Below are 71,577 nucleotides of genomic sequence, written 5' to 3' on the forward strand. Positions count from 1 at the left end.
GGCCCTTTGTTCTTACCAAATTGCATATTAGATGGCGGGCCCTGGCTTAAATTGGATGGTGCGGAGGGCAAAGTTTGAATTTAGGCAGTCCGCAGCAAGGAACACAATTTGATTGGTGCTGGAAAAGCTAGGATCTTCATGCTGGGATATCAAATCTGCTAAGCTCTTTGTCTTAGGGAAGGATTCTTCACTAACGTTTGACAAGGAAAAAGAGGGTTTAAGTTCCTTCAAGTAGTTCCAATATATCTAATACAAATTAACCACTCTCTGAAGGTATGTTGGCACTTAGTCTAGTTCTCTCTCATAGCTTTTTTCCTACCAGTTCCCTACCACCCCAGTTAAACTCAAAATACAAGCCCAACTGCCTCAAAATGTTGGCAATTCGCAGCTCCATCTGAAGGCATCACATGCGGCAAGCGAGGCGAGATCCTTGAGCTGATGATTCATATGCCAAAGCAGCTCGCTTGCCAAACAACCTCCCCACTAAGCTATCTCTAATGCCAAACGATGCTGGGTGTCTACATCCTGCCAGGGCGTGTCCTGCCCCTCAGAGTCCTTTGGAACCATTCATTTGCTTGAGCGCGCCTTCGGCATATTTTTAATTGCCTAATTTTGCGACTTGAGTGATGGGCCCACTGAACGCTCCGAGGGTTGACGGCGCTGCTCCTGGTCTGGCAGCTCGAATGTTGTCGTTCAGCTTGATAAACGCCCGCTTGCTGCCGTTTGGCATTTTAAAATTGTCGCCAAAAACATCCACCGAGTCCTCACATCCACTCCGGCTGGCAAGTGGCTTCATTTGCTGGCTCTGAAATATTTCACCGACCCACTCCCACTCCCACTCCCACATCCACTTCCCAGAATTTGGACCCGGCATTGTCACCATCAACAGTGCTCGCGGCAAATTATGGGACAATATTTTAGGCTAATGTTAATGTTTTCCCAAAAATTTTCTCATTGTGCCGAGGAGGGTCCCAGTGCCAGCCGCACTCCTCCCCCACCCATTAGACACTCCTTGCCTCTGGCCAAAATCCGTTAAATTATTGAGCTGAAGGTACTTTTCAATGCGGTTCGCTGGCTTGGGTTACTCGACTACTTTCCAGACTGAGCCACAGAGTTTGGGGTTAAATGAGCAGCGACACTTTTGTCGTTCTTGCCTCTTTGCCGTCCTGCCGTCCTGCCGCCCTGCCGCATGTTGCCTTGCCGAGGGTATTCTTTATTCTTGTTGGGCATTGCAATTCCAAGTCGCTCAGGTTCTCCTGTTAAATGTTTCGGAAATGTTGCTCCAAAACGAATGAACCCAAGGCGGAGAAAGCCTCGCGAATGAATTAGCCCAGTGGGCAAACACAAATTTCCTAGCGGGTTACATTAGAAGATCAGCCGAGGGGATAGCCGAGTAAGTTATTGCCATGTTGAATGAAATACGTATTAGTTCTTTATGACATTAATCAGAATTCGAAGATTATAAAGATCAAGATCTAATTATGGTCCTAATAAACCCCTTTCTGTGGATCAAGTTCACCAGATGATTCATCCATATCGATCCATTTACGTATTAGGTATAACCTCAAGGATAGATAACAATAAACAGTAACACCTGAGAGTGTGTTCTCTACCATTAAAGTTGATTCCCACTTCGAGAACTAACACTCTCAGCTCCGCCCATCGCCCACTTTAGACCATCTTATAACCATCAAGACTGGTTACCCTTAGCTTTCATAAGCAGTGGAAATTTGTATCCTCGAGTTGCAGCGAGAAATTGCAATCTGCCCACCCACTCATCAGTCTTCAGTCTGTCTCGGGCACACCTAGGAGATAAAGAAAGCCACAGAAAACCCCCGAAAAAGAAGAGAAATGCCGTGGAAAACCTCTAAATCTTGTTGGCCACGTTCGTCCAAGAGCGGGCCCTGTTGCCATTTATTTCCACCCCAGCCCTTCTTGCAACGTTCGCCTTGTCTCGGCCACCATAAAACACTTTAATAGTTCTCTTATGCCAACCCCCAAGACTGCCTCACCCCCCCCCCCCTTGGAAAAACACCCACACAAACAAAAGCCTATCCCGACGACTGATGGCTACCATTGGTATTACCTTCACTTTTCCGTTCTTTCTTCGGTTTCGTCTTTGGCTTCGATACTCGAAAAGCTCGCGATTTAAAATTATGGCAACGCTGTCACTTAAATGGCGCCCAACGTGGGCCCTCCACTCATACCACCAACACTCCACCTGCTGGCCCCGCCGGCGCTTCGACTCAATTGTTTTTGCGTTTTCTTTTTCTCTCTTATTCCCTCTCTCTCTCTCTCTTTCGCGCTTTCTTTGTCCTTAATTTAAGGCCAGACAACTCGTTGAACTTTTTTAATGATTTCTGTTCTAAGCCTTGGGGACTAATTCCTGGGAAGGGATGGGAGATGGGTGATGGGAGGCCGCCATATGCCCGGAGACGCAACAAATTAACCCCGTTCACCTGCAGGTCGCCGAGCAACCCTTAACCCATTCCGGCCCAACACCCCGCCCCGTTCGGCATCTTAACCGCTTCAACACTTTGATTTGATTTTCTTTTCTTTTTTTGTATTTTTCGAGCTGCGTTCGCGTTTTTAACGCACGCTTAATCAATTGGCAGAAAGCCCCCCAATTGACCCCCGCCCCTCCCACAGCAACCTGCGCGAACTTGTGCGCGTGGCAGGACCACCGCCAGCCCACAGCCCCCGACCTTGTCGCATGACACCTGCAACCTTTTGCGCGTCGATTTCCGTTTCCGTTTCGCCGCCGTCGACGCTGCTGAAAGTTTTTCGGAGGGGTTTTTTCGTCTTGCTGTGGGTAGTGGGTGGTGGGTAGTGGGAGGATGGGTGGCTGGAAGAGGATTTACCTCTGCCTCTTGGCACATAACAATTTTTGATGCCTTTTGATCTTCTCATCGGCTGCTGCTGCCGTGGACTTGGCGTGTTTTTAATTTAAATCCTGCGCCTGTCAGCGTAATACGACAAAAAATTCCACGCCATGTTTGATGTTTAATTTTATTAAAAGGATTTTGTTGCTGCCGCCGCCGCTGTGGCCGTTCATTTTTGTTGATTCCGCTCAGTTTGCAGACGGCTCCTGTTTTTGTTGTCGGTGTTTTGTCGGAATCCAATTAAAATTAACCGCCGGCGATTGTTTGTCAAAAATATTTAAGACATAAAACAAAATCCAAAACAAACAGCAGACGAAAACAGCAGCAGCAGCGGCAACAACAGGTGCAAGGAGGTGCGGAAAATGCAGGGAAAATGTTTGAGGTTCAGCATGTATTACCGACATATTGGAAATGTTTTAGTTTAGGATTATTCCAGGAAATAAGTTAGTTAGTTATAGAGATTTACAAAGGGAGTCCACTGTGATTCTGCTTTTCTTCCTACGAATGCCCTTCCCCTCTTCTAAACTGATACAAATCTCAACCTTTCCACGCAAACTGGCCAAGAATAGGCCCAAAACAATTCTAATTACCCCCGTAAACCAACAATAGAGTTTTCCGAATTCGTCACGGCTCAGTTGGGCTCACTTTCACTTCGGTAGCTCTGCAGACTGACAGGATTGCGAGCGTTTCATTGTCTTGACGGGCGACGTCAAGGAGTAGACTTAGTGCTTGAGTGATTTACGAGGGAAAGCGGAAGGCCTAGCCCAGAAAAGAGTCCCTTAGCCGTATGTCAAACCCATCCCTGGTGATGAACTGCAACTGCATCGAAAGTGAAAACCCGCAGGCCATAAATCAGATCGGCGTCCTGGCTGTGGCTCATTGTTGTCCATCGGACACGGGATGCAAATGTGCAACTGTTATGCCAACACACGTTCCTCGGCGGGGCAGCGGAGGGGGATGTTTTGACATTGATGCAGTTGCCGGGAAAATCGCATTTGCCAACATTGCGATGGCCCCTTTCTGATGGATTAGTGCGGATTAGCTCGCTCGGCCTCGGCCTGGTGAAAGTTGCGGCAGGTAGCTAAAGTAGTCCAGACACATCCCAGTGCGACTCTTCTCCGTGTCCGACGTGCGCATAATTAATCTGCAATTCTTTATAACTTCTTTGTGCCGAAAGAAGGCGTTTTGTTTACCACAATTTGAGGCAACTTCAGCAGGTAAGGGGAGTGGTGAGCAGAGTTTGGGTGCGCATGGAAGGTCAAAACCATGTGGGTGGGACCAAAGTCATAAGCCAATTAGTACCATTAGGATTTACCTTTAATATAAATATTTAAAAACACGAAAAATACTTTTCTTTTAATAACAAAAAACAACACCGAGTTAATTGTAGATAAGGTCGTCCTAAAGGTTTCCTGCTGACAGATGGCTTCGTGGTCAATATGAAGGTGGACAGATTTATCAGAAATGTAAAAAATATAGTATTAAAATAATATATAATTAAAGGCGAAAGAAATGTGTGAGTGTACGTTATTGAAATAAACTGAATGTTAAGCAGTTCCTGAATAATACATTTTCTTAAATTAGAGGTAATAAAAATACCCCAAAGCACAATCCCTTAATAAGATAATAAAAGGTTAAAGATAAATTATATCTAGAATGAGCATCAAGAAACTTGAATTTGTAAGATTGTGAATTAAAATATTCATATTAAGTAATATTATAATCTTGCCATATAAATGATTGGACAATGTAATAATTTGCTTTTCTTTTAAGCTAACAATTAGTTTAAAACTTAGAGCTAACTAAGGCGAGGAGCAATAGCAGATAAGGCTTTCTATTCGCGGCTTAACTTAGTTAACGGCTTGGATATTAACGTATGGTTAACATAATATATATATAGAATAATAATCGCTACTTTTGGGTGGTGATTTGGGAGTAGTTCAGGAATATAAAGATGATTAGGAAGTTTGAATGTGTGGGGTTGGCTTTTGTGGTGTTTGGGTCTGAATTGAGGAGGAATGGGGATCTTTGCGTGGAGAGAGAGGGACAAGTATAAATATTATGATGGATGTCCACCTGGGAAAGGTTGCACAATGGGCAAGTTGTCCTTTGATCTGTCAAGGTTGTAGGAGCTTCTTAGGAATGACTGTCCTAGACTGAGACGGGTGATGATGATTTGTTCTCTTCTGCTTAAGGAAGAGTTTTTGAGTATTTCTTGGTACCAGACGGAGGTACGTATCTTTTATAGTCATTAATTATAACAAATATCGACTGTTAATATTTTTCTATACATATTAGAAGTAATAACTTCTTTAGCATAACTGTTTTCTATGCCATTTACTTATTTTAGTCTGACTGTATTTGGGTACAAATCCTGTATCAGAAGAACCTATTCCCCATCATCGCTTAAACAAGTGTTTATAAAGTCCATAATGTGCATGGAAAATGTATAAAAATCTTAATCTTCCATCAAACTAACCGGTAAATGCAGCCCAGAATCTCAAATGTGAAAATCCAGCCAACGTAATCCGAACAGGCCAATTCTCAATCAATTGTTATGCGGAAAAGCTACTCTTTGGCTTTCGAATATATTTAAAAGTTTATTGAGTGCAAGAGTGCAGAATGTAGTGCAAATGTATGCATAGAAAATTGTTAGATGCCCCCACCCCGCTGCGGCCACGTAGTTCGCGGGCAACGATGCCGCCGTTGTGGCTATAATTTACTTTATGGCCGCTTGGCGATCGGAGTGTTAAGATTTGAAACTCAAGCGGCAGCCAATCGCTGACCAATGGCCGCCAGTACCATAAACAAAACGCTGCTGAGCCGAAAGCAGCAACACCAACACGGGGCAGCCACAAAAAGTGGCAGAAGCAACAAGCCAGCAAAAACATTCTCGACATGAGCAGCTGATATTTCACATAAACGACATAAACACTGCGAGGAGGAGATCGGGGCCTGATCATCCTCGCCCTCATCCTCCATTCTCCATTCTCCATCCTCCAATCTTCAAGCCTCGTCGACTTTTGCGAAGGTGTAGCACCGAGGCAGCGGCAATTGCTGCAACTGTTGCAGTTGCAGCGGCTACCAGCAACATCTCCGGCTTATGCCGTGCCAGCAACAACAATCGCCAGCGGATGGACAACAAAGAAGGTAGAGGTAGAGGGCAGGAGGCTGGGACGACGACGCCATTGCCACCACATCCAAAACTGCAGTTGGCAAACAGTCGCAGAGCTCGAGGAGCAAATATATCAAATGCGATCGATCGCCAATGTCGGGAGCTGTTGTTGCCACAGCCAAAGTGGAGGCGAAGACGGCGATGGGAACTGCGGATGCTCTGTCGAGGGATTTTAAAATGAATATTTAGTTTGAATGAACACAAAATAACATTTAGTGGCAGATATTCTCAAAGGTGTTGAGTAAAACCCCTTTACTTTATAAACTAATCAAAGTTTTAAAAGCATTGTAAGTGTTGTAATGGGCTTTAAGCATGATTATCAGGCTTATATACTTCTGAATCCTTAACCATCAGTTACTCCTAAAAAGCCTGCAACCCCTAACTGCCACGATACCCTTCCCCGATATCGGGACCAGTCAGCAATGTAATTCCAATTTGATCTGTGCCGAACGCTTTTTGTTCCTCAGACGCGGCTGATGGCCTCGAAGTGTAGGCAAAACAGTCGGACGGCAGCAAAAACTTGCAGCTTTTTCGAGAGATCTGAGATCTGGATGTCGTCGTCGTGGCTGTGGACAGCCCGAGAGCTGGACCTGGGCGATCTGGCTTTGTGCCGCCTTGGTTTTGGCTGTGGTTTGGTTTTTGTGCCCTGGCTACCAGATACCGATTGGCAGTGGCAGTGGCAGCGGGCCCTCAAAACTTTGAACTGTTGCGCAGACGACTGCGGACTTGTGCCGCCTTTCAGTTCGTTTTGGCCATCAAAGGACGGACGGGGACAGCATGTGTACTATATGGTATATAGGCATTCGTGTTGCAGGGGGCTCGAGCGACTTTTACAAGTCCAAAATGGATGGCGACACTTTTTCTTGCGCTTTGTGCATTGTGCCTCTGTACCTCAAGATCTGTGCTCAGATACCCGAGGAACATCCACTCAAAAAAGGGATTCCTATGGCTGGAATTAGCATGCGGCAAGCAGGCCAGGAGCAGGCAGTCCCAGTCATCTCTGAGCCTATTCGATACCGGCCAAATTAATAAATTCATCATACGACCAGCTGCATGGATAACGGGGAGGCCAGTACACCAGGCGGTCCATCCAAGTTCAGGCCGATCATTGTCACCAACGGGAAGAGCGATGGAGTTTCCCTTTCTTCTGGCCGGGAATTCCTCAAGAAGTGGCTAGGTCGAAAGATCCGGGTAGTCCTGGAGAACAAGCTCGTCCTGATTGGCATATTCAGCTGCACCGATCACGACGAGAACCTGGTGCTCTCCCATTGTGGGACCTTTGCGCCGGAGAGTAAGGAGCCCGTTTCGGTGGGGAAAGTCTGTGTGCCAGGTCATCAAATATCAACCGTGTCCGTCGATATGCCGGCAGATGAAGCGGATAAACAAGGAAAATCTAAAGAAATATAAGAATACATTTTCACACTTTTTCAGCATGGAAAACTATCGATGATAAACCTCAAACGGCAACACAAATTACAAGTACATTAAAAAATTGTCATTCAACCAAACTGACATAGATTAAGTTTTATCTTGGCTTTTTATGCTTTCTTTAAAGTTATACTTTGTCTTTTGACTACCAACTTGTAGACAATAAATTTGCTTAGATATATAACCTAATGAAATGAAATCAAGCTCAAAATATCTAATTTAAAACAGAGTATTCAAGCTCTAAGCCCCGATCGAATTCCTTTCCTTAGCTCCACTAATCACATTGTCAGATGACTCCGCTGACAATTCCTTAGCAGTTTTTTCCAGCGAGCTCTTTCTTTTTTGCGAAAGGCTGTGAAACAAACTCATTACGCGACCAGGCAGCGACCAGGGAAAAAAGTGGCGCGATCGTTATCAGCGTTTTCCACCAAACTCCAGTCGACTGATAAAATATTTAAAAAACTTGACTGTGTGCTCCGGGGATGCCTGAACTGAACCGATGACAGCAGCCAGGATCGCGACCACAGCCGGGCCAGGCAGCAAAAACTAGCCACTTTGTGTTCCCCAATGCAAGGCAATGCGTTTTCCTCGCGAATCGATCGCATCAACCGAGCCAAACAACAATGGAAGCGGAGCTCTAAGCCAGCTCCCTCTCTTCGCTGGCCAAACGAGGCTGGCAAAGAGGCTGAAGCTAAGGCCAAGGCAGCCAGCGAGTGACAGACAGACAGAGAACACAAGCCCAAAATTCCAGAGCAAAGACTCCAATAAATTTCGTTAAATGCGCACGCGTGCGAGGAACAGCAGACGCGACTTGGTCTCTGTTTCCTCCTGATCCTCATCCGCAGCTCAGTCCCATCCTCATCCGCGGAGTCGTTGTCATTGTCGAGTATCGAGCTGCGATCGGTGATGCGGCCCAGCCAGAGGAGCAGCTACTAACTCAGTTACCACCAGGCAATTGCGATGGACATCTCTCTTGCTGCCGCTCCGTGTCTCTCTTTTTCTTCTTTTTATTTGGTCTCAATCGATCGGATTACCCTGTCTTAAGCTAGAGATGGCCTCGTGACTGAACCGCAATTGGATATGTTTTGGATTGTTGAGTACCCCTCCTATAAAACTACTGCTACTCCAGGGGTGCCAAAATTCGTCTTACGGCAGAGCATTTAGCATTGCAGCTGTGCACTGAGAGAAAGAAAAACACTTTATTTGCTAACAAATTCATCACTCATTTTAAGACTCGCGTCGATGGTCCACCACGAAATAAAGCCGAAAGTGCAAACAGAAGATAGAAAGAATGAACTCCAGTGCAAGTGTCCGAGGATGATCCAGGAAAAAATAAAAACAAATTATATTACCGTTAGAGACGGAATGAGGGGAAAGAGTAACACGAAAAATTGTTGGTGGAATAGCGCCGCGAGCGTTTAGAGCTTATGGGCGAGCAAGTTCAGCGAGCATATCCTCTAATATGCTCTACTCAGATTATATGATGTCTTGGTATGGGCGGGAGGTCTAATTTCAGTTCATAGACATTAGCATATTATATAATTAAGTATATAGTACAAGGAGTTCTTTGTATAGTTTCCATACCGCATTCCTTTCGCGTGGTTACTATTAAAAGAAAGAGGATTGTAAAAACCGAACCAAAATAAACTTTTAAGAGTAAGGAAGACTAACCAACTTCGTGACACGAACTCACACTGTAACTCCTCTCTAAGACTAAATCTGCTCCTCCATCACAAGCTGGTGAATTTTGCAACTCCCTAACAAGCTGATGAGACATGAACGTGCGCGCTTAGCAAATTCCGAAACGTCAATGGAAAAATCACATTGTGCGCCATTATTTTTCCCCTCCTTGCAATGTCATCTGGAGCAGGCTGGACTTGGCCAAGAGCTGGCTGGACTTGGCTTCAGTTCCAGCTCCAGCTAATGCAATGCAGTGTCGTCGTGTCTCATAAGCCATAAACATAAATAAAGGCACCTACTCCAGAGGACAGCGTCCGAGGCTCGGAGGGAATGGCTCGCCAAAAATGTCACAGCGAACAACAATGCCGGGGGAGAGCATCAATATTATGGATGGACAATCCGAAAGGGTTCTCCAAATGATGGAACAATACAGGGGCATCAGGTCCTCCTCCGACTATACAACGGAGAGACAAAAGATAAATTCGGCTATTGGGTATTGCTAACATGGCAGCGCTGATGGCCACAAAACTAACAAGGAAATGTGTTACAGTTTGGTCCAAGATGGGATCACAGGTAAACTCCTTGGTATTGAATTTTACACGAACTTTTTTTACAGTAATTCTTTAAGGCTAATAATTATATGTATATATATCTAACTTTATGTCTGGAAATACTAATCACAGACACCTAAAAAGTTTACTCTTCCAGGATCATGGTATTTGATCCCCCCAACTGAAGTTCAAACTTTTATCTAAAGAAGTTATTCCTATTTATCAAACGATTTTGTTACATGATATAATAATAAATAATAATTTTTTTTCCAGCCACTCTATTCAGTTCGCACTTTATACTATCCAAAGGTAACTTTCTTGACGATGAAATTCCCGGCAACTTCGTTTATCGACTACCGAATCGAGGCCAGGAATGATATAGAAGCCCAAACAAACTACTGTGCTAATCCAAATCATATCGAATTTCGAAAGCTTTAACTTTTCGTTAGCTTCTGTTGGCCGTGTGCATTCCTCGTTTCCTACTCGGGGCCTTCGAAATTCCCGCCAGGGCTTTTTGTTCGTCTCAAAGAACTCAGTGAACCAAATTAAGTCGAACATGTGTCTGGGAAACAAATTTGAAAGGCCGCCACAGCAGCGGCGGGCAAAGGAAAAACAATGAAATTAGTAGTAAGAGTGAAAGGCAAATCAGATGAAGAAGTTCCTTAATACCCATGAATCTTCATCTCCGGTCGGGGCACCACCATCCCAGAGTTAGGCAGTCGGATCAACTCAACTGGAGCCGAGTCTGTCTTCCAGACGAACTGACATTCAAATTAAATTGGATTAGCAGCGTTCCCTTGTCAATCTCCCCGAAAAGCGAAGGAGCGGAGCGTCGGGCAAATTTCGCCCCGAAAACTAAGAAGAATCTGCAGAAAAGCGGAGAATTCTGCGCAAATCTCATCTGCCCTGACAGTGACATATTTTGTGACAGCTGATGGAATATGCTTCGAGTCGGAGTTGGAGTTGGAGTTGGATTTGGGTCCCTGTCCCTGTCCAAGATCCTCCCTGATCCATCAGGCCCGCAGCGCGAACTTTGCCAGTGTCAACTTTATACTGGAAGCTGATGTGTCGGCACCATTTGATCGCATCCCGATCCCGATCCCCATCCCGATCCCCATCCCGATCCCCAGCCCCATCCCCATCACCATCCCGCCATCACATCGCACCAAACTAATCCTTTTCGCGATGACTTGACAGCAGCTGTGTTCTTGAATTTCGCGGTGCCATCAATCAAGACGGATCGGATGCTGGTCATATATATAAGCTGGATCTCCTCGCTCTGCTCTCGTCGCGCTAATTAGTCACCCGGCCATTCAGTCAGTCAGCCAGCCAGTCAGTCAGTCATTCATTCAACTGATATCAAATTCTTGTTCGAGCTGCTACCGCAAAGCTCCGGCTCTCTCTCTCGGGGCCGGTACTTAGTCGGGTCCAGTGATCAATCAATGATGATTAATGCAAATGCAAGGTCAACAAATTGCACAATCTTTGCCTTGTTAATGCACTCGAAAAAACACTCTGACTTTTGGCTTTTCAAATATTTATTACTTGACCTAAAAATTTGGCTGGTATTTCTAGTAGTTGAGGATTCATCTATATATCATCAAATGAGCACCTTCTTCTAGGTTAAATCACATTTAATTTTAGGTGAAAACTTAATATAACTATAGTTTTTCCGAGTGCCTTTCCTCCTCAAGCAGCTCTCTTCCTGCAATCGCCACACACATCAATCATTCATTAGCAGCTCAGGTTGTCAGGTTGTGTCGCTCTGGCCGTGATGCGTGATTATAAATCGTGAGATCGCTAGTTGCTGTCGCTTCGATTGCACTTTTGATGGAACTCGTCCTCCAGTCACCCCCTCTGGCAGCAGCACCTTCTTCACAGTCTCTCCAATAAGTTTACGCACTTGATTTGAGCCACATCCAGATCGAAGATGCCACGTCCGCTGGCAAGCTCATGTTGCAATGGCAATTAGGAGCTCCTACTTGACTGACTCTAAGATAGGCTTAGCTAATTAATTTGATAATGGCCCGGACAGTTTGGCGGCCTCCTATGATGGACAGTCCTGCCCCAAGACCGTATAAAGTTACACGGGATTAGAGTCAAAAATTGTTCATTCGATTCCTTAACGGTTTGTTACGATTTCGCTAAGGAAGCCACCATGGCCTAAATATGTGTTCTAAAAGCTTTAAAGACTCTCCAATGAAAATCCAAATGAGTTTTATAAGCTAAATATTTGTAGCAAATAAAAATATTATATACATATATAAATTTTTTGAAAATATTTTCAACATTTTGATGAATTCTTTAAGGCAAAGCTGCTCCGTATGATCATCCTCTCGATTTATGAGTTGTTTTAATTTCAACAGAAATTGTGTCGCCGCATTTATTTTTGGCGATTATTTATGGATATGAAGGGGCTAGGCGGAGGCGGAGGCAGAGGCAGTCCCACAGCAGCAAGCGAAAGATTTAAATGCTCAACGGTGACGACAATGTCGGAGATGAGTTCTCGCCCCGATCTCCTGCATCTGGCTGCCCCGCAACCAATACCAACACCAATCTGCAGCCAATCTCAGAAACCCAGCCCCAATCCATCTCAAAGATGTATTCAAACGGCAGAGAGATACAGCTATAGATACTATAACTAATTGCCGAAGCCATTTGTCTATAGATAGTGCCTGGCTCGGCTTTCTAGCTAGCCAGCCTGCATCGTGCTTTCTTTGCCATAATGAAATGTTTTTCGGTCAATTTGATAATGCTGCCTTCTATAAAACAAATTTATGACAGGCTCGCGGCAATAAATATGTTAAGTTTTAGTTTTAGTTTTATTTCGGCCCCAAAAACAGACGACCCAATGACGAAATCCGAGGCAAACGGCGGCGACAGCTCGCCGAGCAGAGATCTCCTCGTATATATTTTATAAATAGTGGGTGTCTCGCTCAACCCATTCGATTGGCTTGATTGTGATTTACAGCAGTTCGGATATTTATTCAAATTTCCCCTTCCCCTGCCATACAGCCGTACATATGAGCAATCTGTAGTCCGTCGGCCGATCTGTTTATGTTCGTTTTATTATGTAAAATGCCTTTCACGGCCCATCAACGCGGCTCATCAGCATTCAAATATGCAGCAATCAAACATCGCGGCAAAGACTCGGCGCCTCTATTGCCCGATTTTCTCCATCTCTCTCGTATGCCAGCCTTTCTCCAGCACTCCCTCTCTGTTCTGCTCTCTCTGCGGGACTCTGCAGCGACTCCCTTCCGTTCGATGTTACACTAATAAAGCCATTCACGCTATTTTCCTCAATTGCATGCAAAATTAATTGCGAAGAAAGCGAAGAGAAAAACGTTTGGCCTAGTGTTAACAGTGGGACTAAGTGCGGGGTTGACTGCTTAAAAAATAAGGAAAATATATCACTAGAAACTAAACTACATTCTATACGTGTCCAGGCTAGAAGATCCAACTTTAATTGATCAACTAACTTTTTATATTAATGAAATATAAGTCATAAGTATTAATTTAAGTAGATAAAAAGTTTTGAGATGAAAAAACATTGCTAATATTTTTTGGATTTTTAAATCCAATTAGTAATTTACCACTTAAAGTACGTTAGCCTTTACAGGTTCGCTATGTTTTTAAGATATACTACAGATTACAGATTGAATAAGTTCTCTGCTTTCCCCCAAAAAGTTAGTAAAAATGTTTTCCGTAAATCAGTTACCAACAAAGCTTGTTTTTCAGTTTAGGTAATAATGGGTTTTTAGCTAAAAAGGGTATCCAAATATTTTTTGCATCTCATTTCAAGTAATAAAACTTTTCAAAACAAATTACTTATGTTCATATGATATATGATATCTTTATGATATACAAAATAATTTAGTTCTTCCTTTTCAAAGGGCTTGGCCCCACTGTACTTACATTGCGGTGCACAGCTTGTTCTACATACATATGTCTTTGGCCTGGCCTGGTCGTTCGCTTTTGTTGTATGCAGCGCCTCGCGACGCCCTTGCCCAGCCGCCCACTGGACAACCCCCTCCCCACATCCCCAGCAGGCAGAGAGGCAGACAAACGGAGGCATCCGTCAGTTTTTAATATTTTCCATTTGTTTTTCACTTGTTATTTATTGGCCCACTCGGCGACAGCGGCGCTCCCTTCGTTTTCCAGCTCGTCCCCAGATCTTCGGGAAACTCGCCTTCCTAGTTGACAAGCACTTGTCACTGACTGGGGCAGAATTAGCATGTGTTCCCTGTACCCCCTCTCTTGATCATGTTGCCACTGCCTCTGTTGCAAGTTGTTCTTCGGCAGGCAACTTTATTTGCTGCGAATATTTTTTGTCGCTCGGTTGCAATTAATAAAAAGTTGGCGCTGTTGTTGCATCTTGTTGGTGTTTCATGTTGTTAATATTTTGTAAATTTAATGTTCGATGCAGGAATGCGGACGTTGCACAAACACTCGAGTGCCTGCGATCCCTGCAACATGTTGCCGCTGGCCCAAACTGGCCGCCGTCTGCCTCAAGAAGTTTTTATTGAAGTATAACATTAAATTTGGCATTTCCACATGCAGAATTTAGCACATAAACCGCAGTTTTTCGGTCACATTTCACTGCTCCTCATGAATGGGGGAAGTTCTCGGTGGGTATTGAGTCGGGGAAGATTAATAAGGGGTTAAAAGGGACATAAAGACTCTCGGGGTACATGACAATTCAACTTGTATTAGTAATAATATTTAATAATAGTACAGAAATGTTACTACATAGGAAACAATGTTGTTCTGTATTCCCTTTATCACATTCTATCCTAGCCTAATTTTAACGTGTATTGGGGACATTCGTATATCGTGCGAACAGGACACACATAGTGTCGTTAGCTTAATCTTAATGCAAAAGTAAGAGAGAGGAATACATTGTATACATTGTGCTTACACGCGTTTGTTACGCGTGCTAGTGTGACCATCTTACTACAGTGCTTCCTTTTTAATTGATAATATCTGCCAGCTTCACTGTCCCCAAGTGAAATAAATATTTATATAAATAATACATACTTTAACATTAAATTCATCTAATGAGCTACTAGATCTATAGTATTCTATAGATTCTTTTAATTAGGTCCAATCCCAATAAGCAAATTTGATAGGTATGTAAAAAACTAGGCCAAAGTCAACATAGGCGGACTATTTAATAATTTTACAACATGTGATAATTCTAAACTAAACTAAATACTAATCTAATTACTCGAAAAACAAAATGATTGCAGTAATTCTATTGCCTTTAAATAATCCCTTTGATTAAAAATTATTTGAGAAATAGTATGAAAAATATTTAAATCCCACTAGTTCCAAAGTCAACTTTTCCGTATTACTCCGAGTAATCCCGCGAGATCCACCGTAGTCAGCTGTCTATCGGAGCAGGGCCGTGTAAAGTCTGAACGGACTGACAGTTGGACATGCCAAGAGCATTTCCCACATAACACATGTTAGCGTTCTATTTGAGTTTCGGAAAAGCGAGATGAGAAAATCAAGGCACTAAAATAAATATCATGCCAATTTAACATAATGATTTATTAGTTTATTTATCTTCCAAATATTTTCCTCCTTAGCGCAGATCTTTCACAACAGAGAAGAGCCCCACACCCACGCCCACTCATCGGGGGTTTGGGGCAGAGCAAATCCGCGGTGTCAACGGAAAATGTCTTCGAACCATTTGACCGAGGGGGGAAGGGGGCCAGAATGTGGCGATGATGCAGCTGCTGGATGCCACTGACTGGGTCCAATTTATGAAGGCGCGGACAGAGATATTGACGAATGCCGTTGGTCCCGAACTCGAACTCGAACCCGAACCCGAATCCCGTATCCGAAATGCGGAAATCCAAAAGCGTGGGCGCGGGCACTTCTTGGGCATTTGGACACTTGGCCATTCGGGACGCCTCCTCTTTCTTGGCCAAGAGTTATGTTAATTGTTGACACGTCAATTTGAATCACGACTTACACTTGTCTCGCTCGCATGCGTGGCCCTAATTTACGGCTTGTCGGGTGAAAAGCGCAATTATCGTTTTTTATTATGATTTAATGGCGGCTCTCACCGAAAATAAAGCACAGAAGATGGCTAACCGAAAGGCTTTCTTTCGTCCACTGTCCACTTATGCATATATTCTGGAAAGCACATATTTTTTTATAATTTTTATTAATTTTCACGCCTCATCGGCAAATATTTTACGATGATGGAAGCGTTCTTTTCACTCGCCCGTAATTGTTGTCGCTAAGAACAACAAGTTAATTAATTTGGCTAAATGAATTCTCTTAATGGGGTACAACATGTTTAATGGGATTTTCGGCGCTTTTGTCAAAAAGATCTCAGTCGGGAGGGAAGATATATCATGCTGAAGGCGGGGAACAAGAAAAGCGGAAGGTCAAACGGAAGATGCCCTCTCCCTGAGAATAACTTGAAATATTATTATTAATTCGAAAATTATATTTCCGTAAGTGCTTTACATTTTTTTACTATATTTTAACCACAAGTTTAATGTATTCTGGGAAAGGGCATTTCAGCTTCTGCTAACTCGAACTTATTCCGTTCAACTTTTTGCCAGAAACTGTCAGAATGACAACTGTCAAATATTTTCAGCTGCGAGCAAATGCTGAAACTCATTAAGCAAAGCGGCCAACATCGAAAGCAGCTACAACAACGGCCAGGACAGGGCAGCAGCAGAGGACGTCCGGCAAAAAGTTGTCTCTAATTAGAAATAAATCGAAAATGTTTGCCATTCGTAGAATGTTTTGATGGCAATGCTCCTCAAATTCAAAACCAAATTCAAATTCAAATTCAAAAGCCATTCCCAATTCGGGCGAGTCTTCTTTTTGTTTCGTTTGCTGGCAGACAATTTTCAAAATATCAACTGTCAAATTTTTGTAACTCATATTTGCCCTGTCACATGCGAACATTCAGCCGGAGGGTGGAAAATGTGTGGGTGGGCTCGGAGGTGGAGTTTTCCAGGGGGCAGTTAGGCCTGCCATTTACTCTGTGCTGACAATTTTTTGACACAGCTGAAAAATCTGCACAAATTTGGATTGTTTTTTTTTGTTTGTGGCTCTAAAATAGCAATCCCGTTGTTTGTCACTTCGAGGACTTTTCATTTTCGGGCCTTCTATTTTTGTTTTGTCATGCGAGTGGGCGAGTGGGCGTGGCACGTGTAATTACGGGCGACACTTCATTGTTTACCCCTTCACTTGGGGTTCCCATTTGGTTCAAGGCTACTTAGGAGGGTGGAAAGCTGGTGGGGTTGTTGGTGGGATTTCCTTTTCAATTTGACATTTCATCTAGGCGAGTTTTGATGGGTGAATATGGGTTGGAAATAGGAGGTGGAATTGGTAATAACGGGGCTATTTCTGTTTTTAATAGTTACTTATTTAAAGGAAAACTAAATATTGGTAATGTGGAGAACATTTTGAATTGATTGTTTATGTTATCAGTTAAAAATCCTAATTTCCTTAAATTAGTATGCATTATTATGTTATGAGTTTTCCCTGTAAATACAAAGAGAAAAGCGTATTATCATCAACTTATCGCATTTCTTAATCATTAACTCATAAAAGAGTAAGATAACATTTTATTAGTCCATAACGGAGACCAAATACGATGCCTTTTTAAAGATTTTGTATTTAAAACTTAAACTAGAAGACAAATAAACCGATTATCATACAGTTCAAACTTTAAAATATATAAAACTAACAGAATACCATTCCTCTCTCTACCAAAACTACCTTCATCCAGTAGCTGCAACCAATTTAATCGAACAGAACCTGCATATTCCTCGAAACATTAATATACTTTCCCACAGATAAAAGTAGCCTCAATAGTTGCCTGCTTTCCAGTTGCCAATTCCAGCTAGCCAGCCCCATCCTCTCTCCACCCGACACCGAAATATTCCAACACTTTCGAGTTCGGGTCACACCCCCACACCCGGTGGTGTGGATATCCTTTGGCTCGTCAAGTGCTTGGCCCCGTTGTTTGTTTTGATGGAAGCCACCCGATGTCCTTACAACCCCACTCCCACCCACAGCTACCCCTCCCAACTTGGGCAAGGAAAAGTTTTGTGTGCGCACAACACCCACAAAAGTGTCCCCGATTTTCCATCTCGCTCGCTGCCGCTGTCCATTATCCTTGTGGCGCATGTTTGTCTTTCATCATTTTTTTGCCCTTGTTGTTTTTCCTGTGTGTCTGCTTTTTTTGTGTGTGGAATTTATATTTTTTATGCTTTGCTTTTCATCTATTTTTCTACATTTTCTGCTGACCGCAAAGGGGGAGGGCCGGGTGGTAAAACTAAGAGCACAGGAGCCATCCTTACTGTTGTCCTGTGGCCACTTTTACTACGTTCACAGCTCGACTGCCATGTCCTCGTTGCTCTGAAGTTCTCCACTCAGCCCGCTCACATTCCTGTCTATCTGTTGGTTTTCTGAGTTTTCCCAGCTTTTCCCACCATCTCTCTCTCTCTCGCTCTCATTCCATCTCCATCTCGGTCTCCGTATCCGTCCGTCTATCGGTCGGCGGACATTTTTCTTATTTGCAATAAATTTGGTTATGAATGTTCTCGGTCTGCCCTCGTTGCCGTTCTTGTGTTCCTGGGAATTGTACATAATTTTCACAATTTTGATGTTAACTTGAAAATTTACGATACGTTATTTTGAAATGATGGTTGGCCAGTCCCAGCCAAACAGCCAAGTCCTCCTGCCTTTCACTATCCGCTTCTGCGGGGATGCTTCCCCATCTATTCCCATCTAGCGCCTCGGGGTAGACACAGCCATGCGAGGCATTAAAAATTCATTTTTACGATTTCGGTTTGCGGATTTAAACGAAACACTTTCGGTGGGTTTGTCCGTACTGCGAGGAAACAATCGGGATTGGCCACCAAATGCGGATTTAGGTTGTCACCTAATCCGGCAAATAATGCAAGTAAATAATGCAAATTGTCTGGATTCCTGATATTGGTTCTGTATATCTCTATATTAAGTTTGCTTAAGCTAGCTTGGTTCTATGTAAGGATATTGACGAGTAACTGGGTACATAGTTAGTACCTAGTACCTAGATAAACACACGGAATATATAAATAAATTGACTCCACTTTATCCATCTGTATTAATCATCTTTCGAATGTATCTCAAAATTCTATGACCTCCAAACAAAACCATCCACAAACAGTCGGATCCGCCGTAAGTCAACCGAAAGTTGCTGACGTATCCAGAATTCTGGACCCAGAGATAGATAGAACGTGATCGCTAGGCAGACCATCCCAGTCCGCGGTTCTGTGTGTATAGCTAAGTTTGGCTGCCATTTATAACATTCCCTAAGCCATAAATATAAATATTTATGGATTTGCGATACAAGTTTCGTACCCCAAATCGTTGCAAATCGACGCAAAGTGCTCTAATTTACGTCAATTTTCGCCGAGAAGACGAAACTAGAAACGAGAAACGAGACTGCGGCACAATTAGGAAAGAAATATGTAACTGTCTGGGAGGCGGGCGGAGGACGCAGGACCTTTGTCCGAGGCTCCGCAAGCGAAATAAAATTAATTTATGAAAACTATTTGCGCAGGACAACTATGGCCGATAACGACGACGACAAGAAAGCGGACTCGAGTCCGCCCCAATCTCCTGGCGACATTCGTCCATTGTCCTGCTCGATGGATAGACACGCGCTCGTCATAATTCTGTATAATCTATGTACGATTTGAGTAAAAACAAAGGAAAGCCCGGGCATAAATTTCACATTTTATGGGCTCCTTCTTTCGCCTGGCCACTTTGGCATGGCTCTGGCTTCTGCTTGGGTCTTGGGTCCTGGGACCCAGGTCCTTGGACTTTGGACTTTGGTCCTTGGAGACATTCTGCCCGCGCTATCATTAGGAGAAATAAAATATGCTACTGCTTTCACTTTGCGAGTCCTCCGTTTCGGCCATGTCCTGCGGAATGTCAAACAAACGAGCCAACCATCAACTTTATGGCCAAATAACACAAATTACGAAAGCCAAAAACAAGGAAAATACAAGAAAATTGGCTAGCAGGGCAAGCGTATCCCGTCAAGTTCCGTTAGGGAAAGGTTTAACAAATGTTCGAGATGTGATGGTGAAGATAACTTGGAAGATTTCTTCTCTTTCAAGATAGACCGAAGGGATTCTATTCGCTTTTTGGCAGGCACTGGAACAGGTTGAGGCTGGAAAACCAATTTGTGATTTGATAGAAAAGGAAATCGAAATGCTAAGATCGAAGAGCTTTCTGGGACGATATTAATTATCATTTTCTGTACTTAAACATCTTTATACTCTCTGGAAATACTCTTCCACCTTCTCATTTAAGAGGTAAAAGTTAATATCTAAATATACAAATCTAAAATCTATCCAATAAAATCATCAATCAAAGCTATAAATGTGCAGATCTGCTAATAGATTTTTGCGATGCCTTCCTTTTCTTAGCTGAAAAACTATTCTTGCCACTTTCGAATAGCTCATCATTCGCGAAAATGATTCCGCATGGGCAACTGTTGCTGTCATTCTGGGCCCTACGCCCAGCCCCACCTCCTCCGTCAGCCGTGGCATTTAGCAAGCGTGACAGCCGACAGCCAGCGAACCCCACGTTGATGTAATTTTCGCCTTCCTGCCAAATGTCCAAAAATATCAAGCCAAGACCAATTATGAATAGAACAATTAATCTCTAATTATGCCTGAATATCTGTCAGGCGAATTATTAGCGAGAATGAAAAGAAAATCAACGCGAAGACTCACCGGATCGGCATGGAGGAAAGGAGGGGACCTCGCGATCGTGCTGACGACCTCACAGATCATATCTTGGGCGCCCCTTGCCGGCGCTCCCTGCCCTGCTCCATGGTCTGCGGAACGATCCTCAGGGGCCTTGGGTCGCGGATTCGCCTGCTGATCGGATTATGACAACCAACGACACAACGACACACCACAACATGCCACAAGAGTTTTCTTTTGGCTGACGATGGCAACAGATGCGAACGGATGCCGCATCTTGATCGCCACTTTTGATTCGGATTAAGTGAAAATTCATTAGATAATTTCAGGCCGTGTCGCATCTTGATGGAGAGCCTGCGAGGCGCACTACCGCGCTACCGCTCTCTCATCGCCGGCTAAGTATGCCAATTAGTTAATATTAGCAGCGATTAAAATCGGCCAGCAGCCCGTCGCCACGATTAGTGTGAGGAAGTCGTCTGACGTAAGTCGCCAACATAGTATGGATGCTGATGCTATGGAATCGCCTTCAATCCATCTGGGTATTGTAAGCTCATTAAGCTCGCAACACTGTTGCCAATACTTCCGTTTCTCCATCGATCACTCCTGATCCTGATTCCCGTTGACAAAGCTGGGAACATTTTGGTGGCATGTTAACAAGTTCGCCACTCAATGGGGTTTACTTCCTCAGAACATCTTTGCTGCTTAACTAGGCCAACTTGTGGCTATGAGATGGAGAATACAGTAATCATTAAATGCTGTTAAATTATCAACGATAATAATCTATACATATTGTAGTTTCCTTGCCTAACGACAAAGAAAATAATGACCTAGACTTACTTTAACTACAAATGATCTCCAATAATCTTTCAACAGCAGACTAATAGCGAATTAGCTTCTCTGAAGCCCAAGTTGAATGAATTAACAGCTGTTAGTCTTAAACCACTTTGTTATACCTATTAACATTATATATATCATAAAATACCTACACTTCTTTATGGATGCAGTTATGATTTGGGTATTCCCCTAAATATTGCCAGTAAACAGGTTTTAGAGAATAATTCCTTGACTTAATGATAGTAAAGTAATAATTATAATCATTCACTAAAGATTCAAAGTAAACACTATGCCAAGTTAAAGGCGATTATAAAGGACCCTTTTACAACGTTTATAGCCCACCATTTTCCCTGAGTGCATGGCAAATCAACTGCAAAGACGAAAGATAAATACGCCTCGGACTCAAATAAAGATGCAAATGACTCCGAGCTGGACTGCAATAAAAAACCCCTCATTCCGGCTGACAGAGTCGGCTGCCAGCACGTAGACAAACAATGCAGTCGAAGGATGTGGGATTGGACTCCGGACACTGGACTCTGGACTGTGGACTGTGGACTCCAGGGTCCTGTGATCAGGGCAGACAAGTGGAGTCCATTAAAACACTAACGTCACGTCAGGCGCCGAATGATGGATGTGGCCTCAGGACGAAGACGAGACTGCAGGGCGAAAGGCGGCCAAAAACGGGAGCCGAAAGGATAACAGGTCCTGACGGCTGCACCAACTGGTCAGTCCATGGATGAATACCAATCAGAGAAACAATTGGCATGCCATCGTCCTCTGGCCGGCAAACAGGATGTGATGGCAATTTGAGGCAAAGGCAGACAGCAGACAGTCGCTCAAAATGGGTTTTTCTCTGGGTTTTCCATCTGCTTTTGGCCATGGTGCTAGGGGGCGTGGCAAACGCACCGCCTCCTGAGAGAGGGGGTCAGCAACTGCAACATGTCCTGGCCAATTGTCCATGCTTGGAGGCGAGCGAGCGAGTGAGTGAGTGAGTGAGCGTGCGGAAGTGAGGAAGTGCGCCCCTTTTGCATCGCCATCATGAAGTCATTCACTCAATTTATCGTTTGATGAATGTCCTGGCAGATAGTCCTGGCATCCCACTTTCTGTTTTGGGGCGTTGATGTCGGGACACACACACGTTTAATGGCCATTTGAGCAGTTGATAAACGTTTCGCTCGTTTGCGTTGATGAAATGTTGTCCTCGTCGTCGTCCTTGTTTGGCTGTTTCGTCCTGGCCTGCACTGCTTATTTATACCCAGCATATGGAGCACATCCACATCCACATCATATTCGTTCTCATCCTCCTGTTCCGTTTAGTTTTTGCGCTTATTTCTAATTGTTTTTGTTTGTTTAGCTCGTCATGCGGCGCTCTTTTGATTTATGACTCCGGCATTTTCGCCTCGTTTTCGGCGCTCTTTTTTGGCAGTTCGGGAGCTGAGCCATGTCCATGGATGCACTGGCTCCTGATGACAATGACACTATTATGATGTCACTGTCTGACAGGCGACACACTCGTTCACATTTTTACTAGAGTGGGGAATGGCTCTTCGTCGTGGTTTATGGCCTTGTTTTCGTCTGACTGAGGACATGGTTTACGAGTAGTTGCAGTTCGCCAATTTAGATGCGTTTTTAGACGGAGCGGGAGTGTTTCGCAGTTTTATTAAACTGTTTCTATACTTTTCCATCATTCCTATAATATATTTAAGTGGAAAAATAAAGCTAAGAGTGATTATCATTTCAAATTGATAAGTTTGATTGCCGCATTTAGTTTTATGATTAAAAATCAATTTAAATTAGATAAATTCAAAATGTTAGTATCTATATTATTTAGCATGGCAACGCAACAGCTTCTTCGTGCAGTGCCATTATAGCAATTAATCAAATCGCGTAATTCTCGAAATATAAAAGCCATCATAAATTTGTGAGTTCATAAACAACAGATCAGCATTTAAAACGGAAAACTCCACAAAAAAGCTTAGGGCTCAGCACACAGCCACACACTACACTCGTATAGATAGATGTGTGTACGCAAATCGGGGAAAAAGAAAGCCCAACTATAAACTGTTGCTGGCTTTAAAACTGTAATAAAAATGCATTTACACCTCAACCAAAAAACCGAAAAAAAACTAAAGGGAGGAGGCGGCAAAAGCTTAAAAAAGCGGGTCCAAAAATATGGAATAGAACGGGGAAGGCGCGTCGCCACACAAAAACAAAGAACGGCAATCCAACAGTAATAATTCGCCTTTATTGAGTGTTTCTGGGGCAATAAAAAACATTTCGGTTGGATTTCCCTTCTGCTGGTCGTAAAAAATTTTGGAATTTTATTGGCCAGAGAGCCAGCGAGCCAGTGAGCCAGGCGAGCGGCAAGATCATTTCGATATGCAGCGAACGGGTTGCACCGTCTCGAATCAGCCCCTTTTCGCCCCCCTTCCCTCGCTATTCAAGAAACTTAACGAGCCAACAAATTACTACACGTCATAAAACTCAAATCACGAAAATATACCAAAATACCATGCAACTTGGCGACGTGGCGGTCTAAAAATAATATTCGTAGCCCCCGAAAGGGAGGCGAATTCTTCGGCCGCGGCCCTCTGCCCCATCGGGTGTCATTATCAAAATGATTTAACAGCACAGTTGCGGTGGCATTAGCCAGCTTTCCAATGCCAATGCTCGGGAAATGGATTATTAGTTGGGGTGTGGGTCTAGATCTTGCTCTGACATTGCAATCGAGCTATCGAGAAAGGAAAACCAAAATGATTTCTTTAAGGACTTATTGGTCATATCTAAACGGGGGAAGATCGAATTCTGGGATGTAGGTGAATACTTTAAAGTGTTCATGTTCCAAATTTTGATTACTATTTTTACCATTTTAATATTGTCTCATGTAGACTTTCAGAGACAGGAAGATCGGATGACTAGTTAGGTTCAAAAAGAACTTTCCCTTCCATTTCTTCGAAATGTTTTAAGAGAAAACATTACAAATTTTACAAACTACCAACAACTGTTATCTATAAATATTAACTTAAAAGGCCAATATACATCATCTCGGCCCACTTTAACATTTCCTTCTTTAACTACTATGATTAATTATTTCAAAGTTATTGTTTTTATTCAAAGATTTCCGGCAGCTACACTAAATTTGCTCTGTTTGAGCATTCAAAAGAGGCGATGTAGCGACATATTTTCATTAACGAGCGGAATTACTAAATCTATTTTCGAGAAGATGTCGTAGTTGGTGTCGAACTCTGGTTCGGCTTCTGGCCAAACATCGGCTGCGTCTTTGAGCTTCTGCCCTCGTTGTCCATGGTCATCACTGTGACGACCGAGGCCCGCTTCTTGGCCTTCTGCAACAGATCCTCTATGGTGTTGCGCCGGTATCGACGGATGGGCCCGTGGGTTACCTCCCCGACTTCGGTCATGCGCATCTGCTGGGGATGTCGGCGCAGCCAGGTCCAGGGCTTATCCCGATCGAAGGGTTCGTGCAGGAGGACCGGGAGGGGATCCCCATAGTACATACGGCCCTTTGATTTCCCTAACAGGTCATCGTCTGTATTGGACTTTATTTTCCTCTTCAGATTGTGTGCTGAGCGTTTCCTGAGCAGAGCTTTTGAGGGAGTGGCCTTGACCCTTTCGTAGTAGGAATCCGATATTTTCCTAGCAACTTCGTCCTGATTTGACGCTGGCCTGGGGCTACCAGAAGGACTATCCAACTTAAGGTCTCTGATGGTGGTGATCAGCTTATTCGTATCTCGCATCAGGTAGGTCTTCTCATTGACCTGAGTAAGCAGACTGACGAGCAGCCTGGAACGGTCTGGAGGAAACGGATCGTCCATACCCCAACTTGCATGGCCCTGCGTTGGGGCATATAGGGCATCGGAATCAAAGTTCGACATGAACTCATTGCCAGGATCTCCGAGTGAGTGATCTAGCAGTCCGCTGCTTAAGTACCGTCTGTTAAGATCGGCCTTCGCTTCTGCGTTTCTCAATCTTCTTTTCCCATTTTGCCGAGCGACGGAGTCGACTCCGATGCCAGCCCTCTTCGCTATGGAATTCTTTCTGTGGCTCCCCCGTTGGGTGCCAAAACTTAAGCCATCTGGTCGCGACATCTCGTGGGATCCTTCTTTTAGCACGGTCTGTAGGGCATACATCAGCATCTTCAGGGTGTCCTGGCTGAAGCGGCTTCTCACGTTTCCATTGGTATCAAAGACTCTCATGTAGTTCTCGCAGACATTGCAGTTCACCAAGGGAACTTTGCAATGAATCCCTGGAGAAACGGGAGGCTTCAGGATCTGTGCAAAGTTCTGCAAGGTTAGCGAGTGCAGGAAGTCTGTCACCAAGTCAGGCGGACGATTCAGGGCTGTGGCCAGGGTCAGGATAATGCGCTGGTTGTTGAAGAACCAACGCTCCTTGGTCGACTCGAGCGGAGGACATTGACACCCCCTCTCTATTAGGCGCAACAGACGCGTCTTCTCCTCGGACATTTGGCCCGGGGCTGGTTTGAATGGCTTCTTCGGAGAGTTCCTCGGCGGCGACTTTCGCAGAGCACGACAGGCACACGGAGCGAGTAGCTGAATGCAAGAGCCGCTGCCGAGAAGACCGCCCGCGAAGACTCCATTCCTCAGGCTTAACATTCTTGCGATTCCGTTTTTAATAAAAATATATTTTCTCCAAATTTAAATACAACTGTCATGGGAAATTTGTAAGTCTAGTGATCGGACGACCAGGATAATAGATTGCAAGCCCCTGTGGAAATCTGGTGCTGGGATGGAGTCTCCCATCCAACTCAGTCGCCCAAGGGCCCCAGTTGAAGCGGCTGCATGTCGGAGATCTCTGTACAGGTCACCGAGAGCTCTTCATCTAAATCCTCCTGCGCCATGTTCCAGGAATGACCAAACGGATTCAGGATTTTGAACAAGACTTCTGGCGAGACGGGACGGAGGAGGTCTGCGATCAAGCAGATCATCCGCAGTAAACTTCTCTCCATTTCAAGGACAATGTTCCAGTGGCCGGACACCCCACTCTCCCCATCCAACTTCGGATTCTCGCTATCCTTGCAAATGGGCTGAGTCTTCTCCACGAACAGAATACTGCTCCTCAGCCAGGAACTGCTCTGAAGGAATTGCTCCACATTGCTCTCGGTGTTCAGGTAGCTGGTGTTGGGGATCCGCTGGGAACTCCTGCAAACGCGGGCCAGCACATGGTAGAAACACTTCCCGGATTGGACGATGCTCCTCGAGATGTTCCTGGTCTGCAGCAAAACCATCACGAGGGACCCCTTGGATGTGGCAACTCACTGGAATTTGTGAACTGAAGGTTTGGAGATATATAAATTCATCAAAGGAATAGTTTAAAATTATAGCCAGGCTGCTACATTTATGCCAAGAAGACAATTGAAGGAAATACACACGATGTGGTTTTTTCATGTTTACATTTAAATTATTTTGGCTTTTAGTATTTGGTTATCTATTAGTTAATTTATTTCTTTAAAACAAAGTTAATGATTCGAGGCCAATGGCTTTGCATTGCATTTCAACTGAATTTAACAAAAGCATTTTAATTTATTTTTAATTAATGATTGTTAAATTACTATTAAAAAGCAAGTCCCGATTTGAATTGTTTTATTTAAAATTCTACCATTATCGATGTAATATCATTTTAAATCATAAATGAACTGATAGAAACCTTTCTTATATCTTCCACTATCTATTTCGTTATCTTAATTTATTAACAAAAACCAAACTTTAATTATTTGTTGCTTTAATCTAGATGCTTCCATTGCAAGTACTTGTTTTGAGGTTGATATCAACTCTTTGAGAGCATGTAAGCCTTGTCGATTAAAGTTGTTCTTTGTTCTCTTTTTAATATTAACTTAATAATTCACACTAAGTATTATTTTTGGGTTATTAAACGCCCTCTGTCAGCTAATGCTCCTAATTCGATGGGAATTTCACCTACAAGAGCACCAGACAGCAGTCTAAGGAAAAGGCAGCAGCATATTTAGTAACCAATATTATGAAGGCAAAGAAAACATTCGGAATGGGGATGTGGAAAACCTTTTTATGACAAAGACAAGACAATATAAAAAAATAAGTAAAGAAGACAAACCTATAGACAGTTATTAGTGCTGCTACTAGGACATTTAAAAGGAAAATCATTGCACATCAGCAGTGCAGTTGAAAATGCAAGTAAATTAGTCCAGAGGACAATGGGCTCGATGTGAAAATGTAGTCACTGCTCTTACACAGTTGAGTACATTATTAATTGATTGAATTTTAAATCGATGGGTTCCAATTTCCATAGTTCCTTATACATACATACATATAAATATTTATTTTTTAAATTTACAAAGAAGTCTTGTTATTAAGTTACGAATAATTGATTTAATTGTGCTTATTTATATTAGGAAAAATTAGAAAACGCTAACAGATTAGTTATGGACTTTAGATTATAGTTAAGAAACATAAAATATATAATCCATCGATTACAGCACAAATTACAACTTTACCTTTGTTAAACTCATCGATCCACCCAATCTCCGGTGTAATTCTCACCTGACCCTCGTCCATGAGATATGCCGAATGAAAGGCAAACACAATGAGAGGGAAGCAGTGCAGAATGGAGTGTAGGGAGAGAATGGGTAGTAGTGAAAAATAAACGTCAAGTTGAAGATTGCAAAAATAAAGCAAGACAGAATATGACAATACACCCCCGCCCACTTTTCTTATAGCGCGTTACTTTGGCACCAACAACAATTAACTCTCGCACACACACAGCTACACACCCACACGGACGCAGCAAGGTAAAAACAAAGCAAGCCCTAAAACGAAATAAATAAAGAGCGAAAAAGAAGCAAAACCTTAAACTAGCCCACTTCCATTGGGTGCGAGAGCGAGACAGCCCCGTACGCTGTCAAGAGGGGAAGACGAAACACATCGCTAGAGATTGAGGGCGGGAGAGAGAGAGCGAACGCTGTTTAAGGGGAAATAGCGGGGCAATGGGAACGTCTGAAATGGAACCGGAGCTGTCTCTGCAAGAAGGGGAAATGAGAGAGCAAAGACCAATTGGCAGAGCACTCTCTCAGACTGTTTCTCTCTTGCTCTGATTGGAAGCAGCGCTGCAAGAGAGAGCGTCAAATTGGGAGACACAAGTCCACACGCAGAAAGAGAGAGACTCGCTTGCTCTCCAAACAAATCCCAACAAGCACTCGCACACACAAGCACTAGTAAACAGAGGTGCATGTGCAAAAATTGCCGGCAATTCTTGAGCAGCGACGTCGGCCGCGGCGTCGACGCACGACCTCCACGGCACCTCCCCCTCCCACACACTCACCCATCAACCCCACCCACCCGTGAAAAATATAAACAGTAGTAGGTTGTATTGGTGAGCGATTTGGAAACAGCTTGGCCAAAAGGCAAATTAAATGCCGCCACATGGCAATACTTATTATGAAGAGACGAATTTTAAACTAAAGTAAGTTAAATGGTCATTTAAGTTTAAAGCAGGTAATAGATATAGATATATAGATTATTTTTTGTATATTTTACATAAAGGGAAATGTTTGACCTTCTCCGGTTTAAGTTAATTTGAAATTGTTTCTAAATAGTAGAGTTAAGGAGGTGTTGGCAGAAGCAGCTTTTCTACGCAACTTAACATAACATTATTACCAAGGCCAGGAATTATAATTATTATTATCACAAAGTAGACTTAAGTTTACAAAACCTAAATCTATTGCGGGAGCCGGGGCGTCTGACGCCTTCGGCTGATATGTTTTTCGGATATAAATATATATTTACTTGGTATATAATGGGATGGTAATAAAAATACTTATAAAAAGGTTGATGAGAAAAAAGCATGTATATAACCATAATGTGTAAGATTAGCATTAAACATTAACAGATGACTTAATTACAATTACATAAATAATTACAATAACATAAGTAACATCTTAACTGAACAGTGGTTTCTGCTTTCCATTAAGCTCATTTCTTTGGAAAATATTCGTAGGTTTTTCTACAACTTTTGAAACTAAAATAGTTTTACTCAAAATGGGAAATAAGTTACAATCATCACCTTGAAATCCATTAATTCTGAATTTTAAAATGTGAAAAGTATTTTAAAAAGCTATAATATGTAGAAAATAAGATAATTTTATATATTCCTTACGCTTTTTAATGGCAAAGCCTTATGGCATGTTATGAGTAGGTTATAAAAACTTTAATGTTAATTTATTTATATTACGAATTAAGCTTAGCAGACAATGTTGAACCTTATAGTAGATTACAAAGCTCTGGCTGCTTTGACCTTTCGCAATGATTAGTCGTTAAGGCTCCTTACATCAAAATCGGTGTCTTCAACATTTTTTATTTATAGAAACTTGTTAGGTGTATTTATATTCTCGATTAGCCAAAATGATAAAATATAAGTTTAGGAAAACTAAAATGTTTTAAATGTTTTATCATTTTTAAGTGAATAACGAATAAGAGAAAAGGTAAAATATATATTTGAATGATTATTATTATCTTCAGTATCAACTACAGAATATCGTATTTTTCAACAGCTCTTTGCTAAGAATAATGTTTGAACATTTTCCTTGGCAGTTTCCCCAAACAAAGGTTTACCATTAAGCTGGAAAATGTATAGTTTATGTCAGATTTGGGCTTTGATAATATCACACCAGCCAAAGACCTGATAAAGGAGGTGTAAACGGCAGCCCGACATTCCAGAATGCCCTTCCCCAGGCCGAAAAGATAGATCACAGTTCATTAGCGAATAGCTCATTGGATTTTATCGGGTCAAGAATGAGATAGGTCTTTGATCAGGGCGTTTCCGAGATTATGCTTAACGATTCGCGGATGATTAACACCTTGGATATCCCGTTGCAAGCAGGGAGGATTATGAAAGCGGCATTACACACTGTTAGTACATATACGGCTGATCCGTCAGGTCACACCTGAGTTCGATAGAGGCGGCGGGTTCAAAGGGATGCCGCCGCCGCTGCTGGCAAACAAATAAACAAATTAGGAACTCATTCGATGGCCGGAATTATGATGAGAACCAATCAGCAGTGGCATCGCTCCTCCGTTTGAAGTTCCTTTGACCTGGTCCACGGAAGCAGCCGCCTTTAATCTCCGACCGGGCTAATGGCTCGCTGAATGGGCCCAGCTGAAAGACACTTCCGCGGCGGTCTTTTTGTGCCTCATTGTGGGTGGCAACCACTGCTGCTCGGAACCACAATCCCAGCCACTTCACCACGACCACAAATGCTTTGGCGCCTCCAAGTATTACTTATATTTATATCAGCTAATTTTTAATATTTTATTGACTCCGAAAAACCTGGAAAACGCTTTGAACTCTCCTCGTATCCCTCCTCGTGCTCTAGAGCTGGGAAATTTATGAATGTGGAGCCCCGACTACCCAATACCTGGCTCATAAATTGCCCGAAATTATGCGTAAATAAAGCAAAACCGGGTGCTCGCGGCCCACGGACCGTTTGATGTTGTCCGGTTCTAGTGGCTCTCGGATTATTCGGTCGGGTGTGCGGCGGGGTCATAGGGTAGCCTAAATCATATCTGCTGTTTCCTCAGGAATCGAATTCGAATTTATATAAATAAAACACGCAAAGGATTTATCCATCAGCTGATTTCTGGTTTGATCTAAATTTAGGTACTCCTTCAGGGGGTATTCTTAGAGGAGGCATTTCCTAAAAAGTTGCTTAAATTTATTGTTTCTTAAAACCAAAATGATAAATATTAACTAAAATTTGTACTAGCAGAAACAATGATCTTTCCTTCAGGTATAACACCATCTTATCTAACCCAATTTCATTTTCCCTGATTTAATGGTTTTAATGTTTAATGTTCTACGATACTCAGACCTAATGCCGAAGAAGATGCTGAAACAGTCAATACTTCCTAGCTTGAACTCTTCTCTTTGATTCATCCAAAAACAAGATAAAAGTTAACACATTTGTTGGAAATTACTATACCCTTATGCATAACTTTCCTTCTCAATTCTCTTTACGGGATGTATCACCTTATCCAGGCAAGATCACTCTTTTTAAAGTTTTGCCACAGTTAAAATGCTTTCTTCTTTTCGACGCCAAATTATTTGATAAGGCTAAGTAACCCTCCTATGAACAGTCAGTTTCAAGTAGTCAGTATAAAGTTTCCTTAGCCCCATAAAAACAAATTCGAATAAAGATATTCCCACGAAATGCACGAAATACATTGTTATAAGAAAGAGTTCGAGGTGCATTGGGTTTCCCAGCACCCAGAAGACGACCCTCTGCCAGGATATAGTGGAGGACCCATCTGCGATGGACTGGCCAGAAGGGCTCTTAACGAAGTAGTGGAATGTGATTCTACTCCCCAGAGCGCCTTAAAGGATTCAAAAGCCACTTCCCCTGAGGAATCTCTGAGCAAGGACAGCCAAGAGCCCAGGAACACTTTCTGGATTTCCGTGAGCGACTATGACTTGGACCGGGCGAACGTTGTCTATCGGTTCTTCCACGATATCGGCCACATAGAAGCAAAAAGCTTCACCAGCACCAACCGCATGTATCTGAAGTACTTCAGCTTGGTAGACTCCCAAATAGCGTTGAGTTACAATGGCCAGAGGATCGGATACGGCGGCGACATTCGCGTCAAGGTCAAGGCAGAGAATCCGGTGACCGAGAATGCCCTCATAGAGGCCTTGGAGCACAGATCGGAGAGTAATGGCAATCCCACTGACAGTGAGACCACAAGTACCATGACTGTTACCATCGACGTAGAGGGTGTCAGGGACGGGAATGGGGTCACTCCCCACCATCTGGAGATCGGGCAATCTGAGGAAGAGCAACCCGCAATTATACACCAAAAGGTCAGCCTGCTGCAATGGTTCAAGGAGAAGCTGTCTTACTTGTTCTATTTCTATTAAATTGTTCGTTTTTTTGGGTTTATTTATATTTTGTGTGTTAATCAATAAGCCAGTTCATCACCATTGTATTTTCCAGATTTGTTTTTAGATTTTATAGCTATTAAATAATGCAGAGAAGCAGGCATCACAAAGTATTCTTAAAGGAGATATAATCCCATAAAATAAAATGCTCTTTAAAATCTGGAACAAGGTGTATAATCATTTTGCAAGCCTTTTCCCACGAACCAAGCTTACAATTTATGTTTTAAGCGGATACTAGGGATACTATATAGTAAGCTAAAGTAACATGTTCCACGGTTACCCGTTCTACATTGATATCATAAATAAAATACTCTTCCTTAACCTGACAATTATCAAAAGAAGGCAAGAAAGAGATTATATTTGAGTCTTATCTTTTGGGGTGTACAAAAAATGATAAATAGAAAAAAGCATCAACCGAAAAGAAGCAGCAGAAATCAAGACAGTCAAACAAATAAATAGCAAATCTCCAAAATATAATTAAAAGCTATTTTTCATATTTGTTAGAAAGCTTTTAGAGGGATGTTTTTCAAGTTTTTCCATAAAAATTTAAGAAAGTTGATTGATTTAATGATTTAAAATTTAAAATTTTATATTTTTCATATATTTCTATGCTACTTAAAGTTAATGTGGAAAGTTAAGTAACTTTATTCAAGAGCTGGCTAGTATATTTATCAAAGTTTTAAAGGGATATTCTAATCTAAAATAATAATACTAAAAATACTATTATATAGCAAAGATAAACCGACCAACTTATTAATTTGCAATTACCCGCATAACGGATATGTGGCTGTAGGACTTAATCCCGTTGTGAAACTTTGCTTGGCATACCTTCGCTAATTATTTGAATACTTTTGTGGGTCTAATCAATGGCCCACAATCGAGGGAAACAACAATGTTCGGCGCTGATAAAATGAAAATCGCTTTGTTCGAAAATGCATTTCTGGCGTGGACCGCGAACTCGGGCCCTGGGTGCCATTATAGAATTTTTAATTACAATAAATCAATTTAAATAAAATGTAATTTTTCAATTTTATCAAATTGTCATTATGCGTAATTAATTCCTATGCACAAATGCATTTTAGTGCAGCAGCGCACAGCACGCCCAGAGTGGCGCCAACGCCACCTACTGCCGAGGGGCGGAACTATCGCCCCTTCCCGATGGCCACCCTCCGATTTTCAACCGATTTTCTGGGCGAGATGCGGCGAGGTGGCGATGTGGCGATGTGGCGGTGTTTGGGCATTTGTTTTGTCAAAAATAATGCTGCTTAATTATTATATTTGTAATTTATTTGCCCCGCAGTTATCGGATCCAAATGCTAAAAAGTATGCGCGGTGCTTTAATGCCACATTAATCCCACACAGCAACAACAGCAACAACAACAACAAGCCATACAGCGACGCCACAACAAACGCACTCAAAATGGGAATGACAGTAACAAACAACAAAAGCAATTCAAATGCAGCGCATAGAATGCATAATTAATTTTTATTTTGATGACAACGTCAACGCACCATCACCATCCGAACCGCCCAGCCACGCCTCCCAAAACACACTCCACGGCGTGCTCTTTGGCATGTCCAGTGCAATTATATCGGATTGGATTTATATGTGCATTTGTATGTACAAATAGGCCTATATAGTCATTGAAAGCACCAGGCCTGCCACGGCCCTCGACACGAGAATGAGCGACAATTTCGATCGAAAGGGAATTGGGAGAGTCCACTGTGGGATCGCTGAGCTGAGGTGTTTTGGTCATCGATATGTCATATATTATGTAAAAAGAAATCATTATTATATTCTAATAGATAGTCCAGTGCAAGGTTGTATAGTAATAATACTGCTAGAAAAATGATAAGTACTAAAATGAGTTTTTGAGTGATTGTTTTTCTGAAAGAGCTTATCATATATTGGCTAGTTACTAGTTGGTCAGTCTTAGTTTTTATCGTTTTTTCCCTGTCAGGCACACACTTATACACATTTTTAAAATGATTTAAAAGATTATTTAGGTATGTCATGATCAACTTTTATTTGTATCTCAAGAGCTAACGATAAAAATGATATTGTACGAGTATTTTTGATTTTGAACAGATCTTTCTTTTTCAAAAGGGTGATAAATACGGGTAGACTCACTTCATGCCCTGATTTTAGCTTTTTACTGGATAATCCAACAGTTTGTAAAAAGGCCGCCATGTTGACGCTTCTAACTGCATTTGCCCACACTGGCAGACTGGCAGACTGTTAGGCTGGTAGACTGGCTGGAAAAGCCAGCAAACTGCGTTTACCCACACTTGACCGCAGGAGGAGGCGGCGACCTGCGACCAGCAACCAGCAACCAGCAACCAGCGACCAGCACATGTCAGGTTAAACACAAATTAACCTCATTTGACAAAACAAAGCGAACGGCGCTAAAATGGATAATTTGTTAAATAAATTGCTCGATTTTTATGCCAGCCATTCAAATATTTGGTCGCTGGTATTTGTAAACCGGCTATTTGCCAGCGATGATAAATAAAAATGGGGAATAAACTCTTTGTTATGCTTTCCATAATCTCTTTTGTTTTGTTAGGCCGTCGATAGATACAAATCCGTTTTGTTTGTTTGTTTTTTTGGAAAATGTTGTTTAGTTTTTATGCCTTCTGCTGGCCATTTTTTACACCCCTCGGCTGTCGCCAATTACGGAAACTGGGCGGGACACCTTTCCCCCTCGGATTCACAGTCCGTGGCCAGGGAAATGTGAATGCAAATCCCCTAAAATTATTGCGTTCATTAAATTTTAAACAAAGGTGATTAGATTTTATAATTTAAACGGACAAACGCACACGTTTACAGGGCTAAGCCGGCCGAAAAAGTCCGGCGGTACAGTCGCGCTCATTATTTATTTAGAACAATTGCAAAAACTATTCGGGAATGGCATTTAGTTATTTCCTTATTTATTAGTGGCTTTATTTCATTTTCCCCCTTCTTACTGCTGCCCTGTCGCTATCGAAATGTGGGATCAGCATTGCCAGCAAATTTGAGTGTATTTATTCTTTATTTTATTTATTCATTCCGTTCATCCTCTGTTTCCTAATCATTTCTGGTCGTTTTAATTAATTTCCCCCACTGAGATCAGGTTCGGAAATAAATTTCAGAAGCAATTGTAATTTCGGCCAGCTTTGTTCGATATTATTAATTCAGCGCCAGCATGGTTTTGATTATGCAACACTTAATTGGAAATACTGCTAAAAGCACAACTGCTATGCCGATTATGCAATGACAACCCTTCCGTATCTGGCAGTATGCCATTCCATTCCCTTCAACTTCAAGTTGGGATACGGAACTGGGGAACTCTGATCACCAGCAGACATGGCCAAGATGTTCTTGCGAATGAAGGGGCTGCTGCTCCTCACTGGCGTGTTCTTCATGCTCTACTTCGGACTCCAGCCCTTGACGGAGTGGTTTGAAAGAAAGGCCGTTGTTGCGCCACCCCAGGAAGTGGTCCTGGTCAACACCTCCGAGTGCCACATAACCACACCGCTAAGACCAGCGCCAGTCAAGTATGCGCTCGAGCCCATCTTCAAGTTGCAGTGCAGCATGAAGCAGTTGATGGACCCCAAAACCCAAGGGGAGAGTAACATTCTGGTGGCCAGAAAGGTAGCAGAGGAACTGCAGTGCCAGTACTGGGTGAAGTCCTTCAAGGATTCTCTATCCAAGTACCTAAAGCGGGGACATTTCCACCTAAAACCCGAGGGGGGAAAAGAAATCAAAGTCGGATCTGGTCAGCAGATAGTTCGCATCAAGTGCTGGAACAAGGTGAACCAAACACGATACCATGATGTGCAGTACTTCCTGCCACCTCCTAATCCGGATTCCAAGACAGTGAAGACTCCTAAGAAGCTATCTGTCATAGTGCTGGGCATTGACTCCGTTTCCCACATGCACTTTGAGAGGTGCTTTCCCTTGGTGAAGTCCCTTCTAGAAAATATCCCTCACACCAAGTTCTCCGGCTTCAGCCGCCTGGGCGTTGATGCCTTTGGAAACTTAATGCCTTTCCTCAGGGATGCCGAACTATCCCAATTCAATGAGGAGGCTTGGCTATGGCAGATCTTCAAGAGAGGAGGCTACAGCACAGCATACGGCGAGGACAATGCCGAGGGAATCTTCACTCGTAACCCGGAACTGCAACCGGATTTTGATTTCGATTTAAGTCCCGTAATGATGGAGATGAATAATCATACACGATATAGCATAGACCTCAGGGAGATGATCCACTGCTCGGCACGATGGAAGTTCCATGACGTCCTTGACGACTTCATCGACCGACTTGTTCCCCACATGCAGAAAGGGCCCTTCTTCTCCCTTTTCTGGCAGTCGCAGGGTGTCCAGGAGTACTATGAATATGGCTACCTCATGGACCTGTCCTATATGCTGCTCCTGAAGAAACTGCTAGACGCCGATATCCTCAACAATACCCTGCTCTTGCTGATGTCCGACCACGGCCTGCGTGCTGGAAGCTACCGGATGAGCTTCCAGGGCATGAAGGAGGAGTCCCAGCCCCTGCTGTTGGCCTTTTACCCAGAGTGGCTGAAGGAGAAGTACCCCCTGGCCATGGAGAACTTCGAGAGGAACAATCATAGCCTGGTCACACCGTACGACCTGCACAACACTCTGCTGGATGTGATAAATCTGGATCTTCTCCAGGACGCCAGCATCCAGTTCCGCATGGAGAGTCTGCAGTCTTACTCAGCGAAGAACATGCCCAGGGGGATCAGCCTCTTCCTCCCCATTCCGGACCACAGGACCTGCGATCTGGCCCATATTCCTTCGCTCTTCTGCTTCTGCCGGGACCTCACCGAGGTTCCCACGGACGACGGCCTGGTAGTTCGAAGCAGCCGCTTTTTGGTGGAGTCCATCAACAAGATGATCAAGCCACTGGGACAGTGCCGCCAGCTGAAGCTCAAGACGATTCTTCTATCCCACTTCATGGACTTTGGCGAGGAGTCCTTCGTCTACGAGTTGAGGCTGCGGGTGCTGACAACTCCCGGAGACGGAGTATTCGAGGCCACTGTTCGTCTGTCGGACGTTCTACTGTTGACCAGCCCGATCAGCCGGGTCAACCACTTCCTGGGGCAGTCCCACTGCGTCAGCGATCCGCACCTCAAGATATTCTGTTTGTGTATTTAAGAGGTTTTCCGTGATTTGATAAGGCTATACTTGATTACAGAAAACAGCTTTCTTTGAGAAGATTCATGATATCAATCAATCAATATCAATCAACTTATTCTAGTTTTCCCTATAAAAAACAAAATAAATTTTTTAAAGCATTAACGTATTTGATTTTTTATTTAAAGGGGTTAATTAATATAACTGTTAAAGTTTTGGCTTTAAATATTCTCTTCTGTCCATACCTATTGCTTTTCCAAACATTTCTCAAACAGGAATGCTAATTAAGGACTCACTAGGTCAGTGACTTCACTTTAGTTAGTATTTACAAGTAGGTAACCTGAGACAGTCTATATTGTTGAAAACACGCACGGGACTGCTTAGCTAGGCTTTGACTCTTTTCGGCTGCCCGATCTTTGTTAGTTTTCGGCTACCAGCCGACTCAACCGCAGCCCCGATGACACCCAAGAAGCCGCTGTTAAGAAGCCGCTTCCCCGTCACTTAGCCCCCCAACGGAAGCAGAAGGAAGATCAACCCACACCTCACAAGCCTGTCCACTAATCATCCAGCCATTTCATTCCAAATACATTTTACTCCTTTCTAAGGCATTTTTATAAATTTGACGAACTGATAAACGCGAAATGTTTTATGGCCCGGATCGTTGTTTGTGGTTAATATTTTTCCATATAAATTTATTGCAAGGAGGTGCGTCCAGTCAAGCTTTTCTGACATTTCATTGGCCTTTTGTGATTATTTTTCAAAACAATATCTGATTGCTTTTTGTTTTGATTTTTATTGGAACTAAAATAGAGACTATAAATTTGGCAATCACAGAATTCAGGAACTTCCCCAGGAAAACGCTTGCAATTCTTAAAGCGGTGTCAATTTGCACTTATTGCGGATGAAATGCAACCACAAATGGCTTTAACTAATGTTCATTGAAAAATGAGAATGGAAATCCTTTTGATTAATCAAATAATAAGCTCAAAGACAACGAGCCCTAGCCCTTGGGCCCACATCGGATAATTTGCGTCAAAATGTCCGTTGGCTTGAAGAGCCAGTGGCTCCGCAAAGTCCGACGCAATGAGCGACGTGGAATTGAATTAAAATTAAAATTTATATAAATGCCACAAGGTAATAATGCGGAATTTATTTGCTGAGCAGGACAAGGGGATCCGGGATCCGGGAATCGGGATCCGGGATCCGGGATCCGATACAGGAGTTATAAATTTAAAAAATAATTAAAAACCATTTGGATGGCAAGTCGCTTTCAATTACTGCAAAATGTCCTAAAATGAACGCATTTCCCGCTGATTGTTGGCGATTGTTGTCAGGCCTCAGGTTGCGACAGGTCCGAAACCTCCTCCGTTGACAGCGGCGCAATGAGTAAATTGAAATGTCCCGTCCACTGGACGTGATCGCCCCCTCATCTCTCCTCCCCCACCCCGTGACAATTTCAAAAAGTGCGTGACTGTTTCAGCTGCTTTATAAATATACATATCATCTGGTATATGTCGGGGCACAAAAAATGTTGAGCCATAAACGGTTGCAGTGGCAGTGGCAGTTGCAGTTGCAGTTGCAGTTGACAATTGACAACTGCATTTTTGAAGCTTTCATTTGGTGGAATTTTCTTTCCATTCAACGCGATTAATTTCAAAGGACTGCATCATTTTAAGCAACTTTTACTACGAAGATTGCCATCTATAAAGGACACATCTTCTTTTGGTTTCCTTGCCTGATATAGTTAAAATGTGAACTAACCTATTAAGAACTTACCAACAATAAAGTTAAAAATTTTTACATTTAAAAGGTTGAACGAGAATGTTCCGATGAATCTCTTAGGTTTCTGAAATGGATCGTAGAGGTGTCAAAATGCTTTATTTTACTATTTTGGCTTAATACATACTAACAACGTATTTGTAATCAACAACAATGGTTAAAACTGACAATTTTCTAAACAAATATAAATATTAATCACAGCTCAGAGGTATCAACATTACTTCTATGAAGTTAACTACTTAATTTTAGAAATATATTTGGGGTTTTATTTAATTATGCTTAAAAAATTGTTCAAATTGAATCCAATCCGATCGTCGTCACGTCGTTTTCGCTCCGTTTCAGCTTCAGCTTGCGTCTTAACTTCGTCAGATCCTCTCGAGTGCTCTCTCTCTCTCTCTCGTTTCTCGTGTCCTCCTTCCTTCTCTCGTCGGTTTTTACTGTTTTCGCTGAACTTCTCGTCTTTGTCTTAATCTTCTTCGCTTTGTCTTACTTCTTTCTGCCGATTGTCACTCGTCGTTAGCTTGCATTGATATTTCGTCGTTCGTCGTTGTCTAGGGATTTTGTAAGTGTTGGTAAGCTTTATTATATTAACCCCTCCCACATACATGTGCCTGCAGATTAAATAAAATCTTGTTTAAAATAATATTTTTCTTACTTAAACATTTAATACAACTTACATGATGATTAAAAAGTCTAAGTGATCTTCATTGGCTCTCCAAAATCAGAAGTAAATTCTTATACAAAGTCAAGCTGCCTTATGACATTTTCGCGGAATACTTTAGCAATTCGATTTCTTTATACAATCAGTGGCATTAATCCAATTCTCTAAGATTCCAAGCTGAATTTCCAATTCAAAACACGCTTATCAGACACTCGGTATCGATTAGATTTCCAGCCGGGCGACATCATTCACTCCGCCTGGGAGCATAAATCTCAAATTGGTCAAACAGGTAATCACTCAAATCGCTCTGATTTGGTTCGAATTGGTAACGGTCGTAAATAAGCCAGTGGGGTGTGGACGTGGTGTGGCAGGCCACTGGGAAGGCACAGCTCATAAATTAATTCAATCAATGTCAAAATGAAATTGATATTTTCACATCCACAGACCGAAGGTGATCTTATCGCTAATTAATGTGAGCGTCCGAGCTGGAAGAGTGGGTGCTCGTAATGGTAATGGGGTTTGTAATCGATAGCTAGCAGGGGATGGCACACATATTAAAGGTTATAAATTTACATGAACTAGTTTTTATTCTCATCGGCCACATGATGAAAAAGCAAACGCGATTATGAGTTATGAGTTATTATATGCCATTATTAATTTACGGTTAAGAGCTGTGGACGGAAAAGGGGTAAGGTTAATATCATTATTATACGTTGTAATATTTATATTTAGGATTCCAAATGTTAGTACAGTAATGATGGTTTATGGCACCCTTAACCCACTTTCTTCACAAACTTATGCATTACCCACATACCCTAATAAGCACACCTCAGCACACACATTTCCTGAGATAGCCCAGCCTCCAACTGCGATGAATTCACAGCCGACGAAGTCAATCAATCGCCCATCTGTCAAAGGACAAATGATTTTTAAAATCACTACTCCCAAGCCCTGCGATCCGAAAAGCCAAGCCACTTGCAAGAGCCACAGCCGGAGTGGAGAAAAAATATTCATAGAACACGGAAAGCGGAAACAGACACTTTAAACGCTGGCGATATTGTCAATCAAAATTCAATCGGAGCCATGAATCATGCCAAACAGAGGAGACGGTTATGGAGTGGTTATGCTGATGGCTCGAGAGCAGCTCTGAGTCACTCGATTGACGGCTAGATGGATGGCTGAATGCACTGGCACAGGGAAAAAATAACATCTCGATGGGAGAGAGATGGAATGGAATCAGTCAACGGGAGGATGCGTGTTGAAGGACGGCAGAGCTGGATATGTGACAAGTGGAGGAGACGAAGCATTTAGCATTGGCATCCTGCGGCAGGAGGAACCCAAGTGGAATGCCACTCCGCACTGCTCGCTCCTCGGAGTCCTCCTTGCCGTCATCAGTCACTGTCAGCGTGATAGTTTTGACATTTTTATGAGCAAATGATAAGTCTCACTCTGATGGCTGGCTGTCTGCACGATGGCCAATGTTTGACACTTGCCAGCCACAAAATATTTGCAAGCACCCATCCGCAGGGCCATAAGAAATCCGCTTCGTGGGCGCGCTGAGTATTTATGGCCCCGGCTCCCACTTATCGCCGCGATGTGTACATTTTTAAATTTAACACTGACAGAGCTAACACACATCGCACATCGTGTGGTCCTCCTATCGTCGTCAATTCGGGAACGGCAATCAATCAAAGCGATTTCATAGCCACCTCACGTCACACTCGCCCACAGTCGTTAAGGTTTGCTGGATCGTTCACGTGTTTAATGACTGACTTTGACATCGGATCCGTGAAGGCGGAGGCGAGAGTGGCCGGAGGAGTCTTAAGTAGGCATTCTGTCAGGCTTACACTGGACCTTAGTTATTGATAACTGATTAGATGATTCCTTATTTTAGCTCATGGTTTTTGGCTTATCAATCTTTTACTGTGTTCTCTTTTGGATACAACAACCTCTTGTATCAATGTATTGAAATTTAAATCAGAAGTCCTCAAACCACCCTCGATCGGCACATTCCTGAGCTAGCTCGTTTACCAATTGTTAGCCTAATCGAAAGCAATTTTCATTTATCTACCTTAGACCGCAGTGGCGAGGCCTGGCTCTCGGTCATAAATTTCCCAAAATTGATTTCCTGATATCATCTATATAAATAAAATAGCGGTAAAAAAGAGCAAAGCCCATAATAATTCGGGCAGCACAGCGCGACAGATTCTGACCATTAATAATTGTGTGCAATTGTCAAAAATTCGTGCGTTTTGCTTAATGTGAATTGTTTCGCAGTGGCGAAAATTCATTTCTGCCTGCTAATATTGACTTCCGTTTCCGCCGCGCGAGTCCAAAGTATGCTTCCGCCACCTCGCTCACCTCTCCCGCCCATTTTTATGTTTGGCGCCATTCGAAACTTTTTTCATAAGCCCCTCCTGCCCCCGCCGATCAGAGGAGGAAGCCTGGGAAATTTGTTATCGTCGCAATTACAACAAAATCAATTTTCCATGAAATGCCACAGCAGACAAAAGGCAGCGGCAGAAAAAAGGAAATTTACAAATCAGACAAATAAATTCACAAATAAATACCCATACGCAGAGCACTTGACATTTATTAATTAAAAATGTGAGCAAATTTATATTAATTTTATTCAAATTGTCAACGGCAACAAAAGGAAGCTAATTTCAATTTATTTCATTTGTCCCGTTCAGGTTTGTCAGCTGCATGTGCATGTGGCATAGATAAAAATTGGCACCCTAAGCCCATACACATCGGACATATCGGATACATATAGGCGAGCCATTATCATTTTATTTTCTAAATGGTTTTGTTGTTGTACATAAAAGGGTATTTGTACCGAGTCGCTTGGCCAAAAGACTTCTGTTCCCTCTTCTTTCCAATTACGCCGAAGAATTTTCTGAAAATCCTCAAAGCATAGTAGAGGAAAATGCCCAGTTCTAGGAAAACCATCAGTTTGAGTACGAGGCCACCCAGGTTTAGCAGTGGGTTGAATATGTTTTCGACTTTATGACTGCAGCCCAGGGTGATGAGTCCTGGACTATAGCAGTGGCCGGGAACCCTCAGCATGTAGTCCATATAGGACCGCGGTCCTTCCAGCCCACAGCATCTCATCTGAGAGAGAGAGAGAGTCCGTTATGAAGGAGAAAGCGCATTGAGAGGAGATCTTACCTTCTTTTCCAGGGCTGTCCAATGAGTCTCGTTGTCGTTGATGAAGTCAAGCCACTTTTTCGCTATGCCATCCATCAAGGCCTCATACCTCTTGCCCAGAGACTCGATTCGTTTTGAGAACGCGGAGTAAGGTCCAGTGGCAAGTGTATATCAGAAGGGGTAAGTACTGAATGAAATATCTTTGCGATGTTCTTTGCTAACTACTTACCCCTAAGATAATCCAATCATTAGTCAGGTAAGCTAGGAAAATGCTCACCGCAAACAGGAAAACCATAACGGAAACGGCACTTGTGATAGCTATATAGTAACTGACTACATCAGCAGTGAACTGATAGCCCCCAAACATCAAGGAGTAAGTTGTTATTACTCTCAGTAGTATGGCTAGAACCAGCTGGAAGCATAGAGAAGTTGCTGGAAGGTAAAAGAATGCCCATCAAAGACTTACCCCTAGAAGAACCACAACGCCCTTCTTGAATAGATTTCCAAACATTTTGATCAAGATGTCCGAATTAGTTTAAACAGAAAGGATCTTCCAAGCCTTCTAAAAGTTAGTCAGAAAGTAGTAATGATGTCCTGCGAAGGACCGTAAAGCTGGTAATGATTTCGGTTAAGCGCTTATTTGCATAGAAAATAAATACAAATTTATTTGCTTAAATTATGTATACATGGCATGTTTTTTCTATTTGCGTTGCCATTTCCTTTTTTCTGGGCGAAAACTCATTGTTGATTTATGGGATTTGCTATTTTTGACAGTTGTTGTTGGCAAACGGAATGCGTGGGCGTGGGAAAGGGGTATCTGTTTGCATAGGCGGGATTTTATAATCGGCTTTCTATATTAATTTTAATTTTATTTTCGGCATTTTATTATAATTACTCTTGATATATGTAAATGGTCATCGTTAGCAGAATTATCGTCCTGTTATATTTGCTCCATTGTCCTGCACTTGATGTCCTCGCGGATGTCCCTCAACTCGTTAGGAATTTACTATGCATTTTTTGCGGTGCGTTTGTTGTCCGCCATCGGGCCAGGCGAAAAAATATCTCTGTGGTTTTAAATGTTTTTAATTGTCGTTGTTAGTCGTGTTCTGCTGTTGTTTCATAATCGTATGCTCTTTGTTGTTAGCCAGCCCAAAAGGGGGCCTAAACGGGCACAGAAATGCAAGCGAAAAAAGATTGTAATATTTTGGCAAAATATTTATAATATTTTAATGCTAATTTCAGCAAATCCAAATGCATTTTGGGATTCCTGTTCGGCCCATGGCTGAGTACTTTTGTGTATTTTCGGCTTTTTTGTATCTGTTTGTGATATTTTAATTTTACTGTCACATTCGATCATAAATTAAGCGATTAACAAATAAAACGCGGCGTGGCTATTGGTTAACTAAATTTTGTGCCGCTCTAATTCGGTTTATCTGCCGCGTTTCGGGGTTCCACTGAGCTCTGCTAAAAGGACTTTCTAAGCCCCTGGGGCATGACTAGTTATGCTGTGGAATCCAAACTAAACTGCCTTAAATAGAGCCCAAATAATTAGGTGGCGTTATTAGTGCAGGCTTATCGAGCAGTCGGAGTTCCTGCCTAAATTTCAGCTAAACAAATTTTCTTTTCCTATTCCTTCATTCAATCAAGTTTGCCCTTTAACTTAACACTTTTATAAGACACATCGCTAGTCGCCATGTTTGATACTACCAAGTACTTTCCCCGTTCGATTGAGTCGGAGCACCCCTCCCAGCTGGAGTCCGATGACTCCACGTTCTTGGATAACCCGGTTACCTACGACATGGTTCACGATCTGCAGGGGAATCCTCTGGACTTGAAAGACGCAGAAGTAGCATCGGTGTCCGAAGCGAACGCCCAGGAATCTGAAACCACCGAAACCGTTGAGTCTGCAGAAGCCACTTTGGCACCATCTCCCCAGTTGATGATCATTTTCGGGGAAGGCGACATCAACAGTGCCCTCCACTTTCTTCTGGAGTCCGTCCATAACCCCTTTGCCCCCAATGCGGTGGCCATGGTTCTGGTAGAGGAGAGAGTTCGCGAAGAGGTCGTCAAGAAAATCCTTCCGCAGCTTCATCCCTTGGCCGAGTTCGTGGCCGAACATCCCAATTTTCAGGCAGCTATGGAGAAACTGGAGTCATCCAATCTGGAAGTAATCAAAGCTGAAACTTCCGAGGTGGCACCACCACTGGCTTCTCCGATCTTCGTCTGCGAGTGCACCCACGATGAGCTGGGGCGTTACCCCACTGGGGTTGTGACTTTCCACACTTTCCGCTGCAACATAGAGGCCATCGACATTTGCCACCGGGAAACCCTGCCCTTCGCATCCGTGTCCATCTGGAACGAGTCCCTTCACGGCTGCTACGAGCTCGCAGTGGCCCTCGATTCACCCCATTTCTTTATGAATTGCACAAACATCGACCTCACGCCTATTGCCAAGGATCTTGAAGGGGAGAACAACACTGTGGTGATCGAAAAGGGCTTTCACTTCGAAACCCTGCGCATCTACAACAAATTCAAGTCCATTGTTTTCCCATTGGGGAACTAATCTTGCCCAAGGCCGAAGACGCCAAGCAGGAGCAGGCGCCCATCTCCTTTCTGGAAGCTTGAGATCGGAGTGTCATTTCGATTTCCTTAATACTCGCTGCCAAATATGTCTGCCAAATACAAATTCCAAGTTATTTTCGGCGCTTTTATGGTAATTGACATTGACGATGCGATCGAATATGACGGCAGCTGTCAGCGGCAATAACAATATTTCTTTTGTCTCGGATATCGATTTTTTGGGTCGCCTTAATGAGCGCCGATTATGTAAATTCAGGTTGCGAAACAAGTTGGCTGAGCCATGACTAAGGGGTCAGTCAGTAAGTTTTATACGGAATTTAAGTGCACTTGCAAAAGCCTTAAGTCCGCTGTTATTGCTGATCCTTTGATGGACTTGGCTTATGGCTTACTGTAGTTTATTTTGCCTGGCTAGAGCCGATCTTCATTGCCCATTTGTCAGCCGTTAAAAACCTTTACGACGCCTGGCTGTACGAGTACAAATTTACGATCGCCGGCAGCCAGGAGTCATCCCAAGCCGGACACACAGTGAGCCCCATAAAACCATCTCTTTATGGGCGGGTGATGCGAGTGTGAGTGACGCCAACTCGTCGCTTTCTGGCACTTAAGGCCTCCAAAGATCCAAAAATAAAGCCACGCTCATCAATGTGATTATCAGTTTTGGTATTTTTTCCCCCTGGAATGCATTTCGCATAAATCTCCCGCAAATGCCTGGCCAAATATGGGGAGAGGGCTCATCAGGTGCAGTCTAACTGCAGCCACGCCCTCCTCTGGATGGGCCCCATCCCATCCAGGCCGCTGGGAAATTCATTATAAAATGCGGTTTGAATTATTTGTCAAAATGTCTGGTCCAGGACGCAGTGACATTGATGTTGACATTGACAGACAGACTGGGTCGAAAGTACACCGCAGGCCAAGCCCAGCTCACTCATTCGATGCGACAAAATAAATGAAATTGTTAATGGCCAGTGAGTCACCCGTCACCTCTTCCACCGGCTGATATCGTCATCATCGTCAGCTGCAGCGGCATCTGTCCGATGGCCTTTGCCAGTCTTATTAAAAACGGCATTTTATTGGCGATTCATTCATCAGTAAAACGGGCAATCTGAGGGTCTGCTTAAAGTTTAAGGGTCACTAAAAACTAGTTTTTGTGACTTAACTATTTGAAGGTAATCATTTTAGTGCGTTTGAGAGTGATCCCTGCAGCCTCTTAAAGACCAAACAATGGGAAGTATTCAGTTGCGGGTTCGGTTACGCCTTCGGAAGATGCAACTGCATGCTTAGAGGGCTTCCACATTCAGTGCAAGTCACTGCCTGCCGAGTACCGAGTTAGCTGTCAGTTTCAATCGTGTCTGCAGAACTTGTCACTCATTCAATAGTTTTCAAAATTGCGAATGTCACTTACAACCCAACAACAAGAGCAGCTCCCATCTACCATTTCCCACACGCACACAGGCACATGTGTCTGTGTCTGTGAGCTGGCATCCTTGGCAAGGATGCGGACTGAGACAATGTTGCGGAGACGAAGAAGGATTCTGCCACGAAGACAAAGTCGGGCCGGGAGGATGACGCGGCAGCAGACGCTGTGAATTAAAACAAGGCCAGGGAATAAAATAATAAAAGGACACAAAGACAAAAGCATAAGAAAACTTGAGCGTTCCCACACTCTCCTAGCCTCGCCCCCTCTCGCATTTGTGTGAGGTTGACCCATAATAGAGAAGGGTTTCGGGGGATTCTACAGGGTAAAAAATTGCACTTCTAAGGAAGGTTTTACTTTATTCAAGTTAACTGCGGAAATGTGTTTAAAAATACTGGTTTTCGTGCCAGCTTTGGAAAGTGTAAAGACGAGATTAACCTGGCTATATTATCATATGTATCAAATAAGACTTTCTGAGACTTAACCCTTCATTTGATCCCCTCATATTTACAATGTCTAGCCTACTTTCCATTCCTGGTTACCTATCCATTAAAGATCTGTATCGCAAATTCACATCCATAAGTCTTAAAACCATTTCTCCCAGTGTAGTTGCAAGTGCAATATGTACTTCCCAGCCCAGGCACTGAGAGCGGGACAAACATGTACGCATCAAAATCAGACTTGTAATCCAAGTGCAAGTTGCGAATCCAAAAATCCATCCATCGCTTGCAGAGCATCCTTCACTGGAGGTCCTCCTGCCCCCTGCTTGCCAAGGAAAACTTGAGCAAACCGGCAAGCAAGCAAGTAGGCAAGCCAGCTAGCAAGCAGGAAAGCAAGAAAGCAGGAAAGCAGGCTGGCAAGTTGGGATGAAGCGGGAAGAGTTGGAAATTCGCTCGCTTGGTGTCACGTAGAATAGACATACAGACATGCAAGTGACAGACAGATGGAGAGACACTGTGACACGACACATTGACTGACAGCTGCAGGGATGCCAGTGGGCGTGGGCGTGGGCGGTGCAGTAGCAATGGCATCGGAGGCGTGGCAGGTCTAAGAGGCTGCCACTGAGGTTGCAAGGATTTTGTGCAAGAAATGGCGTGTGCAAACAAAACCGAAAGACAAAAGCAAGTGATGGACATGCACGGGACTGCCGGAGAAGTCGGGCGGCTCCATCTTCCATCGCTGGTCAATGGAACAGTTTCCTTAGTCAGCATCTCCGTGGGGCATTTAATTTCAAAAGGATTGTTCAACGACGGCAAAGGAAAGAAGACAAATCTTAAAGGATCTTAGCATTTGCTCGCCATCGAGTCCTTTTTACGTACTCCTCGCATCCTGAAAGTATGCAGCGAAAGTGAGCCCGACAGCAATCTCCGGAAAGGGACTACAAAAAAGTATTGATTTAAGATTGCTCCGCTTTCAAGTCCATTAAGAGCAAATATTGAAATGTTGTAGTACAAGAAGAGAAGTCTTACTGTAATAGCTTACGACTTCATCTTCTTCCCTATGTAAATTGTGATTAGTTTTTGCTACTTAACTTACTTTTTGTTACACAAATTCTGATTAATCCATTAAATCTTAAAATCTAGGAAAGTCTGACATCAACGTGTCAGCAATAAAAAATACAATTTCCTCAATCTAATAATATGAGATTTTTCCCAAAACACTCATCTCGAGGCACTCCAACCCCAAGAGAGGTCAAGTGACGAGACATTAGGAAGGAAGCAAGTGGGCGTAGGGCAGAGTCGGGAGGACGCTTTATGCAAAAAGTGTTTTTAATTTCATTTTTTCACATTTAATTTTTGCCTTCGCATTTTTTGACGAAGTTGAAAATCATAAACCAGAGCAGGACAAGGACACGGACGCGGACGCGAATGCGGATGCGGAAGCGAAAGCGGACGCTGATGCGGATGGGAAGGGGCAGTGAAAAATAAATAAGAGTAATTAAATTTCGTAACAAACATGACGAGATAATGGACCGGAGCCATTAGCAGGACGCCGAGACAGGGCTGACCGTCAGTCAGGACCCCGAAAGATGACGAAAAGGAAAGTCCTTTACTCCCCCCAAGCTGACGCCCGGACTCCGTGCACCACCCACTTGACACCTCCCCCTTGACCAGCCGTCATACATAACGGATCCAAGGAGCAGCACAAGCTCCTCTCGTAATGTCCTGTGCATTTTTCAAACAAAACGTATGCCAGCGACGAAAATCCTTTCCTGCTCACGAACCAAATTCCCAAAGGCAAATTTCTCTTGATTTTTCTCAGCTCACTGGCCCAGCCCAGCCCGTCTGAAGTTGAAAAAATTATTGCATCATTTATGGTGTTATCAGCGGGAGCGGAGGGTCAGTGTTGGGCTCCGGTCGGGGGTCTCCGGGCTCCAAGGACGGGACGTGAGAGTGACACCAAGCGTCTGGCGGCTCTAAGAAATCATGACGAATGTCCGGGCATCAATAAAAGTGTTCCCCTGCCGTCAATCGTCGGAAAAGGCGCAACATTGCGGACTCAGGAGTTGTCCATATGTTCAAGTTTTCCAGGGAAGTCACTTTGAGAATCGTTGGTTTCGTTGTAAATGGAAATAATTGGTTCTTAATCTAATAATTTCTTATCAAATTTGGTTGTAAGTGATCATTAAATTATGCCCTATATGCAGAAATGTGATAAATAATAGTAAACGAATCCAGATGACTATATAAACACTTCTAAGAAACTATAACTGGTTAAAATTACCAAAACCTATATAGACTATGCCCTTAATATGCTATACTGATAAGGTAAGGATGAGAAAAGTATGTGAGTTTCTAAGGAAAAATAGAGCCCCGATTTGCAACAATTTTCCCAAAGAATTCCTAAAACCTCTCACAGAAATATAATCAGAATCTGTTCGAAGACTTCAATTTCAAATTTAGCCAAGAGCAAATGAGATTCATCTCGTCTCTCTGTCCAACTCCTTCATGTCCCTCAACGAAGCATCAAACGAAATGGTCAGCAACTTTTTTGCCATCAACGTTTTTTCTCAAAAAGGAATACAAACAAGAAAGGCCATCATCAGTTGTGTTGAGTTTTCCAGGAAAGAGATGGAGGAGGAGGAGGGGAGATAGAGGCAAGTTTCCAATGCAAGATGACAGCTCATTCGTCAAATCATACAAAGAAAAATGTGAACTCTTCATCAGCTTTTTGGGTCGAGGCAGCATCCTGCAGCATCGTCCTTTGTCTATTCTCTGAGAGCGCCATTTGGCCGCTGGGCAAGTTTGATGTTGACGTTTCAATATTGATGCAATGTGCCCCACGACCAAGTTTGTCCCTCGCTCGTTCGATCCCCATGTATATGTATAACATATTTCATCGGCCATGTCCGTTGCCAATTCTTTGACTGACATGAAAAATAACAAAACAACAAAGGCGGCCACTGCCAAAAAGGATAACGTTGGACCCGGGTAAACAACGCGATGCGATGTCCAACTTGATGACGATGACGTTCGCCTCGCTGCGCTTTCTTGCTTCAGCTTCCTCTTGCAGCGAGCGGAAGCTTCCTAATCCATCGTCGAGCGTCTTGGCATGTCCTTGGAGCGCCTCCCTCTCTTCCCTCCCACCAGTCCACTGGCCAAGGCAATCTCCTGCAGCTGTCGTCCTCCAGGATGGATGGATGTGTGTAAGCTGCTCGAGGGACTGCCCTCAAAGAGGCGCAGCTTGCACTGTATTCAAGCTCAATAATGTTCGATTTTGATGAAGTAGGCGAGGGGTCTTCAGCCCGATGGATGGCTGGCTATCAAAGACGTTTGAATCTAAAGACAGCGGAGAGATAGGTAGTGGCCAATACAAGAAGACAGATCCATCTGCAGAGCTATCTTGGTTGGGATATTTTATGGCCAAAATTCTTGCACTTTAATGTGTTTGTTATGTGACGGGAAAATATGTTTTTCCATCTAAGTTGTCAAGTAATCTGAATATCATATGAAGAAATGTGGTTTTAAAAAGGTGCTGATTATGAACTTGCAAATCTGAAAACTTTATGAAGAGCTTCCAGACCTGAAGTTTTTGGATTTCCAAGGAAAGGTCTGTACTGCAAGACTTGCCTAGATGCACAGATTCATTTGAGTTTATTCCTAATCTTCTATTCTCGGAACCTAGCAGGTCCTCTCAAGAAAGTAAAGATCTTCATCGAAGTAACTTCCTCAAACATATCAAAAACAAAATCAAAAGGCGAACTCCAGAGTTAGCAGCAAACCGAATAAAAATTCACAGCCGAAAATGCTCATTTGCAACATTTTGGCCAGAGTCTCACCCATCCGAGCACAGCCATGTGGATCAACTGTGGACCCCATACCTTGTCCAGACCAATCCCAGCCAATCCTAACCACACCACACAACGCCAACGCCAACGTCATTCATCGAAGCGTGGCCGGGGCCATCACTTGGCTCGTTTGCTCATCGTCAAGACAAATGGAAAATAAATAAATTACTTTGGCCCAGGCTCGGTGGAGTTCGGCCTCTTTGCAATTCCGAAACGTCAGTGCATATTCTGGTCAGGCGGCCAACAGTTGGTCGTTGTCCAGTTTGATAGTCGCTGGGCCAGGAGGGGATCGGGGATCGGGGATCGGGGGGGAACCTGCTTGGAGTTGCATGTTGCACGTGTGGTTGTTGCTGCTGCAAGAACGCCTCCTCTGCTAAACTTTTAAAACGTCAATCAATTGTCCAAAGTTGTCGGAGTTGTCTGACATGTTTTAAATTAACTGACGAAGACGAACCAATGTAAACGATTTATGGGCCCAAATTCAAGATGGCCAGGGCCATGGCTGGTTTTGCTATGGCTAGGACCATGGCCAAAATATCGAGAGCTATCCCATGCCAAATACTTTCTACATTCGAGTGTGTATGTACGATGGGAGATGTGGCAGGCGCTTGATGCACTGAAGATGCCGCAGTCCATCGACAGAGTGTGTGTTGGGAAATTTCGAATTGTTTCTTTAAGGAAGGAAGGCTAGAAGTTATGTAATACCAACCAGTTTCAGTGATAAGAAGTGTTAAACTAACAAATTACATTCAAATAATATCAATCATAATCGCTATCAGCAAGCCCTTCAGTGACAATGCCAAATCGCATAAACAAATTCCAACAACTTTTAACTTTGGGTTGGACTTTGCGTGTTTTTGTACCCATTGTAGGCTGCGGCCTTTGTGCTCCAAAACAATGCGGATATAAATTATAATATAATAATAATTACTGTCAAACAATAGAAAATTAATTGCGAAACAATCAACGTTTCATTAAAACAAAATGGATTTGACATAATTCAAATGCAGTCCTGCATTTGAGTGCCGCCCTCCTCGGTTGATCTGATGATTCTGTGGGTCCGGACTCGGGAGTCCCAGAGTCCGGACTATTACGGGCCAGCGAGTTTCCCTGTTGTTGGCCAACCAACACCGCACCACACCCCCTCGGGAGGGCGCTGTAACGCTGAATCATTCATTTGTAAAATATTTAATTAATTTTTGCCAATTATGGTGGACAGCGCGAAAAAATACACACACGGCCGCAAATGCGTAGCTGGGCACGGGCCTTCGGGGAGTCCGATGGCATTGGAATCAGGGGATGGGGCCACCTTTGGTCATGTGATATATTAATGCTGGTGTAATGATGCCGCCAGTCGAAGTTGTCGCTCATTTAATGACCATTCGCGAACTAATAACCAAATGTCCCTGCTTAATAGCCAGTTCCAAGGGCTTTAACTCGCCACATTTGATCGGCTCTTTGTGTTTATGATACTGGGGAAGTGTATAACGTGGCTTAAAGAGTTTAAGAGCATTGTAACTTGAAAAGTAAAGGTAAATATGGCTTTTATTCAAATTTAATTTAGTTTTCCTGCTCAAGAAGCTCTATCTATGGTTGGTATGTGCTATTCTTGTCAAATCAAGTGGTAGCCTCTTAAGGTTTAGTGACTGTTTTAATGCTTTCGCATTCATTTTGTTACCCATCCATCCATCAACTCGGCTGCCAATCTGCTATCAAAATTTGCCATTGCTCTGCCTGCCTGCCTTCTAATTGCTGTAATCACCTCTGACGGGTGAACAGGTCCAGCAGCCGATAGAAGCCGTAAAGAACAGAAGTTTGTTTATTTGCTAAACCAGTTTTTAAGCAAATGCCCGGAACGGGACAAGGGAGGTCAATGGAAATCAGTGGCGACTGCGGGTGCTCAGAGATAACGAGCCAGGGGAGCCTGACAAGTGACTGGAGGCCAAGGCAGCCCCAAGACCTGTGACCCACAATTAAATGCATTTGTATGCCTGTCATTGTCATCGGCTGACAGTGGGTAGATGCAGGGGGCGAGGGGAAATGTCAAATATTTATTTTATATTTCGAGTTCAAGATTTAAAGGACTTTATCGGGCCAGTAAATGCACGTGCAAGCCTTGTCCCCGGAGAGTCTGAGACTCAGAAATAAAATAAAATATTTTCTGCGTACATGGCCGGCCACAAGGAAATGACAAAAAAAGCTTTTGCTAGTCCTGGCCTGGCCGAGACTTTGCTCATTTCATACCACACTTCACCGGCCTTTGATGAACATCCTTCGAATGTGTGCAAAATGAACTTCCTCTCGCAAGACCTCGGCCGGGGTCAGAAGGAGTCTGTGGGCGAGTGGCTGCTGGCTGCTGGCTGGTGGCTGGTGGCCCCCGACATGAAAATCTATTTCTATATATTCCGGTCCATCATGCAACTTGTCGTTTGACCCCTGCCCTCCGCCCGTCTCCGCCTGAATCTTCTGTCATTTGTCCAAACTGCATCCGCCAACATAGTTTATTGGCAGTTCTTGTTGCTTAGAATCTAAAAATACTTTCTGACATATCAACGTGTTCGGTTAGACAAGAGAGAGTTCTGCTGCAGTTCTATATGCTTGTTAGCTGCAGCCCAGAGAGTGGGTTGCCTCTTACCAGTCACCAGTCACCAGTCACTAGTCACCATTTACCATTTGCCATCTTAACGTTTTAAAACTGAACATTGCTGGCTGTCTTGCCGGCTGTCACTCAGCCAACAGTTTTTCGGCAAATGTTCATTTGTCCAAGTGTCTCTTTCCAAGACTCAGCCTCTAGGCAGAGGCACTGGCACTGGAGTGGGGGAACTATGGCTCAGACTCATATATGAACCGGAAGGAACTGATTTTAACTCCAGTAAGGGGTTAGTTATTAAGGATTATATTCGTTCTTACAGCTATAGTCTCATAGTTGGAGCTATAGTCTCATTGACATAGTCTAGTTTGTAGTTATGATTTTTATCCACTCTTTTAGCTGAGACTTGTAGAGCCTTTTCAGGTCCATGACTATTTGTTCTCTACGGATAAGGAAAGTTAACTAAACTTTTGTTGGTATACTATAAGTTATAGACTTTGACTATCAATAAACATTTGCTTACTTCTAATTGCTATCTTAAGTATTATGGTCCAACCTATTCGTTTAATTAAAAGACTTTAGCCTGGGAATCACTCAGATAAAAAAGGGACAAATTTCTTAATTTCAATTAAGCCTGCTCAGTTAAAGTCCGGAGTCCTTCAACCCAACACCCAGCCCAGGGAAGGCCACCTCAGGTTCTGACTCGGACCAACATATTTTCGGCAAAATTTGCTGCTGTCCACTTGGCCCGGCCCGAGTCGACAGCTTTCAGCCAGCATGACATATCAAAAGTATAAAATATTTTAAAAGAAATGTTTTTCTAGGGGACAACAAAAACAAAAGTGGAAGCCGGGGAGAGAAAAAGTTTTCAATTACAACATTATAAAGATCGACAAGCTGTCTGTGGCAAATATGGCCAGGACCTGAGCAGACCGACAGGGCCATCGTATGTATCGTATGTAGTATAGTACCACCCACCACCCACCATCAACCTCCTGCTCCAGCCCCATCTCTGCAGAAATTATTATTTATATTCACTGCGAACGAAATTCGTGTTCGACACATGTCTCCAAGGATTAAACACGAGTGACCGCAAAATCATCATCAAGGAGTTGAGCCAAAGTGCTGCAAACTTTGTGCTTGTGCAGGGAGCCGAGCGCTTTACATAGGATAAGGATAGGGCCAAGGATCCCTCCGCCAGCGACAGGAAGAGAAGTATAAAATCAGCCGTCAAATAGAAAAAGTCAAGAACTTTTCCCGTTGTTATGCCAAAAAAAGAAACGAAGAAGGAAGTAAGCAACCCTGGGGGTGGGCAGTACGAAGTATGTCCGAGCTGTCAAAAGCCACTATAAACTTGTGACGTGTCAAGCGTCACAATACTCCCCAATGTCCCGACTCCCGACTCCCAGCTCCTGGACTCCGCAGTCCGCAGTCCGCAGTCCGCAGTCCGAGCTCCGAGTCTCCCGATCCCCGGCGATTCGCAGTGCATGTGAAACTTTTGAATTTATTTCTTCTTTGCTATTTCCCCCATCTCCACCCACTCTCCTAAAACCAGTAAGTATGTAATTTTTTAATAACGGTAAACGGCAACTCATGAATGACAGCTGAGCGAACACCGAGCTGACCCCAAGAGGAGGCCATGGGTGGGGGTTTCCCAGTACATAACTGTCAGCTTAAGTGAAAAATGTCGCACAGACGCTTCCCAGGTCCTAGACATAGACATGTATTTGAAGGGAAGCCCCTCTACTCCTGCTCCCCTCGTCTTCCTCGGCTGACTGACGGTTTTTAAACTTCTCACATCGAAATCAGGCGACATGTCCGAGCTTCACCGACATTTACCATATCCTCGTTCCTAGTCCTCTTTCCTCACTCGACATCATCGGAATTTTCCGTGCTGGTTTCCTCGGAATGGAATTTCGTGTGTGCGGTGGCTTTTCATTTTCCCCTACCCCTTTCAAATTTTCCATCGATAGGAGGTTGATCATGATAAAATATTGTTTATTTATTGGGAGCCTAGGAGCATAGCTCTTACAAGGAAAGATACTTGTGACTGCAGACCTGATCACAATCCTTAAACTAGTTAGTAAATTAAACTGTTTTTTAAGGACTGCAGCTAAGGTAAAGAAGAAACGATTAAATATATAAATACTGTCAAGTCAGAGAAGTACACGGGTTCACCGCCTGGCATGCTTTTTGCCCCGATTCCCCATCCTGGTCCTGGTCAAGCGGAGTCCGCCGTTCGTCAGGCCCTCCCTTGTGGCTTGTCGCCTCTCCTTTGAGCTAAATAATGATGGAAAGTAAACGTGGCCATAAAGCAACTGGCCAACAACTGAATGTACAATAAAAGGATAAGCGGAGAGGCGAACAAACTCTGGCAGAAACTTTAAGCGAATGTCCTGCATTTCAGTTTTTGATGTCCTCCGAGTATATGGGAAAGTTGAAATGCTGCAAGAGCTAAGCCGGCTCGGGATATAGAATGTAAGAAATAAAATAAAAACCCAGACGACTCCAATGAAAATAAAGAAAAACTTTAAATAGTTCTCTCGAGTTTCTCTGACGTTTAGATTCGTTGAAGCAGTCAATTTGCTGCCTCTCCAGAGTTGCCCCCGTGTGAGTGGCGCTAGAATAGACATAGAAATGTTTGTCATGGTTTTGGGGCTACGTTACCCCTAGTTAAGTGAGTAAATGGGATGGGATGGGTTTTTGATTTAATTAAAAGTGTGACTATTTGGTCAACATAATATACAAAAAATATACAAAAGGGATCTCTGACAATTTGCAGGACACTTCCTGGCAGAAGTTCTTCTTGGTTAGATATTAGGCTGTATCCCTCATACGCACTGTTGACTCACAAAGTCATTTAGTTCCATTTATAACAATAAAGAACATATATACCTAATTGATACATAATTCAATTTATTGATGGGCCAAGTGCACTTGGCATTACTATCGAGTGGTTAAATTTGGTGTAATACTTGGTAGATAGGCAATGAAAGTTCCTTATTTTGGGCCATAGTAATCCTTTATTCAAACTTCTGGTATTTTTTATATAGGTCGTAATACCTATATGCAAGTCGAATTATAACGCTTTCAAAGCTCCGATCTCATAACCAATTGGATTTTTTATTACCCCCCTCAGTCGTGGTGTCCATTTGGGCCATCTGTCTGTGTCCATGTCGGAGGACCTGATGTCGACGTCTTCTATCTAGCGAACCTCCCCCAACGGCCACTGGTCTAGTGTCCTTGTTAAAGTCCTGGCGGTGCCTGCATCAACTTGGCCGGTTGTTGCTGGCCATGTCAGTGCTCCTGTTGACGTTTTTGCTGCTGTTATTGTTGCTGCAGCCCCACTTATCATCCCCGGTGACACTTTATAATTTCTTTACTTTTAGTGATGTCACTATTTATTTCATTTTTCCATCAAAACTTTTAAGTTTTACAATAAATTTTCAGAGGAAACACAAATAGAGTGTCCAGCACACACACATACTGGCTGTGGCTGCACTTATATATATATATCTGTATGAATAGGATGTATCCCTGCCATGGAGCGGGGAGTGAAATGGAATGGATGGAGGTGGACTTCCATTTTGTAAGTGATGTCCATGTCACTGTCAGAGCTGCCTCGTCCTCGTGGCTTCTTCTTCCTTTGCTTGTTGTTGCCGACACTGTTTTTCCTTCGCCTTCTCCCTGGCTTTTCCAGTTGTTGTTGCCGCCGTGTCCACTAAACTCAGCTTCCAACGACGGTTGATGTACTTGGAACTGACTAAATCGGAGGAAGTTTATGATTTTTACGATAGAGTTAAGAGCGTAGTTTGGCAATACAAAAACAAGGCATTTCCAAGTCATAACTTTGATATTTAATTTGCAATTAATTACTTAATACTTAAAATGTTTAAAAATAAACCTTAAGGAACCTTCTTCTATAAAGCAACCATCTCAAACCTTGGCATTTGGCCGTAGATCGAAGTCTGTAAAATAATCAAGCAAATGCATTCCAATCAGAATAAGTCACAGTAGAGGCTGAAACGGATTTCCCTTTGACAAGATGCTGGCTCTGTTAACTTTTCATGAGTGTCAGGCACAAATCTTAGTGAAGTGTTTACTAATTGTAATTTATCCGACTTTCAACTTTAACTCCGGCGAGGCAGTGTGTACATTGCATTACAGAAGCTGCACAATTGCAGCTCGTCATAAAAATACACAGAGACCGGCGGGCAAATATTTGGAATAAAAAGCGGATTTATTCCGGGCCGGAGAGGAAAAAGGATGGATTAACCTAAATAAATACAAAACAATTGTGGAAATTGTGCCAGGACGACAAAGTGACTCCCCCAAAGGAATGTCACATTGAATAAGAAATGCCCTGCCGCCGGGACTGGAGGCTCTAAGGAGTTCAGCCGACCGCAATGATCTATTGCCGCCAAGTCTGAAGGATAAAAATGAAAATGAAGCCAGCAGATGGCAAAGCGGAACAATAAAGGCAGCTAAAGAGTAAAAGCAGAAAAAGTTCAAACAAAAATGGGATAAAAAGGGGTGCGGATGAGGGGTACGACCTGGTGATACCCTGTAATTGGCATTGTTCTTATGAAAATTCCTAAATATGTTGCTATTGCAGAGAAACTTCTCGGCCTTTTCAAACTCCAGCAAAGAAAGTTACGAAAGTTTTGTGAATCTACTTCACTGCATACTTTTAGGCACGATTTAAAGAGTTTTCACTAAACAGAAGTGATTTCTGGGCATCTCCTATTCGTTCAAAGTGACTTATTTTGAAGAACATATGTGTATTAACATGCCAAATCAACCCAACAAAGAGGTCCGTTTTCATTTAGCTAGAGGCTGGAAAGATACCTTTTAACCCAGATATCCCCAAAAACAATATACCCCAGTTAACCCCCATTACCCCATGCACAGTAAGGGGAGACGCCAAGGGCGTAGGGAGATATTGTAGCTAAATGCAGTGGATGATGATGAAGCTGGGACTGGTGGACCTCGAATGGCGGCCACTTCATTATGCCGGAAAATGCACGAAGTGTTGAAAAATGATTCCCTCAGCGGCCAAAGCGGAGGCAACAAGCTCGAATCATCGGAGGCGGCAAGTGCATTTGACTTTTATGCTTTTTGCAGGACTCCCTCGAGGGACGTTTCGCAGGCGTTGAAACGAGTCCGACTTTTCACACAAAGCGCCTCAGGATTTTCAAAGTATCCGTATCCGTGTCCGTGTCCGGATCCGTACATAGTTTCCAAATGCACAGCGCAGAAGATGCGCCGTGGAAAGTGTTTCGAGTGCTAAGTGCGATGGACACAACAGCTGCTCCTCGCCAGACTCGCAGTCGTCTTCATCATCATCATCAGCGGCATCAACGGCATCAACGGCATCAACAGCGTCATCCCCTTTGGCCATGTCATCATCAGCGCCGTCGTAAATTGTTTACTGGATGCCCTCAGAAAACTTACTTCAAACAAAGTCATGTGGACACCGGGGACTGGGCGGCGGCCAAGGGTTCAGTGCCGCCTCCCCGTCCATAATGTGAGTTCTTTAAAAGTTTTACAAGTGCACATGGCCGCCAGTCCGGACACCTTTCCACGTCCCCTTAAAGTTGTGTCTTTAAAGCTCAAGCTGTGATAATTGTGCGGGATATTGGTTTGGTTCAGAGAGCTTTATAGAAGAACTGCTGGCTATCTGCCTATATTTAAGTTTTCCTTTCAAATTGCAATTTTAGTTGCTAGTTAAAATACCATTCCCCATCATTCGTTTTCAGAATTGTTACCTTGAAAACCCCAAGTACTGCCTATTTTCCTCTCAACTGTTTGCTATTACTTGTCTAATGCTCTAATATAAAGGCGAATTTATTATGTGGACACAAGAACATGGCCAATCTCTGGCCACAATCTCTCCAATCGACACCTAAGACGGCAGACACAGACAGACCTTCGATGAAATGCATTTTGGGACCCATAATTTTATCAGGCGTTCAAAAGAAGGAAAACAGGAATATTTCTTCAAAATTACATTCACCGCCAGCAGAGTGAGGGGGACAAGAGGCATGGGCATGTAATCAGTCGAAATAAACACTTGCGCCTCTAAATAGATAAAAATATCTACACTTCAATAAACATGAAAATCATCGGCGAGCTGAGAACGAGCGCAAAATGTGTTGAAAATTGCACTGGCAATGCGATCATAAAGCATTCGCCATTAATGACACCCGCCCGACAGATACATCCCATTGTCAATAACTTTTACGCCGCGCAGATTGCCAGCCCGTCGCCACCCTCTCACTGCCTCTCTGTGGCACCCCCCTGCCCCACCATTACAAAATCAAATTCAAATTTCCCAAACGAGCAACCGCAGAATGCAGAATGCAGCCGAGCTGATGACGATGTCGATGCAACTAGCCTAAGGGGTAGTGAAGGGGACGTCGCACAGTGCTCTGTTCCTATCGAATCTGGTGAAGAAAAAGTTAGTTTTAGAAAGGGGTTTCGAAATATTCTAGAAGCTGAGTTTCGCGAACCGATTATCACATTCCTGACCAGAGTTCGCCATACGTCTGGATGGTTGAATCAAAAGTAATGACAGGTCGGAAGGGTTAGGTCCTAATCTAGTTGCTACTTGTGCTTAGTCAGCTTTATCAACTTCCTTGCCCCACTGTGCTGCTGGAGCACGGCGCCTGGCAATCGCGATTCGCGAGTGATGGCATCCGCCATCCGCCATCCGCCATCCGCCAAGAGCGCGACGCACAAGACACTCGCACATCCGCAAATTTATCGACAAACATTTGGACAGGCGACGGAACAAGGGGCCAGGAAAATGGGGAATTGGAACTGGAGACTAGAGAGTGGAGAGTGGAGACTGGGGAATGGGCCTAGACAAACTACGAGATACGCGTTAGCGGCGACTGAACGAGCAGCCTGGCAGATCGTTGCTTCCTTTTCAATTATTAAGTGCGCGAATGGGCGATAAAAAGCGAGCCAGCCAGGCGCATGTGTGAAGTCGGTCGATGGAAGGGGAAAACTCATAATTCGCTACATGATATCGCTTTTCTTCCCTGGCTGTCTGGCTCCTCCAGCCTCGACTTGGCGTCTTCAATCTTGTAAAACGCATCTGTAACTGCATTCATGTTCAGCTATTTATCTCAAATTGGCTGGCAGGTAACTCAGAGATGGGGTTCCGTTTAATTTTCCCTGTTGGCGCCTGGTTGTGTGCTCAACTCGGAGAGACACGCAGCATATTGGGGATTAGAATAAGAAATTAACTAACTTAGTCATGTAAAGTAAGAGAGTGGGTTGTCTAGGCCAAGGCAAATAAATGGTACTCACAATTTGAATACACAAAATTGATTAATCAAAAGTTATTAAAGAATATAAGAAGATTGCCTTACGGGGTCTTGGTGGAGTCCGATACTTTTAGCCTTCAATCTCCTTTTTTGCAGACCCACAAAATGACTCCCGACAGCCTCATAACTCCTCATCCAGTCAAAAGTAATGCTTATTGGACAATTTGCCCTTCACATGGCCACGCTGGTATGTTTACCTTTCGGAATGGATTAAAAGTCGAGGCACATCAGCACCCCCACCACCACCCCCTCCCATTCGTCCGTTTACGGTTTGCATATTGTCAGACATTTATTTACCGTAATTTACCCACACCAGTGTCTAATTAAATTTACCGGCGATTAACCAACTTGGCTCGGCTAAAACTCAAAACTCCCTCCCCCATTCCGGGATCAGGGAACCGGGCTCCGGGTTCCACATGAGCGGCGAGAAGGGGCTGCTGAGACGACAGTAATTCGTTTATAATGCGTAGGACATGTCGACAATGCCACAGGACATTCGTAATGAGTGGGTGTTGGGTGGTGTGGAGTGCAGTGGTGAGCAGAGTGAGCCCAAGGGGTCACACGGGCATCAAAAGAGAAGAAACTTCCCGGCTTTTCGCAACTTGAAAGCACTTCCAGCGACTTTGATGGACAAGGACAAGGTAGGTGGTGCTGGGTGGTGGATTCTCGCTGGTCAGACGGGGGTTGCCATCCTGCTGTCTCCCGTTAGCTTGATGCTTCAAAGGCTGCCCTCGCTTTCTTACCGCTTCTGCCTCTGCCTCTGCCCATGCCCCTGTCTCTGATGCCTGTCCTGACACATGTAAATGTGGTTGAAGTAATGACGAAATGGGCACTAGACTCGGTGCCCATCTACCATCTACCACCGATCCACCGTCGCACCACCCAACCCCCTCACTTCCGGTACGCCTTCTCGGGCCCACAATCCTTTGACGTCGCCTGAGTTGTCTGTTGTTGATGTTTGCCCTCATTATTGTTGTTGTTGTCATTGCGGTTGACATCGTTTTGTTTGCCTACAGGACAGCACTGCGAGAAAATCTAAGCGGGAATAAAGGCTTGCTAGCATGTGCTACCCTTAAGACCAGGCTATAGTTAACTTACCACTGATCATATTCCTAGTTAGCTGTCTTTCAACAATAAACTATTTTCCATAGCCAGACATTACTTTTCTAACTACAATCTACTTCAGTTTTCTTGCAGTGCATAGTACCAACGCATTACATAGTGGGCGGCAGGTGCCTCAATCTCGACCTCTGCGACTGTCCACGCTCCACGTTCCTCCCCCTCTCAGCCGTTTTGGTTCGGCGTATTTGTCAACCGCGCATAAACCCTTAAATCCGGCTTCCGGGGTTCCCGGGTTCCGGAGTTCCCGGCTCTTCCTTCGCCGCCGCCGCCGCGTTAATCCCTGATGTGTCTGTGACATTCTCACTGACAGTGACAACACTTTGATGGGTGCGACGGCCCGGCCAAGTCAGATCCCAAGTCCTCGGTCGAGTGGAGTAAGGAGTGTGGAGTAAGGAGTGGACTAGAGTTTAGACCCGGCAGCAATGACGACAATGACAATGAATGTGATGCGAAATTTCCATGCCGTTAGCCAGGGGTGGCTTTTGTGGGTGCCGGCGCTCTTCTGTTATCCTGCGACGTTGTCATTGTGGCTGCCTTGCCCCGAAGGGCTGCTCTCGATGCTCAGCTTATTAGAAGCTTTTTAAGTGGCATTTCTCCACCGAAAACGATTTCAATCATTCGAGTTAATTGACTCACAGCAAACAGTGTGAACTTGATTAAAAAGTTGTTTTTTCGGCCTGGACTTCTGGCCTGTAAATGGGGTTGTCTGGCTGTTGTGCTGTTTGGGATTCATTTCCTTAGACTAAAAGTATACCACATTTGTTATCTATACAAAAGGCATTTTGTAAGTAATAAGTACAGTAAATACACAATGAGCTGGTAATTTTGTAATAATGAAATTCATCTTTAGAAATGACCAAAGAAATACAAAAGACCAACATTTACTCAAAACGAACTTTCGAAAGAATTCATCAGATACTTAGTTTTTGGTTTGTCTAATACATATATGCCTTATAATAGATTTAGTAGTTACCTTAGAGAGGTCAGAGAGAGATTTAGTTCGACTTAGTAGTAAATGTTTAATAATCAACTATGAACCATAAACTGTTTATCATAACAAATGAGTGCGAAATAATATTTAGGAATTCATATACAAGCATTACAGATATAACCTTTGGATTTGTTTAAGGTGCACTAACTCAGTTCATTGATTTAATGCACTTCTGGCCCCCTTACAGAAGTCGACCCTGGTTCCGTTCGACTTCTAATAAAGATATATATCACCCACTCGCCGTTGTCGCTCGCTTACCAACATGACAGCCACCAAATTTGTTAACAATTTTACAAAAAGAGAAATAAATCCAAAAGAGTACAAGCTACGAATTTGCTGCTGCTGCTGCTGCTTCGACTTCCACTCGAACAGCACTTGTGCCGGTGGCAGGAACCGGTGGCTTTGCAACGCCTACATTGCAACTTGTTCCCCGCAGTCATTGTAGAGGGGCAACAAAAAGAAAACGAAACAAAAAGAAATCGAATGAAGCAAGCAAATGCGGGTGACAAAAGTTTTGTTGTACAAAAAGTGCTGGGACAAAGCCTTGTGGTGGAGCCACTGTCACCGGCGACCTGGCAAGCCTTTTGGCTCGGAACAGATCTCTCAATGCGATTGCCAGATAACTTCCAGGTGAGTGTCTCAGCCAGTTCATCTGTTGTCCCGGCTAACAGCGTGGGAGAGTTTCGGTGAAGAGCTAACGATGAATCATATACAGATCGACGACGATGGATTAAATCGCAATCGAGAGGCTGATTTCGGCTTATAGGCTGTGATATCCCAAGAAGAACTGAGTTCAGGCAGCGGTAATTGACCCTAAAAACTTGTTAATTGGTAGGATATAACTCAATACTCTTTAATTTAATACCATTAAGCCTTTAGAGTTGTCATTGACTTACTGATTAGCCAACGTTAAGGCTCTGCAGTAGGGAAATTATAATTAAATAAAATAGCCTGCCAGTCTATACTTTCCGCGTTGTTTAAATGCATTTCCATTTAGAGTTAAAATTTCTTTTATTCATATGGAACTCCTAGAAAAAGGCCTATTTTGAGAAACATTCTTAAGGCCCTGCATCTTATGTACCATTCAGAGCCTTCGATTCTTCGAGCTGTATGAAAATTCGAATTATGCTCATTGGTCGAAAAGGAAAACTAAATATTGTATTCATGGAAAGCTTGTAAGACTTAGAAGAATGCCTAATCTAGTCCGCTGATAATCTCGGTTAGTACATATATGGAAGAGTAAGTTGTGATCCTAGAGATTCATGCTTCTCCCATTCTAACGCCCAGAAATCAGAAAAAAACGGATCCATAATATCTATCGAATCAAATTACTAACTCAAAAGGTTACAAAGTTTAAATTTAAAGATAACCTTTAATTGGTTAATTGCTGAGATGGCTTTATAACTCCTAAAAATAATTAAAGACTTAGGGGCCATGATGTAATGCCTTTACTCCCGTTTAGTCCCGTTAAAGAGTATATCCCCCTAATTTGAAGTCCTTGTCCTTGTGAAACATTGACAGCCAGCCCAATAAAATTCAAATGTGTGGCGCGTAGTGTCCGTCCGCTGGCTCGTCTTGCAAGTTGTCAAAGCCAGCGAAATGGAAAAAGCTGAGAAGAAAGGCAACTGGAAAAGGTCAAACAATATAAGACAAAGTGAGGACGGACGACAGTCCGCCGAGCTGTCAAAGCGATAGAAGTGCCACAGAAAACATGCAAAAATCAAGTGGAGGGCTGGAAGGGTTGGAAGCATTAGAGCCCACACATCGTTCGCCAGCAACTCGGACTTTGAACTGCGCTCCAGCTCGATGCTCTTCTGTTTTTGTTGGCCCTGACATCTTGGCCACATATTTTGCTTGTCGCAGAGGACACAATACTGTCAACCGACGGAATTCCCGCACATTCATTTCGCGCCCCATTCCCATCCCATCGCCCATCATCAAGGACTCGATTGACCGAAATAGAGAAAAATTCTACATATCCCGAGGCATCATTTATCAGTTGCAAGTTATTGCCAACTCGTCCAGATTTTAGCATACCCTTTCCCCCTTCACCCCGTCCGAATGGCAGGCGAAATGTGTCACTGCTTGTTTCGGAATTAGAAATCTCTGCTCGGGACTTCCCCTCCGTTTCGCGACGCCATTCCCCATGTCAGCCTGCAATTTGTTATCCATCAATTTCGGTTTTTACTGGCTCTTGTAAGCTGCCAATTGCTTGGAAAATGCCAGCAGATGTTGGTGGAGTGTCGACGTTAGATTGGGAGTTTGTTCTTTCAGCAATGTTTTTAAGTAAGATAATAATTGTAAACCATTGGATATCCAACTAAGCTTGTATCTCACCCTTTTACGCATTACTTGTATTACCTGACTGAAAGATATAAATGCAATATCCTTTGACCATAAGGAAAGTCCTTTCCTGAGCTATTTTCCCACTCAGCCAAACAAAGAGCCCTCCAAATGCCTAAATCAACCTCTGCTAGGGTTCGATTGGATTTAGGGCCACATGCGGCGCTATTTATGACACACTTCCGTCAAAATACTGACGATTGGCGAGGCCAGGCGGGAACGAAGCCGCGTCGCAACATTGACACTTGGTGCAATCACTCGTGAAAATCCAGCCCAGAAAGCAGCCTCGGAGAGCCAACAGAGCGAGGACTAAATGCCGAGCACTTGAAACTTCAAAGGAAATGCCTATCGCTGTCAGGGACATAAATTGCGCTGACAGCGAAAAATGTGAAAAGCCACATTTGTGCATTTCACGTTGACGATGCCGAACCCTTGGCCCCTTTGAAGTCTCCACTCTCCTCTCTCCACACTCCGCTCTCCACTCCACTGGGGCGTTGAAATGTATGCAGCAAAATATTTCTGCAATTGCATAAAGCCGAGACATCAATAAAATAAATAACAATAATTTTGCAAAATGCCCATAAATCCAGGCAGCGTTGTCATAACTTTCGTTTTTATGACTCCAACTAGACAGAGTGACGCGGAGGACCCCCTGACCCCCAGCAGGAGGTCGCCTGAGGTGAGGGTTCCGTTCCACCTTTCCACCGTTCCACCTGCGTGTGCCGCAGTCGTGAATCGCGACCGAGTCAGTGCTGCCAGGATGAGATAGGAGCACTCCAAGGATTCGGTTAGGTGTATATTATTATATATAAGATAATTTGGGGAAAAAATACGGAAATTCTGAATAAATATTCTTTCTCATATAAACTTAATTTTGTTGTACAAAGGTGTTCTTTAGGTCAAAGGGGAGCCAATATTCTTACCCTTTTGTAATACCAAAAAACTTGTCTGCTTAATTTGGCATTCTTAGACAAGTCATACTTCTAACGGATATTGCTTTGTTAATTTTTCATATTAAATAAAGTGGAAAAAATAAACAACTATATTTCCAGCTTTGCTTATAAGCCTAGCGATATAAGAGCCAAGCTAACAGCACTGCCGAAGGCCCAACACGTGAACCAGGGCCACGTCAGTCAGCAATAAATAAATGCAAGCTGGCAGTCATTTGGTCGTCACACGACCAGACAGGCGGACTGCTGTGGGGGAATGGCCATAAAGTGGAAGGTCCTGCAGGGATACACGGCTGGCAATTGGGAATGGGAAAGGTAACGGTTACGGCATCGGGATCTGGATCGGGATCGGGACGGTGTTCTGTTGTGGCCCGCGGAAAATTGCAGTTGAAATTATTGCATTTAAACAGGACATTATCACACACAAACACACACTCGCGCACACAGGACACCGAGTCGGACGGAGAGGTCCTGGACATGGCAGCAAAAAGTGCAGCCCTTGCTTTTTGCATTTGTGTTGTGTTGTCATTGCCTCTGCCGCTGCCGCTGCTGCGACTCATAAATTAAGTCCTCATAACGGTAAAGTTATTGAAGTAATACAATTTTACTCTGACATTTGACAATCGATGCGTCGCCATCGCGTCATTACCGCCGATTTCACCCGATAGGAGTGGAATCATGACACTATATTGTCACTATGTACATATGTATATCTGGTGAATATGCTTTCTTTTATTCTTATCTTGCAAACAAACATCTAAAGATAATGTATAATTATTTATACATATTTACATATGTAGGTATTTACATTTTTTACATCAGTAGTGCTCGAATTGGTCTAACGGAAGAGCATTTACACAAATACAAAACCACGTGCACATATTTAGTGACGCCTTTGTGTTGGTTTGCAGCTGTACACTGATAGAAAGAAAAACTCTTTTCCCCTAAAAATTTATCACTCATTTTACTCACCCGCCAAATAGTCCACTGCGAAATAAACTCTAAAAGGAGATCAGAAGTTAGATAGAATGAATTCCAGTGCAACAGTTCGAGGATGAACCGGAAAGAAGAAGAACAATTTATACTCTAGTAGGCGACGAAACAAGGTGTAAAGAGGAAAACGAAAAATTGAGAGCATTTGCAAAAACAAATGAGCAGTCAGAACATAGACGTTGAGCAGCACCCCTTGTTCTGGGTTAATATTAATTAAAAGGTTTCAGATTAAAATGGTTTCTAAGTCAAAAATTCGGAATCCTTCATATAATTTAACTCTAATGCCTATCTTGAGAATGCATTTTAGTTAAAAAATTTAATAGTTACATATGTAAATAGTTATAAAAATGGTAGTAAGTCCTTAGACGAGAAGACTATTCAAATGACAGCTATATTCATACTAACAGTAATCCGATTGGAAAGAATTTTCGAGTTTTTAGTGGTTATATTTGAAGAAACTGACTTAGCAACTAATCTTAAGCAAAAGTATTGCATATAAAAGCAGAAATTGATGTTAGGGAAAATACCAATAAGCGATATCCATTTTCCTCCCCTCCACGCCTCCTTTGCCACTCCTTGATGATGATGAAATCATGTCAATATCCCAAAATCCCAAACGATCAGATCACGCACTCGAAGCGTAAATTCCCAGCCAAAATGCTAATGGGCCGCGGCCAACTGACGCGCCGAGATTTCATTTTCCATGGCAGTTGATTTGAGGGACTCCGGCCACTCCGCCGGCTCCACTGGCCATTAGCACGTGCACACATTTCCCAAGGATGGGAGCAGCAGGAGCAGAAGCCGTACGAGCAGCATTGGCAACACATAATTTGCGCAAATTACCGCCAACGTTTTGCCATATTTTTCACGGGCAATGATGCCGCAGGGGCAGCCGGCACTCCTCCTCCAGATGCGGGGAATGAACGACAGGTGCGAAACAAGCAGGACCAACTCAGGCAAAGGACGAACGTTTATCAGAGGAGCTCCCCACATCCACAGCTCTGGGTTCCACTGCTCCTCTGGCATTTCGGTGCATGCCAGGCGCACGAACTGCACAAATCATTTCTGGATTGCACGACCAAAGTTTGTCTCCGAGCAGCTTGCGGAGGACTGAAGGTCTGAAGGACCCAAGGACCGGGGGACAGGACATAAGCTCCGCTCATAACTTTGCCTTGTTTATGTTTGCGGGATGTGATGTGTGCATCGCAGATCCCTCGAGCTGCCACGATACGGAGTCACTTTGCTTTCGGGGATAGATCTGTTCTCAGTTTGGGCAGGGGTCGTGGCCCCTACTTCGTAATGAGACTCACTAAGAAAAAAAGATGTGAGCTTAGAAAAGATAAAAATAGATATCGGTTTGCGACATTATACTTACAGATACAGATAGATTTAAAATCATTTAAGAATAACACCGTTTTGGAAGGTGTATAAGAGAGCTTTCATAAATAATCCCCGGAAATTGCTACACGCATCGGAAATCAGGGGGAACGCCAGAAAATCCCGATATGTTTTCGCCGGCGTTGTCAATTACCGATTTCGGCCAAGCACCACTCAGACTCAGCCAAAAACTAATCAAATGTCAAAGGGCCAGGAGCAGATGAGTCCCAGGACCCAGACTTCTGCCCTTGGAGCACGGCGCGAGCCCCGCTCCTCGGATATGAAACATTCATTTGACGCCTGCGACATGACACGTCACTCTTGGAGTATTAAGGTACACTGAGAAAAGTATGCCTGGTTAGTAAAAGTGAATTGCAACCAAAGGAAGATTAGTTTGATTTTATGTGCAACATTTTTACATATCATTTTATTTCTACTTAACGAAGGTTAATATGTAATCTAATTGCAAGGCTGGGAATATTTCCTAAGATATTTACATAAGCCTCAGTACTTCCCCCAATTATCATTATAATATATCCTTAAATAACATCTGTCCTTTCTAGTGTAAGTACGTACGGTAGCTCGACGGTATTATTGTATATTGGTGTGCGTGATGTTGCATCACGAGTGGAGAGCTGCGTGATGGAAGCGCGTCGAGAATAACAAGGGCCGGATGGGAGAATCTGGCCGGAGTGACTGGCGGCTGATGCAGCCATCGGAATCACATCTTACAGTCGGCGAGAAGGCTTCCTCGACTCCTGCCCTCCACTGCCCCCGCCAACATCGCCGACAACATTTGGCCAGGCAATTCACACGTTCCGCCCATATATAGCAGCTTCCCCAAGACATGCAAACCGAGGGGAGTGGCTGGAAACAATCCACATTAGACTGATAGCTGAGCCAGATACTTCTGGTGTCAGAATGAGGTCCTGGTCCACAGGGAACTATGGAGCTAGCTCTCTAGGAAAAATGCACTTCAGAGTTTATTATTTTTATTTTCTCTTCTGACGGTTAAATCTGTTTTTGGATATATAAAAACCTACTAGTATTAGTCTTTAAAGGGTTTTAATAATGATTGGTTAATTCAAAAATGTCAGTTACTAATAAGGTTTCTATTGCCCTTAAAGATCTCTGCTCATTATTGCTACTTCAAAATCTAAACCGACGAAAGGCACTTCGGAGTAATCCGAGATAGTTTGCCTGCAACCAATTTTCGCAACAATATTTCAGCCCGGCCATTACGGAGAACGCTTCGATTTGGGACGAAAAGTTTTTGAAACAGTTATTGGCATCATCAATTGAAGTGTAAGTAAACAACATTAAAAATAATTGCAACTAAATCCAAGCGATTGCGCCGCCGTCACATTTTAGCGATGAAATGGCCCAGGCCGGGCGCAGGATGCGAGGAAGGAGCACGAAGGAACACGAAGGAGGAGGAAGGAGCAAGGAGCCTGGGCCTGGCCTGGCAGTGGAGCCAAAGCTTTCTCAAGTGCATAAATCTGTCCGGAGAATTTCCTCTGGCCTGCTCTGTTTCTTTGCCCGCGCCAAGTCATTTTATGATTATATGAGAGATTTTTCCAGCAAAACTCGCAACTGCATGCCGGGCGAGTGTTTGTGCGAGTCGGTATAATGCAACAGTAAATTGTATGCCCCAAAGTCGTTTCTAGCAGTGCAATCGAAGGCACTTTGATGTCTGTTCCGACTTCAATGTCCCCAATAATGGCCACATTCCGATGGAATTATTTCGCCAAAGTTTTGGGAGCCAGCGATGCCATTTTGATTCGACTTTGCTCGGAAGAAAGTTTTCGGCAATCGTATTATTATCACCTAACTATAAAATTATTATATAACATTAAGGTGGTTTTAGATAGTTTTGGCTAAGAATACATATACTTTCCTATACTTTTCTTTCAATAACATGAATTTAACATTGACTGAGACAACCGTAGACTTTGATGTACGGCAGGGATGAGCACAAATCATAAATAATGGCAAGTGCCGTCATAAATTTGAAGTTTCCTGCAGCCGGCAGCAAATGATCTTCTCCATCGTTGCATGTCCGTCGCTCACCTGTCCCCCTCCTCTCCTCCCTTCAATTCATCCTTCATTACAGGATACAAGTGACCGATTAGGCCATCGATGCAATCGTTGACAAGTTGCTGCTCTATGATGGAAGAGGTTGGTTAGTATTTTAATGGGTTTCATCGTATTACGAGCTTAAGAACTATATGAAGACTATAATTTGAAGTTGTATGCTTAACTATTTTACTAGCCAAATGTCAAATTATAACAAAATATTAGTTAATAGGTCAACAAATGCACTCCAATGCTGAAAGCATTGCTGGATAAAAACTAAATTTAGTACACTGAAATGGACATCTTCTCTTAGCATTCTTCTTACTATTTTATAAATACATACCTACTGATTTATTAGATTTTCCTAACACCAACTTCGAGCTGAAATCACATAGTTCCTAGAACCAGACGCTTCTGACTGAGGAACCATTGAAGGTGTGCGGCGCCGTCGTACATGCAATTTATTCATAAATATTGTTGCCCACATTGGGGGCATGTGCCCTGGTCGCTGTGACGCAGATGAATTCATCTATGATAGATGATGGATGTGCCGGCTGCA

At 43.4% G+C, this 71,577-nt stretch overlaps 6 protein-coding genes across 6 annotated transcripts; 3 read left to right on the forward strand and 3 right to left on the reverse strand.

The window, feature by feature from the left end:
• Positions 1 to 24,415: 24,415 nt before the first annotated feature.
• On the reverse strand, positions 24,416 to 25,920 carry LOC108114777. Its single transcript, XM_017225887.2, has one exon. It carries the CDS (start codon positions 25,918 to 25,920, stop codon positions 24,499 to 24,501), a length of 1,422 nt encoding a protein of 473 aa, XP_017081376.2. The 3' UTR covers positions 24,416 to 24,498.
• Positions 25,921 to 25,937: 17 nt separating this feature from the next.
• Positions 25,938 to 27,907, reverse strand: LOC108114778. The gene is made up of 2 exons (XM_017225888.2): positions 27,795 to 27,907; positions 25,938 to 26,596 (listed from the first exon to the last, which is right to left on the reverse strand). Exon 2 carries the CDS (start codon positions 26,550 to 26,552, stop codon positions 26,073 to 26,075), a length of 480 nt encoding a protein of 159 aa, XP_017081377.2. The 5' UTR covers positions 26,553 to 26,596; positions 27,795 to 27,907; the 3' UTR covers positions 25,938 to 26,072.
• A 3,524-nt stretch (positions 27,908 to 31,431) lies between these two features.
• Positions 31,432 to 32,232, forward strand: LOC108114792. The gene has a single exon (XM_017225903.2). The coding sequence runs from the start codon at positions 31,502 to 31,504 to the stop codon at positions 32,204 to 32,206; it is 705 nt and encodes a 234-aa protein (XP_017081392.2). The 5' UTR covers positions 31,432 to 31,501; the 3' UTR covers positions 32,207 to 32,232.
• Positions 32,233 to 35,573: 3,341 nt separating this feature from the next.
• LOC108114784 lies at positions 35,574 to 37,535 on the forward strand. Its single transcript, XM_017225896.2, has one exon. The coding sequence runs from the start codon at positions 35,574 to 35,576 to the stop codon at positions 37,389 to 37,391; it is 1,818 nt and encodes a 605-aa protein (XP_017081385.2). The 3' UTR covers positions 37,392 to 37,535.
• A 4,887-nt stretch (positions 37,536 to 42,422) lies between these two features.
• LOC108114803 lies at positions 42,423 to 43,476 on the reverse strand. Its single transcript, XM_041819278.1, has 4 exons — positions 43,427 to 43,476; positions 43,190 to 43,372; positions 42,982 to 43,083; positions 42,423 to 42,924 (listed from the first exon to the last, which is right to left on the reverse strand). The coding sequence occupies exons 1-4, from the start codon at positions 43,469 to 43,471 to the stop codon at positions 42,610 to 42,612; spliced, it is 645 nt and encodes a 214-aa protein (XP_041675212.1). The 5' UTR covers positions 43,472 to 43,476; the 3' UTR covers positions 42,423 to 42,609.
• A 1,133-nt stretch (positions 43,477 to 44,609) lies between these two features.
• LOC108114786 lies at positions 44,610 to 45,656 on the forward strand. The gene has a single exon (XM_017225898.2). It carries the CDS (start codon positions 44,654 to 44,656, stop codon positions 45,521 to 45,523), a length of 870 nt encoding a protein of 289 aa, XP_017081387.2. The 5' UTR covers positions 44,610 to 44,653; the 3' UTR covers positions 45,524 to 45,656.
• Positions 45,657 to 71,577: the final 25,921 nt, after the last annotated feature.

This window comes from Drosophila eugracilis, unplaced genomic scaffold (assembly GCF_018153835.1).
Source record: "Drosophila eugracilis isolate 14026-0451.02 unplaced genomic scaffold, ASM1815383v1 contig_513, whole genome shotgun sequence".
Lineage (NCBI taxonomy): Eukaryota > Metazoa > Arthropoda > Insecta > Diptera > Drosophilidae > Drosophila > Drosophila eugracilis.

Excerpts from the sequence above, each read along its gene's own strand:
- LOC108114777 (XM_017225887.2), bottom strand. The coding sequence starts at position 25,920 with ATGTTAAGCCTGAGGAATGGAGTCTTCGCGGGCGGTCTTCTCGGCAGC.
- LOC108114778 (XM_017225888.2), bottom strand. The coding sequence starts at position 26,552 with ATGGTTTTGCTGCAGACCAGGAACATCTCGAGGAGCATCGTCCAATCC.
- LOC108114792 (XM_017225903.2), top strand. The coding sequence starts at position 31,502 with ATGCACGAAATACATTGTTATAAGAAAGAGTTCGAGGTGCATTGGGTT.
- LOC108114784 (XM_017225896.2), top strand. The coding sequence starts at position 35,574 with ATGGCCAAGATGTTCTTGCGAATGAAGGGGCTGCTGCTCCTCACTGGC.
- LOC108114803 (XM_041819278.1), bottom strand. The coding sequence starts at position 43,471 with ATGTTTGGAAATCTATTCAAGAAGGGCGTTGTGGTTCTTCTAGGG. Across the intron at positions 43,373-43,426 it reads GCGTTGTGGTTCTTCTAGGG|CTGGTTCTAGCCATACTACT; the intron begins GTAAGTCTTTGA and ends CTATGCTTCCAG. Across the intron at positions 42,925-42,981 it reads GGACAGCCCTGGAAAAGAAG|ATGAGATGCTGTGGGCTGGA; the intron begins GTAAGATCTCCT and ends TCTCTCTCTCAG.
- LOC108114786 (XM_017225898.2), top strand. The coding sequence starts at position 44,654 with ATGTTTGATACTACCAAGTACTTTCCCCGTTCGATTGAGTCGGAGCAC.